This window comes from Heptranchias perlo, chromosome 4 (genome assembly GCF_035084215.1).
Source record: "Heptranchias perlo isolate sHepPer1 chromosome 4, sHepPer1.hap1, whole genome shotgun sequence".
Lineage (NCBI taxonomy): Eukaryota > Metazoa > Chordata > Chondrichthyes > Hexanchiformes > Hexanchidae > Heptranchias > Heptranchias perlo.
The window spans coordinates 110,729,766-110,801,854 of NC_090328.1; the positions used below are offsets into that span (position 1 = coordinate 110,729,766).

At 46.2% G+C, this 72,089-nt stretch overlaps 1 protein-coding gene across 1 annotated transcript; it reads left to right on the forward strand.

Annotated features, from left to right (window-relative positions):
* Nucleotides 1-2,636: 2,636 nt before the first annotated feature.
* On the forward strand, nt 2,637-59,619 carry LOC137320663 (putative nuclease HARBI1). Its single transcript, XM_067982342.1, has 7 exons — nt 2,637-2,698; nt 34,369-34,414; nt 38,404-38,574; nt 51,002-51,017; nt 52,687-52,859; nt 53,705-53,765; nt 59,057-59,619. The coding sequence occupies exons 1-7, from the start codon at nt 2,637-2,639 to the stop codon at nt 59,617-59,619; spliced, it is 1,092 nt and encodes a 363-aa protein (XP_067838443.1).
* Nucleotides 59,620-72,089: the final 12,470 nt, after the last annotated feature.

The window sequence follows — 72,089 nt, forward strand, 5'->3', positions numbered from 1 at the left end:
TGAATGGGCTCATTTAAGAGCCATGCTTGAAGCTCGATGGAGGCTGCAATTCTCTCCATCGCAGACATTCACGCACTTACCTGTGCCGCCAATCCACTGTTAAAGTTGAACTCCTCCATCCTCTCCGCTATTGTGGAGAATGTGCATGGCACATTTTCCACTCCCTCACAAAGTTGCTCCTGTACCTCTATCATTCTCCTTCTCAAAGATGGCCATCGGGGTTCAGCATCTGTGCCAAGCTGAGCAGAGCTTGGAGAGGAGTGCAAAAACCAACGCAAACTCTCCATCGCTGCCCCTGCCATCAATGTCTGCTCGTGCTCACTTGTGTGTGTTGGTTCACCAGGGGACAACCCAACTACCTCTCTAATAGGAATGTAAGGAATCTTACAACACCAGGTTATAGTCCAACAGTTTTATTTGAAAATCACAAGCTTTCGGAGGCTTTCTCCTTCGTCAGGTGAGTGTCGAGATTCATTGAAAATTACTGCATATATAGTCATAGAACAATGCCTGGTGATTACAGATAATCTTTCCAACTGCCCGTTATCAAGGCCATCAAATGAATTGAATAGTGTTCAGACAGAGAAACCTTAGATACCCCAGACAACTGAATATACAAACGGCCAGAACCAAAGAGAGGGAGAGAGAGAGAGAAACATCCGAAAGGAAGAGAAAGAGAGAGAATGACCAGTTGTATTAAAAACAGATATTTTTTTTTTCCCCTGGTGGGGTTACGTGTAGCATGACATGAACCCAAGATCCCGGTTGAGGCCGTCCTCATGAAAAGTTATCTGATGTTTCTCTCTCTCTCTCTCCCTCTCTTTCTTTGGTTCTGGCCGTTTGTATATTCAGTTATCTGGGGTATCTAAGGTTTCTCTGTCTGAACACTATTCAATTAATTTGATGGCCTTGATAATGGGCAGTTGGAAAGATTATCTGTAATCACCAGGCATTGTTCTATGGCTATAAATGCAGTAATTTTCAATGAATCTCGACACTCACCTGACGAAGGAGAAAGCCTCCGAAAGCTTGTGATTTTCAAATAAAACTGTTGGACTATAACCTGGTGTTGTAAGATTCCTTACATTTGTGCACCCCAGTCCATCACCGGCATCTCCACATCATGGCCTCTCTAATAGGACCCACTGAGGTGTGAGTATCAGCACTGGTGGATAGCTCGCTAAGATATGACAATGTGCCCTCAGAGGCAGGGAGCTCCTCTGAGGAATCACCCTCGACCACCTCTTCGGTCCGTGATGCCCCTGAACGTGAACATACAGTAATATTAATAATCATCGTCGAAGTAATGTTGCGATGTGCATAATGAGGTGTGGAACAGATCAATCGTTCGTAACATCAATCCATGTTGTTGTGTGAGAGACGTTAAAGTTCTGTCACCAGATGTTTGCGAGATGCCAATCTCGGCATCCCCGACGGCCAGGCACTCCACTGTCGGGCTTATATCCATCGCCTCCTCCTCCACCTCTGTGAGGGCCACGATTTGTGGAGACCCACCTCCAGTCGTCACTCTCTCCTTTTCATTTTGTGCTCTCTTCACCTACAAGGGGAGAAAGTGCAGACTCGTGAGTGTGTGAGGGGGACAGGGTCACCCGATGGAAGCATTGCTTTGGGTCAGGATGACAATGAAGCAGATGCACCAGAGGGTGACTATCAGACAGATTGATCACATTGCATCAGGATAGGGGTGAGTGGGAGGGGTGAGTGCACAAATGGGGTGGTGAAGAAGTGCATAGAAAGTGAAGGTAAGTTGAGACTGAGACTTAAGTGCGTGTGAGGAGTGATGTGATAAGAACATAAGAACATAAGAAATAGGAGCAGGAGTAGGCCCCTCAAATTTAAATTCACGTCCAATTTCCTGCCCGCTCCCCGTAACCCCTAATTCCCTTTACTTCTAGGAAACTGTCTATTTCTGTTTTAAATTTATTTAATGATGTAGCTTCCACAGCTTCCTGGGGCAGCAAATTCCACAGACCTACTACCCTCTGAGTGAAGAAGTTTCTCCTCATCTCAGTTTTGAAAGAGCAGCCCCTTATTCTAAGATTATGCCCCCTAGTTCTAGTTTCACCCATCCTTGGGAACATCCTTACCGCATCCACCCGATCAAGCCCCTTCACAATCTTATATGTTTCAATAAGATCGCCTCTCATTCTTCTGAACTCCAATGAGTAGAGTCCCAATCTACTCAACCTCTCCTCATATGTCCGCCCCCTCATCCCCTAATGTGATGGAGTAGGCTTCGCAGGGCAGTGTGAGGGGAGGAGGGTAATGTTCACCACAGAATGCAGCCTAACTGTACTCACTTTTCCTGACCTGGCTAAGTCATGAAATCTCTTTCTGCATTGGAGCCACGACCGGGGCGCCGTGCTTCTGCTGCTGACCTGGTCTGCCACCTCCAGCCACGCCTTCTTCGTGACAGAGCCAGATTTCTTCCTCCTGCCTGCTGGATAAAGCACCTCCCACTTGCTTTTCACTGCACCCAGCAATGTCTCCAGGGCAGTGTCGGAGAACGTAGGTGCTGCCTTGGCTCTGGAATGTTGCATGGTGATTGTCGCCTCCTTTCACCTTCAAAATGCATTGTTGGAGTGGCCCTTTAAATAGTGGGCTTTAAACGCGTCATGCGGATGCGCAGTACACCCGCTGAGCAGTTTGAGGACGCAAAACCCAAAAGTTCAGTTAAGTAGCTTCAATTTAGTCACAGTCAGTTGGGAAACCACACTCTGGGTTTCCCACCTGATTGTTGACCCCCTGCTAGGATCCCGCCGCCATGTTAAAAACGAGGCCCAAATTAAATTTGAACAGCTCATGAAGCCAGAATTCAGGAACATCTTGGAACTTTTGTAATATAATTACAGTAAAGCTTCAACAAATCAAAAATAAACATTCTTTTTGTTGCAAGACTTCAGGTAAGTTTAGAAGGGGCATTGTCTTAAAGCAAGTGAGCAACACACCTTGCTTCTTTACAAACTTTTAAAACAAATAGTGAATTGTAGCCAAAACACATTGCATCAGAGTCTCATTTCATTTTTACAACAAACATAAGACATCTACAAACAGAAAAAGGCTTGTCACATCCTTTTCATATAAGTAATACCCATTTAAATCATCTACCTCTTCCTTTCTCTTAGCTTCTTCGAGTGGCGTGGTTGATAACTGTCCCATGTTGAGGAAATTCTCAGGTTCAATCATCAATTTGTGTTTGGTTAATTGATCTCAGCCAGGGCTGAACTAGCAGCACTGCAATTGCTCTCAACATCTCTGGGATCGGGAGAAGAAAGTAAGCCAGGGTTCCCACTCGTGATGGCCCTGCAGTGACTCCTGCTGACAAGTGCACAGGTGCACATGTCCAGTGTGGACAGGATTGGGCTCAGCTGCAATGTCCTCCATGGGCAAATAGGGTGCCCCACTCACTGCCTGGGCTCACACATGAAGAATTAACACTTGAGCAAGGTACGAGAGCAGAGATTCCAAAACTGGGAGGCGCGCCAAGGTTATCGGGGCGGAGGAGTGGCTGGCCCAGAGGGAGAGCCACCGATACAGCCTCGCGTTGCCAGATGAGGTGGATTATGGGGCGATCTCAGCACAGCTCAGGATGTTTGAATCCCTGCCAATTTCTACAAGCGGACATTCTTCCCGTTCTGACGAAAGATCATCGACCTGAAACGTTGGGCGTCATTTTAGCACCCGCTATCGGGTGCGTTCCTGGCGGGGGGGCTCCGAAAATCGGAGAATCCCGGAGTGGGACCGGAGCCCGCCCCGAACCCGCACACTTCCGGGTTCCCCGCTGACACGCCGGCGTGCGGGCGCAACCCCCGCTGGTGGGAATCCCGCAGGCAATTAAAGCCAGCGGGATGCCACTTGAAAGTATTTGTTTAGGTATTTCAGGTCATTAACTGACCTGATTAAGGGATTATGTGAGGAGGGGTGGGATTTTAGAGCAAACTGGAACTGTTTCCCACACTCAAGGAAACACTCCCAGGTCAAATGGACGTGTTGCAGCTGTCAGCCTGTGGGGGGTGGTTGGGGGGGAGACCCTCACCCATTGCAGGAGGCCACTCTGTCATTTGGGACAAAGTTTGGCCTCCACCACCCTCCTCCTGACAGTCAAAATCACCAACCTGCACACTTACCCCGGTGTCCAGACACATGTACCTACCTTGCGGACCCCCTCAGATGTACATCTTGCGGATGGGGGCCGCCGTAGCTGCAGTCATGACGTCCTCGGAGGGCGAACAGCATCACCAGCCTCGCCATCCACGCCGTCCACCTCTGACACGTGGAGCTCCACAACAGAGTGCTGTGACACATCCACCTGTACAGCAGGAGGGAGGGCTACCGCAGAGAGAGATGCATCGCAGAGGGCACTACCCTCGCCACAGGGTCCACAGACCGAGGCTCAGCCTCCTGGACCTCTCTGAGACAGCAGTGCACACGGAGGCTCAGAGTCACTTGACATGTAGTCGTGGACATCTGCAGCCTCCTTCATACCGAGCTGCTCCTGGCTGGCCCGAGCACCATCTTCTTACCTGTCGCTGTCAAAGTCACCACTGCCCTCAACAACTTCTCCTCCGCATCCTTCCAGGGTGCAACCGGGGACATCGCCGATGTCTCTCAGTTGTCTGCGCAAAAAAGCCCTGCAAATACACCTACACCCACTCTGCAGTGACACAATGGGTGGCATCAGGTATGGGTCTTCATAGTGATCCTCAGGAAAGGGCATTATTGCACAAACCAGACAGGATTCGCGAAGACGTGGCAGTAGTGGTGCCAATATAATAAGTAATGTGAGTTGGTCAGAAATTAAATATAAGTAACACCCATGACAAACCCTCAAACACCCTTGTGCATCCCCTTCATGCTCACGACACGTTTGCCTTACGCTGCCTACTGCACATATGTGATGCATGCCCTGTGGCTGCAGCACAGGTAGTGGCAGGTTGAGTGAGGCTGGCCATGAAAGAGATGCACGAGAGGGTGAGTATGAGATAGAGCCATGAGATTGTATGAGGATTGGGTTGAGTGTTAGTGGCGGGATGAGTACTGGTGAGGTGAGTAGGTGCAGGTAAGATGAGGATGAGGTTTGAGTGGGTATGAGGGGTGATGTGACAGAGTAGTGTTGGCAGTGCTAAAGGAGATGTGGGGTGGGGGCAGTGATGTGGCAGAAAGAGTGTAGGGGAAAGACTACGTGTACTCACTTTGGCTGACCTACTGCGGTCATTGCAGCGCCTCCTGCACTGTGGGCGATATGTTGGTTGCGCTGGTGACCTCCTCTGCCACCTCGAGCCAGGCCTTCCTGGTGGCAGAGGCAGGCCGCTTCCTCCCGCCTGCCGGGAGGAAGATCTCTGTCCTCCCCCTCCTCCTCACCCCATGTATTGATACCTGGAGTGAGGCATCATTACACTGGGAGCAGCCTTGCCCCTGGGCTGCTCCATGCTGTATTTTTTCTATTTGTTGCAGCATCTGTCAGTGGAGGACTGCCCCTTTAAATAGAGCTCCTCCAGCTGACAGACTTTACTGGGCATGCGCAGTCCGCCCGACGTGCAGTTCAGCAGTGGGGAACCTGGAGGAGCAGGTAAGTGGATCCAATTAGTGGATTGGATGCTACAATCACGCGGGAAGCTGACAAATTTCACCGGGCGCATTGCCCACGCGCCCGATAGCCCCCCTGCCGAGAACCCGCAGCCCTGCTAACATCGGGCCCGTTAACTCTGTTTCTCCTCCTAACGATGCTGAGTCTTTCCAGCATTTTCTGTTTATTTCAGATTTCCAGAAGCCGCAGTATTTTGCTTTTATATTATTGGACCTATCAGAACTGTTTCTAGTGCAACAGCAATTGGTTACTTTGCACCAGAAGCAGCTCTAATAGGTCCAATCAAAACAATTTTGGGAACCTTGTACTAGGGGGTGGCCAGTACCCATAGACTCCTACTCCAGCAACTTCAGGAGAGTGGAAAAAATTGAAGGGGAGAAAAATAATCGTTGCAGTGGAGTTTTATCAAGCTCAAGTTTGATATTGAAAATTCATAGGAATTTGAATTATCATAGAGCCTGTTCCTTTAAATGGGTTCAATCACAACACTCAAAACTAAGCTTCCAACCAAAAGTTGCATTTTGTATGAACATACTCGTTAAGAACATAAAAACGTAAGAAATAGGAGCAGGAGTAGGCCATACGGCCCCTCAAGCCTGTTCCGCCATTCAATATTCATCAGCCATAAGGATGCTTCAAACAAAAGGAACTAACCTGCATTGCCATGTTACGGTGAGCTACGAGCCATTGTTCTCAGGCCTCATGACATAGGTCTTTCAGTCAGCAGGGTCATAAACTCAGCAACACATCTCTACATATTCCAAGACTTTGCTTTGTTGCCTCCAATTTTGCATCTCTCTAGTTTAATAGTTATCTAAATCTTCAAACCTAAATATTTTAATCTTGAACAGCATGAGTTGGGTTGGGTTGACAGATGCTCTACCACAGCACAAAACAGGCTAATGTGCTTTCTTTGTAATAAATTTGTCAGTGTCAGTAAGTTGGTCTGACTGACTAGTAAACACTTGAGGTGTTTGATAGCATTCAACAGATTCTCTCCGTTCATGATTCCTAAAACTTTCTTTGCTTAAAGTTTTTAGTGCTTAACCTTTTGACCCCGATATTAAACTGGGAAGAGAGCGGTGGGGGGATTGGGGTGGGTGCTGGGGGTTGGTGAGCAGGGAGTTTTGCAGAAAGGAAATCCAAAAGTAAGGTTTTCCCACAGGTCCTATTGGATTTAACGGTAGGACCTGTTTTAACATTTTTCAAACGTTTTCCTGCCCGATAGCCAGGTGGATTGATCGGCTGGCTGCCTGTCGGGCAGGAAAGCAGCAGGGGAGCCAATGCCAGGAGAGAGATTGCTACAAGCAGATGCTGGAAGACTGGAAAGTGGGTAAATGTTGATAATTATGTTTGTGCAGTTAGGGGTTGGGGTTGGACATGGTGGTGGGGGGGAAGGGTGTCTTGGACATCAGGTGGTGTCTCGGACATCGGGGGTGTCCAATTCCCTTTTAAAAGTTATTGAATCTGCTTCCACCACCCTTTCAGGCAGTGCATTCCAGATCATAACAACTCGCTGCATAAAAAAAAGGTTTTCACATCTCGCCTCTGGGTCTTTTGCCGATCACCTTAAATCTGTGTCCTCTGTTACCGATCCTTCTGCCACTGAAAACAGGTTCTCCTTATTTAGAGTATCAAAACTGTTCATGATTTTGAACATCTCTATCAAATCTCCTCTGAGCCTTCTCTGCTCGAAGGAGAACAACCCCAACTTCTCCAGTTTCTCCACATAACTGAAGTCCCTCATCCCTGGTACCATTCTAGTAAATGTCTTCTGCATCGTCTTTAAAGCCTTGACATCCTTCCTAAAGTGTGGTGCCCAGAAATGAACACAATACTCCAGCCTACAGTGTTTTATAAAGATTTAGAATAACTTCCCTGCTTTTGTACTCTATGCCTCTATTAATAAAGCGCAGGATCCCCTCTGCTTTTTAAATAGCCTTCTCAACTTGTCCTGCCACCTTCAAAGATTTGTATACATAAAACCACGGTCATCATTTTAGCACCCACTATCGGGTGCGTTCCTGGCGGGGGGGGCTCCGAAAATCGGAGAATCGCGGAGCGGGACTGGAGCCCGGCTCCAACCCGCTCACTTCCGGGTTGCCCACTGACGCGCCAACGTGCGCACGCAGCCCCCGCATGTGGGACTCCCGCAGGCAATTAAAGCCAGCTGGGTTCCACTTGAAGGTATTTATTTTGCTTGTTCAGGTCATTAACTGACCTGATTAAGGGATTATGTCAGGAGGGGTGGGATTTTATAGAAAACTGGAACTGTTTCCCGTACTGGGGGAAACACTCCCAGTTGAAATGGACGTGTTGCAGCTATCAGCCTGTGGCAGCTGCAAAGGTCCATTTGACAGGTGGTGGGGGGAGACCCTCACTCATTGCAGGAGGCCACTCTGTCACTTGGCACAAAGTTTGGCCTCCACCACCCTCCTCCTGACAATCAAAGTCACCAACTTACACACTTACCCCGGGGTCCAGAGACATTTACCTACCTTGCGGACCCCCTCAGATGTACATCTTGCGGATGGGGGCCGCCGTAGCTGCAGTCATGACCTCCTCGGAGGGCGAACAGCATCACCAGCCTCACCAGCCTCGCCATCCACGCCGTCCACCTCTGACACGTGGAGCTCTACAACAGAGTGCTGTGACACATCCACCTGTACAGCAGGAGGGAGAGCTACCGCAGAGAGAGATGCGTCGCAGAGGGCACTACCCTCGCCACAGGGTCCACAGACCGAGGCTCAGCTTCCTGGACCTCTCTGAGCAGCAGTGCACACGGAGGCTCAGAGTCACTCGACATGTAGTCGTGGACATCTGCAGCCTCCTTCATGCCGAGCTGCTCCTGGCTGGCCCAAGCACCATCTTCTTACCTGTCACTGTCAAAGTCACCATTGCCCTCAACAACTTCTCCTCCGCATCCTTCCAGGGTGCCACCGGGGACATCGCCGACGTCTCTCAGCCGTCTGCACAAAAGAGCCCTGCAAATACACCTACACCCACTCTGCAGTGACACAATGGGTGGCATCAGTTGTGGGTCTTCATTGTGATCCTCAGGAAAGGGCATTATTGCACAAACCAGACGTGATTCGCAAAGACGTGGCAGTAGTGGTGCCAATATAATATGTAATGTGAGTTGGTCAGAAATTCAAAATAAGTAACAACCATGACAAGCCCTCAAACACCCTTGTGCATCCCATTCATGCTCACGACACGTTTGCCTTACGCTGCCTACTGCACATATGTGATGCATGCCCTGTGGCTGCAGCACAGGTAGTGGCAGGTTGAGTGAGGCTGATCGTGAAAGAGATGCATGAGTGTGTGAGTATGAGATAGAGCCATGAGATTGTATGAGGATTGGGTTGAGTGGTAGTGGCGGGATGAGTACTGGCGAGGTGAGTAGGTGCAGGTAAGATGAGGATGAGGTTTGAGTGGGTGTGAGGGGTGATGTGACAGAGTAGTGTTGGCAGTGCAGAAGGAGGTGTGGGGTGGGGGCGGTGATGTGGGAGATGGAGTGTAGGGGAAAGAGTAAGTGTACCCACTTTGGCTGACCTACTGAGGTCATTGGAGCGCCTCCTGCACTGTATGCAGGTGGGCGATATGTTGGTTGCGCTGGTGACCTCCTCTGCCACCTCGAGCCAGGCCTTCCTGGTGGCAGAGGCAGGCCGCTTCCTCCCGCCCGCCGGGGGGAAGATCTCTGTCCACCCCCTCCTCCTCACCCCATGTATTGATACCTGGAGTGAGGCATCATTAAACTGGGAGCAGCCTTCCCCCTGGGCTGCTCCATGCTGTAATTTTTTCAATTTGTTGCAGCATCTGTCAGTGGAGGACTACCCCTTTAAATAGAGCTCCTCCAGCTGACAGATCTTACTGCTCATGCGCAGCCCGCCCGACGCGCAGCTCAGCAGTGGGGAACCCGGAAGACCAGGTAAGTGGATCCAATTGGGCTGCGATCGCGCGGGAAGCTGACTAATTTCACCGGGCGCGTTACCCACGCGCCCAATAGCCCCCCCCCCGCCGCAAACCCGCAGCCCTGGTAACATCGAGCCCCACAAGTCTGTCCTTACACCCCCTTTAAAATTACACCATTTAGTTTATATTGCCTCTCATCATTATTCCTACCAAAATGTATCACTTCACACTTGTCTGCATTAAATTTTATCTGCCATGTGTCTGCCCATTTCACCAGTCTGTCTATGCCCTCCTGAAGTCTGTACTATCCTTCACATTGTTTGCTACATTTCCAAGTTTTGTGTCATCTGCAAACTTTGAAATTATACGCTCCATACTCAAGTCCTGGTCATTATATCAAAAAGAGCAGTGGTCCCAATAGCAACCCCTGGGGAACACCACTGTATCCTTCCCTCAAGTCTAAAAAACAACCGTTCACCAATTTACTGTTTAGCTAACACTAAAACACTAATCACTAAAACATGGTCGCATCCCATGCCACCGTACACATTCTGGTATTGTGGGAGGACAATATTCTCCCAATCCTTTGTCTGGAATATGTAATTTGATTCAATCTGCTGCAAGTAATTCAAGTTCTCTGAACTGTGTAATTTGATCCAGTCATTGTGAGGGAGCCGACAGAGTTCAGACAAGGCGCAGCGCTGATACTACCAAGTTCAGAGAACACACAGCGCTGACACTACCAACTTCAGAGAACACACAGCGCTGACACTACCAACTTCAGAGAACACACAGCGCTGACACTACCAAGTTCAGAGAACACACAGCGCTGACACTACCAACTTCAGAGAACACACAGCGCTGACACTACCAAGTTCAGAGAACACACAGCGCTGATACTACCAAGTTCAGAGAACACACAGCGCTGACACTACCAAGTTCAGAGAATACACAGCGCTGACACTACCAAGTTCAGAGAACACACAGCGCTGACACTACCAAGTTCAGAGAACACACAGCGCTGACACTACCAACTTCAGAGAACACACAGCGCTGACACTACCAACTTCAGAGAACACACAGCGCTGACACTACCAAGTTCAGAGAACACACAGCGCTGACACTACCAACTTCAGAGAACACACAGCGCTGACACTACCAAGTTCAGAGAACACACAGTGCTGACATTACCAAGTTCAGAGAACACACAGCGCTGACACTACCAAGTTCAGAGAATGCACAGTGGCTAACACTACTGAGTTCAGAGAACATAAGAACATTAAGAAATAGGAGCAGGAGTAGGCCACGTGGCCCCTCGAGCCTGCTCCTCCATTGAATAAGATCATGGCTGATCTTCGACTTCAACTCCACTTTCCCGCCCAATCCCCATTTTCCTTGATTCCCTTAGAGTCCAAAAATCTATCGATCTCAGCCTTGAATATATTCAACAACTGAGCATCCACAGCCCTCAAGGGTGGACAATTCCAAATATTCACGACCTCTGAGTGAAGAAATTCCTTCTTATCTCAGTCCTAAATGTCCGACCCCTTATCCTGACAACATGTCCCCGAGTTCAAGACTCTCCAGCCAGGAGCAACATTCACTCATCATCTGCCCTCTCAAGCCCTCTTAGAATCTTATATGTTTCAATGAGATCACCTCTCATTCTTCTAAGCTCCAAAAAGTATAGGCCCAATCTACCCAATCTTTCCTCATAGGACAACCCTTTCACCCCAGGAGAACACACAGCGCTGACACTACCGAGTTCAGAGAACTCACAGCGCTGACACTACCGAGTTCAGAGAACGCACAGCGCTGAAACTATCTGGTAGTTTCAGCGCTGTGCGTTCTCTGAACTCGGTAGTGTCAGCGCTGTGTGTTCTCTGAACTCGGTAGTGTCAGCGCTGTGCGTTCTTTAAACTCGGTAGTTTCAGCGCTGTGCGTTCTCTGAACTCGGTAGTGTCAGCGCTGTGCGTTCTCTGAACTCGGTAGTGTCAGCGCTGTGCGTTCTCTAAACTCGGTAGTTTCAGCGCTGTGCGTTCTCTGAACTCGGTAGTTTCAGCGCTGTGCGTTCTCTGAACTCGGTAGTTTCAGCGCTGTGCGTTCTCTGAACTCGGTAGTGTCAGCGCTGTGCGTTCTCTGAACTCGGTAGTGTCAGCGCTGTGCGTTCTCTAAACTCGGTAGTTTCAGCGCTGTGCGTTCTCTGAACTCGGTAGTTTCAGCGCTGTGCGTTCTCTGAACTCGGTAGTTTCAGCGCTGTGCGTTCTCTGAACTCGGTAGTGTCAGCGCTGTGCGTTCTCTAAACTCGGTAGTTTCAGCGCTGTGCGTTCTCTGAACTCGGTAGTTTCAGCGCTGTGCGTTCTCTGAACTCAGTAGTTTCAGCGCTGTGCGTTCACCGGGTCTCCCTCTCCATTCTCCCCCAGGTCAGTTTCACAGCTCTCTTTACACTCACTGGGTCTCCCTCTCCATTCTCCCCCAGGTCAGTTTCACAGCTCTCTTTATACTCACTGGGTCTCCCTCTCCATTCTCCCCCAGGTCAGTTTCACAGCTCTCTATATACTCACCAGGTCTCCCTCTCCATTCTCCCCCAGGTCAGTTTCACAGCTCTCTTTACACTCACTGGGTCTCCCTCTCCATTCTCCCCCAGGTCAGTTTCACAGCTCTCTTCATACTCACCGGGTCTCCCTCTCCATTCTCCCCCAGGTCAGTTTCACAGCTCTCTTTACACTCACTGGGTCTCCCTCTCCATTCTCCCCCAGGTCAGTTTCACAGCTCTCTATATACTCACCGGGTCTCCCTCTCCATTCTCCCCCAGGTCAGTTTCACAGCTCTCTTTACACTCACTGGGTCTCCCTCTCCATTCTCCCCCAGGTCAGTTTCACAGCTCTCTTTATACTCACCGGGTCTCCCTCTCCATTCTCCCCCAGGTCAGTTTCACAGCTCTCTATATACTCACCGGGTCTCCCTCTCCATTCTCCCCCAGGTCAGTTTCACAGTTCTCTTTACACTCACCGGGTCTCCCTCTCCATTCTCCCCCAGGTCAGTTTCACAGCTCTCTATATACTCACCGGGTCTCCCTCTCCATTCTCCCCCAGGTCAGTTTCACAGCTCTCTTTACACTCACTGGGTCTCCCTCTCCAGTCTCCCCCAAGTCAGTTTCACAGTTCTCTTTTCACTCACTGGGTCTCCCTCTCCATTCTCCCCCGGTCAGTTTCACGGCTCTCTTTATACTCACCGGGTCTCCCTCTCCATTCTCCCCCAGGGTCAGTTTCATAGTTCTCTTTACACTCACCGGTTCTCCCTCTCCATTCTCCCCCAGGTCAGTTTCACAGTTCTCTTTACACCCACTCAGTTTTCTCTTTATTTTTATCCTTTCCAATGTCTCTTCTATATCCTCCTTTACTGTGACATTGGCAGCATCGTCTTCTTTAGTGTAGACTGATGCAAAGTATTCATTTAGTACCTCAACCATGGCCTCTGCCTCCACAAGATCTCCCTTTTGGTCCCTAATCGGCTCCACCCTTCCTTTGACTACCCTTTTACTATTTATATGTTTATAAAAGACTTTTGGATTCCCTTTTATGTTATCCACTAATCTATTCTCATACATTCTCTTTGCCCCTTATTTCCTTTTACAGTTCTCCTCTGTACTTTTTGTATTCTGCTTGGTTCTCTCCTGCATTGTAAGCCTAATATTTATCATAAGCCTCCTTTTTCTGTTTCATTTTAATCTCTATATCTTCAGTCATCCAGGGATCTCTGGCTTTGGATGCCCTTCCTTTCACCCTCATGGGAATGTGTCTTGTCTGTACCCGAACTATCTCCTCTTTGAAGACCTCCCAGACAATCTTTGATTCCAATCCACCTGAGCCAAACCCTCTTTCAACTCACTGAAATTAGCCCTCCTCCAGTTAAGTATTTTCACGTTTAATTGTTACTTTTCCTTTTCCATAACTACTCTAAAAATAATGATATTGTGATCACTGTTTCCCAAATGCTCCCCCACTGAAACATGTTGCACTTGCCCCACTTCATTCCCCAGAACCAGATCAGCATTGCTTCCTTCCTTGTTGGGCTGGAAACCTACCGATCAAGAACGTTCTCTTGTGCACATTACTGGAATTCCCCCCACCACCCCCCCGCCCTATTTGCCCTTAACATTGCTGTTTTCCCAGTCAAATTAGGATAATTGAAGTCCTCAATTATCACTAATCTATATTTCTTGCATCTTTCTGAAATTTGCCTGCCCAAAAGATGGAAAGTTAGTGTCCTGGAACCACTGTTGTTCACCAAACAGGGGACAGTTGTGAGTTGGGGAGAGCAGGAGTTGAGGTTGACTTTGGCTGAAGTCAGACCTGAAGCTGAGGTTGCTCATGCATGTGCAAAAAATATTGGGACCCAATGTCCATCCGAAGAATCTAAACTCCAGAAACAGCAAAAGATGAGCCTGAGACCTTAGAGAGGGAGGATAGTGTGGGGAAGAAGTTGTACAAATGAGTAAGCTATATGATTTTATTCCTCAAATTGTTGAATTATTTAGGTTTTTATGTTAGAAATGTTACTTTTAGGACTTGTACATGGCTCATTGGGGAATCAATGGCCACTTAAGGGATTTGGACTCCTTTTTTTCAAGAATGTGATTTAATTCCATTATTTTGCTGTAGATTTTTTGAAGGATAGTAAATGAAGTATACTTTGATATATTGTTTTTGAACCAATCGAAATGTTTCGCACCCTACAAATGTATTGAACATGTTAAATATGCACCACATGAAAAGATTCTTGTGATAGAAATTACAATGGATTTCTGCTGACTCAGGGATAAATGACCAGAAAAGTCCCCAATTTGATCCCAGATCCATTCTCAGATAGCTGATCTCAGCCAGGGTGGGCAGTATGTGTGTTACAACTGACCTTGCACCCTGTGCTAGCGAAGGTATCCCACTCCTGATAGCTAACCAATAATCGCTACTGGCATGTGCATTTGTAGATATTGGATGAAGACAGGATTGGGCTCAGCAGTGTTGTTCTCCGTAGCTGACTAGCCTTTTGATGTTCACTGACAAGGTTCACATATGAAGTATGGCCAATTAAGTGGGTTACGTGGGGATGCAGCAACTGCGGAACTGTATACCAGCATGAAATGCATTGTGAGAAAAATATTATACCCTCAGCAAAATAAAGAGAAATCTTCCCCTAGAGTCTCAGATTTCAAATGCAAGCTTTAGTTGACTGACTAGTTGGAGTGCGGGAGATTGTGTGTCTAGGAATCATTTGGTTCACATTTAACGATAGCCAATTAGCTATACCTCGTGCCAACTGTGATTGCAAAACATGGTGAGAATGTTAATTTAAAACTGCAGGCAGCAAAATATCCCAGAAATCTACTGCCTACTGTCTGAGTCAGTGGCAGTAATGATTGTGTAATGTCTTTTTTAAGAAAGGTCAGTGAAATTATCATACCCACAATTCTGCTGCAAACTGAATATGCAATCTTCATATTTACAGATGAAAGCTCCACTTACATGCATGAGTAAAGATGGATTTTGATAGCTTTAACATCTTAAAGAAAACCTTCATTCGCTCATCTGTCACTCATTCTGTGACTATTCTGGTTAAAAAAAAATAAGATTCCATTGCACTGATGGTTGGATAATACATATGGAAGATAAGGTTTTGGCTCAACTAACCCATTTTGCTTAATTACAAATGGTAAAAATTCAATATGAATGTGGCACTGTAACTGCTCCAGAGGTGACAGTATTTAGCAAACATTGTTATTCTTGTTTGCGTACTGGTTTGATAATGAGTTCTTTCTAATTTGAAGATAGCAATCTATCAGAGCTTGTACTGTAGTACAGTGCATCCAAGCTCCATTAAGGAGATCCATAGGATAATAGGGCGTGCATCACCTCCATAGACCACCCAGCCTTACCAAGCTATCGACCATGCAGGGGAACGGAGAGACGGTTACTATTCTGGTTTTCATCCTGGCTTCAGAGTAGTGCTGGCAGAGGCCTATGAATAGATCAGCTGCCTGTCTTCATGCCAAGTTATGGTGCACAGCCCGGGGAGACCGAGAGACAGATTGTTTTTAAACAAATGAAAACTAATAAAGAGCTAATTGTAGTATCATTTTCCTTACTGCAACAACATATATACTGATCGCTTTACCTAATCACAGACCTGCCTCTTCGTCAAAAACTTCCTTCACATCTAGAAATGGTGTAGTTTAAGCAGTAATTCGAATTCGGTGAATAGCTGATCAATTTAATATTTCTCTCCACTACAAAACCAATTACATTTCCAACTTACATGTCACGTAATTATTTTTGACAGATTTAGTAAATTCATTTTTTACTGGTGCTTTTCCTCTGCCTGCATTATTTTATTAGGTTTATAATCTGGATTAAACCAAACTCCATTTTGCAATTTACTGTATTTGATTTTCTTTTCAGTCTTCTCCCACAGCACAGCACTTTAAAATAAAATAAAGAGTATTAAATATTTTAGAAGGCTTTCTGAGCTCCATCATGGCTTAGTGAATACATGGAGTGCATGTGTGATACTGAGCTGCACTGTCCCAGATTCATCTCTGGTCTATGTTGATCATAGCCAGGGAGACAACCAGGATGCTACAGTTGAATCCTACTATCAAGTTTGAGTATGTGGACAATAGCTGATGATTGACCTGAGCTTCGTTACAATGCTTCCCCATCATTGTGGCCTTTGTCAATTAATCTCAAATTAAGAGCAACTTTGTGATTGATTAAGACAGCTGAGCTCATTCTACACACCATCCAGTCCCCAAAGTAACCCATCCTTTCCACAAAATTGCATTGTGTTGGGTGAAATGAAATGACATAGATGGCAGCTACAGACAAGTCTTGGACTGTTCCAACTCCCCACAGAGGGCAGTGCAAGTCCAGGAAGGCATAAATATATAAAGTTATGAAATATATATTTTAACAGCTCAGAAGTTGTAAACAAGAAATGGTATGCAGCCAATCAGTTGCTGTTAAAATGCATAGTTTGTATTGGGAGCACTAAGGTCACAGGTACAGGCTTATTTTTATCATGATCACCTGAGCACAAACCTAAAATCACTTAAAAGACTTTTAGAAACAGGACTACATTACTAAATACTATAGGATCTACTAATAATTACACTGTATTATTGCAGCAACTATTAACCTTTTGAGGGCATTGCATTTCACCATGAAAGCACATGAATGTTTAGCTTGTTCATATAATACCACAAATTAAAATGTGTTGCAAAATCTATTATGCCACATTTGTTAAAATGTGGAGATTTTTTCCAGTACTGTTAACTGGTAGAAAATAACAAACATGTTTTAAAAGCTCCACATTAGTTGAAGATTTAGAAATTCTTGTTTGCGTACTGGTTTGATAATGAGTTCTTTCTAATTTGAAGATAGCAATCTATCAGGGCTTGTACTGTAGCACAGTGCATCAAAGCTCCATTAAGGAGATCCATAGGATAATAGGGCGTGCATCACCTCCACAGACCACCCAGCCTTACCAAGCTATCGACCATGCAGGAGAACGGAGAGACGGTTACTATTCTGGTTTTCATCCTGGCTTCAGAGTAGTGCTGGCAGAGGCCTATGAATAGATCAGTTGCCCGTCTTCATGCCACGTTAATAGATCTAAAATGTAAACCTTTCCCCACTCCCATGATGGCTTAGCTGGTTAATCTACAATAGTGAGATTTTTTTCCTCTGTGTACAAACACCTCAGTGAGCCATGGAATAATTGATCCCTATTCTGTTCTGAGTTAGCTAACCTCAGCCTGAATGGCAGTAGGGTCACTGCAATTGGCCTCAGTGTCCTTGGATTAGGGAGAGGAATGTTAGCCTGGGTTCCTGCTCCTGATTACTACATAGTCACTTCTGCTGGAAATGTACATGGACAATGGACATCGGTTGAGAACAAGATCATGGTTGAATAACCTCAACTGGCTAGGCTTACAGGAGAAGAATGCCCACTTGGATGAGTCATCACAGGGTGACTGGTGCCTGTGAACCATACTCCAGCAAGAAGTCAACAATTTCAGGGGAGGACAGAAGGCAATGTAAGTCAAAAAAGGAGGATGAATTCCACCAACAGCCTTTGGGAGAAAACTTATATTGCCCATTGCTTCATCCTAGTTACCAATATTCAAAGCATGGAAATGCATAATTTAATTTGCCATGATAAGGTCACACAACTGACATGGTGACATATTCCAATAGAATTTACATCATGTCAGGTGATTAACAAATGCAATTTGCCAAATCATAGAATCATAGAATGGGTACAGCACAGAAGGAGGCCATTCAGCCCATCGAGCCCGTGCCGGCTCTTTGTAAGAACAATCCAGCTAGCCCCATTCCCCGTTCGTTCCCCGTAGCCCTGCAAATTTTTTACCTCCAAGTATTTATGCAATTCCTTTTTGAAAGCTACAATTGAATCTGCTTCCACCACCCTTTCAGGCAGCACATTCCAGATCATAACGACTTGCAGCCTAAAAATTTTTTTCCACATGTCTCCTTTGATTGCTTCGCAACCCCTCAAATAATGAAGCAGTCCGAGCCCGCATGCAGAAAGACGTGGACAACACCCAGGCTCCGGCTCATAAGTGGCAAGTAACATTCGCGCCAGATAAGTGCCAGGCAATAACCATCTCCAACAAGAGAGAGTCTAACCACCTCCCCTTGACATTCAACGGCATTTCCATCGCCGAATCCCCCACCATCAACATCCTGGGGGTCACCATTGACCAGAAACTTTACTGGACCAGCCACATAAATACTGTGGCTACGAGAGCAGGTCGGAGGCTGGGTATTCTGCGGCGAGTGACTCACCTCCTGACTCCCCAAAGCCTTTCCACCATCTACAAGGCACAAGTCAGGAGTGTGATGGAATACTCTCCACTTGCCTGGATGAGTGCAGCTCCAACAACACTCAAGAAGCTCGACACCATCCAAGATAAAGCAGCCCGCTTGATTGGCACCCCATCCACCACCTGAAACATTCACTCCCTTCACCATCGGCGCACAGTGGCTGCAGTGTGTACCATCCACAGGATGCACTGCAGCAACTCGCCAAGGCTTCTTTGACAGCACCTCCCAAACCCACGACCTCTACCACCTAGAAGGACACGAGCAGCAGGCACATAGGAACAACACCACCTGCACGTTCCCCTCCAAGTCACACACCATCCCGACTTGGAAATCTATCGCCGTTCCTTCATCGTCGCTGGGTCAAAATCCTGGAACTCCCTTCCTAACAGCACTGTGGGAGAACCTTCACCACACGGACTGCAGCGGTTCAAGAAGGTGGCTCACCACCACCTTCTCAAGGGCAATTAGGGATGGGCAATAAATGCCGGCCTCGCCAGCGATGCCCACATCCCATGAACGAATAAATTTTTTTAAAAATCACCTTAAATTTGTGTCCTCTGGTTCTTGACCCTTCCACCAATGGGTACAATTTCTCTTTACTTACTTAATCCAAACCTTTCATGATTTTGAACACTTCTATCAAATCTCTTCTTAACCTTCTCTGCTCTAAGGAGAACAACCCCAGCTTCTCCAGTCTATCCACATAACTGAAGTCTCTCATCCCTGGAACAATTCTAGTAAATCTTTTCTGCACAAGAATTGTGCCCAGAATTGGAACAATACTCCAGTTGTGGTCGAACCAGTGTTTTATAAAGGATTAATAGAACTTCATTGCTTTTGTACGCTATGCCTCTATTTATGAAGCCCAGGATCCCGTATGCTTTTTTAACTGCTTTCTCAACCTGCCCTGCCACCTTCAAAGATTTGTGCACATATACCCCCCAGTCTCTCTGTTCCTGCATCCCCTTTAGAATTGTACCATTTAGTTTATGTTGCCTCTTCTCATTCTTCCTGCCAAAATGTATCACTTTGCACTTCTCTGTGTTAAATTTCATCTGCCATGTGTCCGCCCATTCCACCGGCCTGTCTATGTCCTCTTGAAGTCTATTACTATCCTCCCACTGTTTACTACACTTCCAAGTTTTGTGTCATCTGCAAATTTTGAAATTGTGCCCCTTTTATTCCAGAGGCTTCAATTTTGCTGACAAGCCTATTATGTGGCATTTTATCAAACGCCTTTTGAAAGTCCATATACACCACATTAACTGCATTGCCCTCATCAACCCTCTCCGTTAACTCATCAAAAAACTCAATCAAGTCAGTTAAATACGATTTACCTTTAACAAATCCGTGCTGGCTTTCCTTAATTAATCCACACTTATCCAAGTGACTATTAATTTTGTCCCAGATTATTGTTACTAAAAGCTTTCCCACCACCGAGGTTAAACTGACTGGCCTGTAGTTGCTGGGTTTATCCTTACATCCTTTTTTGAACAAGGGTGTAACATTTGTAATTCTCCAGTCCTCTGGCACCATCCCCATATCTAAGGAGGATTAGAAGATTATGGCCAGCTCCTCTGCAATTTCCACCCTTACTTCCCTCAACAACCTAGGTTGCATCCCATCCAGACCGGGTGACTTATCTACTTTAAGTACAGCTAGCCTTTCTCGTACCTCCTTTTTTTCAATTTTTAGCCCATCCAGTATCTCAACTACCTCCTCTTTTACTGTGACTTTGATAGCATCATCTTCCTTGGTAAAGACAGATGCAAAGGGCGCTAAATTGGGCCGTGTAGCTCCCGTTCTTTCGGCGCTACACAGCCTCTCCGACATCCAAGATAAATCATGTAAAGTAGAGAGAGAATGGCTTCAATCAGTGTGCAACGCTGATTTAAAGTGATAGACACCATTTTGGGACTTAACGCCGACCATCTGAACGTGTGTTAGAGTGCCTGGAGGACCCCCCACCGGCGCTATTTGAAGGGACTATGCAGGATTTACAGGTTAGTGGCAGTATTATTGCTTCTGGCTGCCGAGACATTTGTAACTGTTTTCGGAGGTCTCCTATACTTGAATACTAGAACGCAGGGGCATAGCCTAACATTTAGATCCAGGACATGCAGGAGTGAAGTTAGGAAATGGTTCTACACGCAAAGGGTGGGAGACGTTTGGAACGTTCTTCTGCCGACGGCAGTTGATGCTAGCTCACTTGTGAATGTTAAATCTGAGTTTGATAGATTTCTGTGAACCAAGAGATATGGGGCTAAGGCAGGTATATGGATTTAGGTCACAGGTCCACCATGATCTCACTGAATGGTGCAACATGCTCGAAGGGCTAAATGCCACTGCCAATTGCTGCCCCCTCATATGCGCCACCTTCTCCTGCAAGAAAGCGGGACGTGTGTCTGGGTGATGTGCCTGTCAGTGTGTGTGGCCTGTGAGTTGTGGGTGGACGGCTTGCAACAGTGGGAATGTGTAAGGGTGAGAGGAAGCATCTGGTTTGAAGAGTTGAGTACTGATGGAAAGAGCTTGTTGGTATGTGGGTGAAGGGGGGTGTTGTGCGTGGTGCAGTTGGTAGGAGACGCCACTTGACAGTTGACCTCACTCACCTTGACCAAGCATTTCAAAGCATTGAGCTTCTTCCTGCACTGCATCCATGTTCATGATGCTGTGCACCTGGCATTGATTTCATTCCCCACTGCCTCCCACTGCCTTTTGGATATATGTCTGGCGGGCCTCTTGACCCCTCCACACCCCCCCCCCTCACCCTGTGGATATAGGATGTCTCTCCTTCTGTCCACCTCTTGCACCAAGATCTCTAGTACATCAGTAGAGAACCTCGGTACATGCACTCTCGCAGGCCTGGTACCAACTCAGATTGCTGAGATCTGGCATGCAGATTGGAGGATGTGGGATTTAGTAATGCGCAACCTTTATTCAATGTTTTAACATAACTCATCAGTGTGTAAACATAGGGATGGGATCTGCATCTGTGTTTTACGTGTGCGATGTCTGATCGCCGTTCAGACTCCGTGCAGACAGTAGACTGTTATTTTCAGCAAATAACAGTTACCAGCTACCTTTAAGAGATTTCTAAGAAACCTCCTTCCTTTAAGGGATTGAGCTCCCCTGGTGGTGGAAAATGCGAATTGCATTGATTCCACATGCAAGGCCTGCAGGTGATCAACGCTGATTGCAGGTGAGTCCTCTGGTGGGCTGAAACTTGTGTCCTGCCTGAGCAGGGGTCATTGGGCGCGGGGTAATAGCACGTCACGCTACCTGTGCCCAAAAACAGCCCCTATAGAATTTTTCCCCCAAAGTACTCATTTGATACCTCAGCCATGCCCTCTGCCTCCAGGCGTAGATCTCATTTTTGGTCCCTAATTGGCCCCACCCCCCCCTCTTACTTTTTAGTTGCCTATAGAAGATTTTTGAATTCCCTTTTATTTTAGCTGCCAGTCTATTCTCATACTCTCTCTTTGCTCCTCTTATTTCCTTTTTCACTTCTCCTCTGTACTTTCTATATCAGCCTGGTTCTCATTTGTATTATCAATCTGACATAAGGCATACACCCCCTTTTTCTGCTTCATCAAATCTCTATCTCTTTCCTCATCTATGGAGCTCTGCCTTTGGTTACCCTACCTTTCCCCCTCATGGGAATGTACCTAGACTCTACATGAACCATCTCCTCTTTAAAGGCCACCCATTGTTTGATTACAGTTTTCCCTGCCAATCCTTGATTCCAATCTACCTGGGCCAGATCCATTCTCAACCCATTGAAATTGGCCTTCCTCCAATTAAGTATTTTTACTCTATATTGCTCCTAGTCCTTTTCCATAACTAGTCTAAACCTTATGATACTAAGATCACTGTTCCCTAAATGTTCCCCCACTGATACTTGCTCCATTTGACCCACTTCATTCCCCAGGACTAGATCCAGCAATGCCCCCTTCCTCGTTGGGCCAGAAACATACCAGTCAAGGAAATTCTCCTGAACACACTTCAGAAATTCCTCGCCCTCTTTGCCCTTTACATTATTACTATCCCAGTCTACATTAGGATAGTTAAAGTCCCCCTTCAACTATCCTAATATAGTTCTTGCACCTCTCTGTAATTTCCTGCAAATTTACCCCTCTATATCCTTCCCACTAGTTGGTGGCCCAAAGAACACATCCAGTAGTGTAATGGCATCTCCATTGTTTCTTAATTCTAACCAAATAGATTCTGTCTTTGACCCCTCAAGGACATCCTCTCTCTCCAGCACTGGAATATTCTCCTTAATCAATACTGCTACCCACCCCCCTTTCTTTCCTTCCCTATCTTTCCTGAACACCTTGTATCTAGGAATATTTAGTACCCAATCCTGCCCTTTTTTGAGCCAGGTCTCCGTTATCGCCACTACGTCCTATTCCCATGTGGCTATTTGCACCTGCAGCTCACCAACCTTATTTACCATGCTTTGTGCGTTTACACACATGTACTCTAAACCTATCTTAGACCTTCTCGTATTCTCTCTTAGTCTGATCCCACCTAATACTGTACTATTTCTTACTCGTGTGCTATCTGTCTCTCCCAATTCTTTGTGCACCTTGTTTCTCCTTTCTAACGCTACATTTTGGTGCCCACCCCCTGCCAAATTAGTTTAAACCCTCCCCCACAGCACTAGCGAACCTCCCCACGAGGGCATTGGTCTCAGTTCTGTTGACATGCAACCCGTCCATCTTGAACAGGTCCCTCCTGCCCCTAAACTGCACCAAGAATCTTTTGAACCATGTCTCTAGCCACATGTTAACCTGCCTTATCTTCCTATTTCTGTGTAGTAATCCAGAGATTACTACCTTTGAGGTCCTGCTTTTTAACTTCCTCCTGAAACTCTGACCGTAAGACCTCATCCCTTTTCTTTCCTATATCATTGGTACCCACATGGACCACAACTTCTAGCTGTTCCACTTCCCCCTGCAGAATGTTCTGCACCCAAAATAATTTTCAAGATGACAGTACTCCTTTAAGACAAAAAGCAGCAAAATCAACACCATGCTGGATTGCTGAATTCACATCTCTGGGATCATGGAGGGTTAAGTCTCTGCAGCAATTAACTCCTCTCCCCATATCTCTGCTGCTTTTTCTCAGCCAAAATGACTGTTTATTGAAGAGCACATTTGTAATTAACTTCGCTATAAAAAAATCAAAAAGATTGCCTTTGCTTTTCTTAATTGGTGAGCATTCAACCACACTGAACACTGTCTGATCCTGTGACAGCTATTAACCTCAATCAGTCGGTCATGGAGCTCAGAGCTCCAAGCAGGGTTTTTGTTGTAGGGCCACTTTGACTCTTTGGGTGAGTAACCCCAGAGCTCCCATTCCTCCTTCTCAATTTGTACTGCCCAAGGTCGCTAACCATCCTGCTGGCTGTTTCATGTTAGGCACTTTCAGTTTTACTAACACACATTTTTCTTTCTATGAATGCCAAATTAAATGATCCAAATTTTTTATTAAACACCACAGAATAGTCCTTATAAATCTTTCCTTTTAAAGAAATGTATCTTTTTCTGCATTAGTACAAGGAAAATTCATGGTGTACAGTTTCTTTGAAATAGATTCTTTCATCTTGTTTTAAGAAACAACATTACATTTGCTGACAGTTGCCAACACTGACCACTTATATATTTAACAGTGTCAATCACAGAGAGTGCTGGGACCATACCACTGGGTAATCAGAGTCAAATGCACCACAACCGATTTGACACCTGTTATTGGGAAGGAATGTTAGGAAAACAAATTTAGAAGATTATATATTTAAAAATTTGAGCAGCAGTACAGCATCATTCAGTACCACAGAACAACCATTATAGGGGAGAGGGGCAGCATCATTCAGTACCATAGAACAGACAGCTAAAGGGGAGAGGGGCAGCATCATTCAGTACCATAGAACAGACAGCTAAAGGGGAGAGGGGCAGCATCATTCAGTACCATAGAACAGACAGCTAAAGGGGAGAGGGGCAGCATCATTCAGTGCCACAGAACAGACAGCTAAAGGGGAGAGGGGCAGCATCATTCAGTACCATAGAACAGACAGCTAAAGGGGAGAGGGGCAGCATCATTCAGTACCATAGAACAGACAGCTAAAGGGGAGAGGGGCAGCATCATTCAGTACCATAGAACAGACAGCTAAAGGGGAGAGGGGCAGCATCATTCAACAACAACAACAACAACAACAACTTGCATTTATATAGCGCCTTTAACGTAGTAAAATGTTCCAAGGCACTTCACAGGAGCGATTATCAAATAAAATTTGACTCTGACGCACATAAGGGGATATTAGAACAGGTGGCCAAAGGCTTGGTCGAAGAGGTAGGTTTTAAGGAGAGTCTTAAAGGAGGAGAGAGAGGTAGAGAGGTGGAGAGGTTCAGGGAGGGAATTCCAGAGCTTAGGGCCTAGGCAGCTGAAGACACAACCACTAATGGTGGAGTGAATAAAATCGGGGATGCGTAAGAGGCTAGAATTGGAGGAGCGCAGAGATTTCGGAGGTTTGTAGGGCTGGAAGAGATTACAGAGATAGGGAGGGTAGAGGTCATGGATGGATTTGAAAACAAGGATAATAATTTTAAAATCAAGATGTTGCCAGATTGAAGCCAAAGTAGGTCAGCATGTACAGGCATAAAGGGCGAATGGGACTTGGTGCGAGTTAGAATAGGGGCAGCAGAGTTTTGGATGAGCTCAAGTTTATGGAGGGTGGAAGATGGGAGGCCAGTCAGGAGAGCATTACCATAGTCATGTCTAGAGGTAACAAAGGCATGGATGAGGGTTTCAGCAGCAGGTGAGCTGAGGCAGTGGCAGAGATGGGCGATGATACGGAGGTGGAAGTAGGCGGTCTTGGTGATGGTGCAAATATGGGGTCGGAAACTCAGCTCAGGTTCAAATATTATGCCAAGGTTGCAAATAGTCTGGTTCAGCCTCAGTTAGTGGCCAGGGAGAAGGATGGAGCCTGTAGCCAGGGAACGGAGTTTGTGACGGGGCCCGAAGACAATGGCTATGGTCTTCCCAATATTTAGTTGGAGGAAATTTCTGCTCATCCAGCCATGGTTATTTGGCTGTTCAATTCTAAGTTTTAAATTTCCTTTAAGCTCCCGCAGTGGCTCGGTTGATATTTTCACTATTGTAGAACTGGACAAACAGAGTAGGATGTACCAAGGTTTGATCCCAAGTTAGCCGATTACAGCCAGGTTGATGATAAGGGTGTTACAAATTGCCTCAGTGCCACTGGCCTAGGGAGGGGGAAAACCTGACAGTGTTTCTGCTCCTGTACTAATATCCAGTGACCCCTGCCAGACCACAAGTTTGTGTGGACGCCAGGAACCTGCTCAGCTGTGCTGTTTCCCATGTTCATATCGGCTGCCGATACCATCTCAGTTCACATACAAAGAATGGCCAAGTGGATGCAGTACCAGATGGAGTTTGGCACCTGTGGAACCTGAACCCGGACATCAGTAAAGGACATGAGGGAAGAAAGTCAAGGGAAAAAAATAATTTTTTAAAATTGCACTGTTTTATTCTGACTTTCCCAGTGACTGAAGAAGCTTAGTACAGTAAATTATGTAAACTGCTCACCACCTGGCTGAGAGGGAAGAGGAGAGTCTCAGCTGCTCAGGGTAGTGATGACAAGAGTTAAGGCAGGGTGCCAGCTTGCACTTCAGACTTTTAACAACCTACTCCAGAAGGTATCTATGTCAGCATTCATACTGTTAAAAGAAAACCAAATAAGGCATTCATTTGCCTGTGCTTGCTTGCTGCAATTAAAAGAGCAGCACCTTCAGAAAGAAAATGTTGAGAAATCCTTTTTTTCTTTCATCTACAAGCGCACTATGTGAAGATGCAAATCACCCGACAAAACATCACGTCCATTTTGTGCTACGGCTTGCTATAAACAATGTAAGCTACTCTGTCCCAAATCAAACAAGGGTTAAACAAACACTTTTGGAGATAGTATCCGTTGGTGGAAATGCAGACAAGTGATGATTGACTACAGCATTTCAAAGCTACAAGTTACTTGTACTTGTAACTTCTTGTACAAGCTACTTCTCAACTGTTTTACAGAGAGGGCAGGGAATCAGAGAGAAAAAGGGAAAAACAGCAAAGAAATTTGGGGGTGGAGCCAAAAGGTTAGTCTTAAGCATAACTTTTGAAAGCAGGGAGGGAGGTGGTCAGGTGTTGGGATTTAGGGAAGGAGTTCCAAATAACAGAGTGAAAGACTAGCCACTGATGGTGGAGTGGAAAATGAAGGGTAGTCTGGTATCGGAGGAGCAGAGTGCACAGCGAGACATATAGTTGGAGGAGATTACTGAGGTCGGGTGGGGCAAGGCCATGGAGGGATTTGAAAACAAGAATGGACCACAAATTAATTGGAGCTTGGAAAGGACAGGGACGAAGAAAAGTGGGACTGTGAGGGTGAGGATGTGGGCAGTGATGTTCTCAACGAACATAATTTGTGGACCGTGGAGGCTGGCTAGACAAGACTGCATAGAGGCCAGCTAAGCGAGTCTCCGTGGAGGTGAGCTAGAGACAGTGTTAGAGAAGGCATGCCTCGGGGTGATAAAGTAAGCATTAGGATTTTATCAGCGGTGAGGAAAAATAGGGGTGAAGACAAGCAATGTTCCAAAGATGGAAGAAAAAACAGATGCAGGAAGGAGGCTCAATTGAAACTCAAGCAGCAGATTTCATACCTCACGACTTAGCTCGAGGTCGTAGTCAAGGAGATTGATGTAACAAAGGGCAGAGGCATGTAGTTGCTGGTAAGATCCAATGGAATGGTTTTGGTTTTTCCAAAATTAAGTTGGAGGAAAATTTGGCTCACCTTATCTTAAAGTGGCAGATAAATAGTTGAAGAGAGCAACAGCGGTCTTAGGATCCATGGAAAGGGCAGATATATAATGCTGGGTATCATCAGTGCACAAATTAGCCCTATGCTTGCTGATGATATCGCCAAGCGGTAGTATATAAAATGAAGAGGAGAACCGAGGAACACCGAACATGGGTATATGAGCATGGGAGAAGAAAACAAAGGAAAAGATATAATTTTGTTGCAGAACCAGGACAAATCTTCATGAAGTTGGACTTTCATAAGAGACATTGGAAGAGGATGAAGTGATTGATATTGTTGAAAGCAGCAGCCAGGTTGAGGAAGAAGAGAGACGAGTCACACAAGGTGTCATTTGTGACTTTGATTATTGCGGTCTCAGATCAGTGGGCATTGCAGATGCTGAATTGGAAGCTTCTCAAACAAGGGCGAGATGGGAGCATTGTTACAAACACAAACGTCTGCTCAATAAACATCATGAATTCAGTGAGAAAAACCACATCCCTTGTCCAAGTGTATCCAATGAAGGAACCTTTCAGTACCAACAAGTAACCAGGAGAGACAGCAGCCTTCCCGACCCCACAACACACACAATTAGAAACCACACTCTGGATAGAAAGCACCCATTACACACGCACACTCAGGCATATGCACACACAGCACAATTAACTGGAAACTCAAAACCTTGGATAGAGAACAGTTCTCCCTCCCCCATATATATCAATCATATATTAAAAAGTGAGTGGTCTCAGCATTCCAGAAGCATTGTAACAATAGATGGCACTATGAACATAACATGAATAAATTATTGTAATTTGATAGCCTGAAACTACATCCTCAGTAACCCCCAGGTAGCCCTTTTAGACAAAGTTCCCAGTTGCAGTATCCCAGGAACTGACCAAAGACTCCAAAGCCCAAACCAAACCTGATTAATTGGAATACATGAGATAGCAATCAATGTTAAGAATTTGTTAAAAAAATATTTACTGGCTTAGTGTAGTCTTTTGGCAGAAGTACTGAAGATGGCCGCGGAGCTGAAGAATGACGGAATTGGCGAAGAAGAGCAGCAAAAATAGGAGCAATTATATTAATAAAAAGGCATGAGTAGCTAAGAAAATTTCAAATCAACAGAAGAGTCTAGCCACCTAAATGGAAGTGTTGACTCAGAAATTTTCATATGGTTGCAGCCTACAGTTCCAATTATAACCTAACCTGCCGGGGGGGAACAGAGCGGATTCGAGGCTTACGCCCATTTTACACTCCGTCCAATTTTACTCTCTATTGAAGTCAATTGGGTAAGAGGTAAAATGAGCATCTGATTCCTGCATTAAAATGGGTTACATTAAAATCGGGGCTCAGGTCTTCCAAACCCCGCCCTGATCAGAGGTCACGGTAATTCCACCCCCCCACCCTTCTGCTTGGTGTTGAGAACGCAGCAGCTCGTCCCACAGTGAACAGAGATTGCACCACCTTTCCCCCACAGAGTAGACATTGCAGCAACCCGGCCCAAATAAGTAGAGATCACAATAAACCCCCCACCAAACAGAGTATGGAAACAGATTCAGGTGCCATCTTGCTGAACCAAGATATGGAACTGAACGTCATAATAAACATTTCCTATATAAAAAAAAATTGGGAACCAAGCGCCTTGATAATCACCACTCACCCACTGTTCCCTCCCCCAGAGATGCACACACCAATTAGGAACCATACACTTTGGATAGAAAACCTCAAACCATCTCCCCCCACCGACCAACAGGGAACCAGATACCTTGGATGGGGACTACATTGATTCTAACCCTCCCCTGACACATACTACTGCACTGAGATTATCTAGCTGACTGCATGGATAAATGGAACTAATAGCAGAAGGCCATAGAAGCTGCCACCTTGATGTCATAGCATTCCTGGACTACCAGAAGAAATAAATCAATGTGGTGATCCAGGTTTCTCCTGGATCACCAAGGAAATGAATGAACCATCACAGAAACTCTGCAGGCCAGAGTAAGTAAATAAATATCAAGAGCAAGAGGCACACCCGGTCAATAACCCACAATCAGCTGCTAACACCAGGATACCCTGAATCATGGATGTACATAATGGAGCAGAATGAGCAAAAAACATAGATATCTATCCCAGCTCATAGGTATGATTTTCTTAGAGGCAAACAATGCCAAAATAGTACAAAATTTGTATTTTTGAAAACAAATTCAAATCCAATCAATTCTAATTTAAAACTTTTGGGAAGTAATTGTGTTCAATGTGTCTCATTTATTTTCCTCACCCTAGTTTAGATGAGTCAGGAATCATCTGTAAAAGGAACACTGTGCTGCTTATCTGAAGCACGTGAAGCTTATCTGGAACTATCTGAAGCAAATATCTTTACCAAGAAAAGACTTATTTTAGTGTGTCAATACAGTACTCTCCATCAATTTCTCAGTTGGTTGTGCAGTTGGTGTGAGCATCCTTACATTTTCAAACAATTTATCATATTTACGAATCGGTGATTTCCAAAATCAATGTCTTAACATTTTCTGACATTATGTCAGAGAAGTCTATTCACTGTTTTAAGTGAGTCAGTATGTGCTATTGAGTGAATCTAAGTAATCAAAAGGCATGTCGTTCAATTCAATTTTAACATCAAATCCCACACACTGACAATGACCTGCATTCTTTGAGTGCATAATTATGCGAAAAGGAGTCTTTGATCATTAACAGTGTCCTTTTCACTGTGACATTGAGAAGGGTTTTCTTGCAGTAAACAAATACCATTCTGTATTAACTAAATGTGGCACTAATAGTGAATGTGTTAAAACACATGCTAGTGAAACAGGTTACCATGAAATTATTCAGGAGCTATAAATTCCACACATATAAAATAGGTTTCAATTTCACAGCCATTATTTTCAGGACGTAGTCAAAGGCAATCCCACTGATCATGAAAGCACCTGGATTGATTCTTTCCAGATAGAGTACGCTTACTTTGAATGAGTCCTTTACTTTAAAAGCAAGAGAAAATTCCAGGGATTTAATAGCCATTGCGTGAATTAATACAAACTCCCTTCATTCCTTCAACAAGACTGGCAATCTTTGCGTCCATTACCTTTACACAGCAGACTCCTAGGTAGTAATTTTTTATTTATTATTACCTGATTAAAATATATCACCCCCAAGCTTATTATGTAAATAATATGCTGATAGAATTAAGAGCTTTTTCAGCTTTGAATTAATCACTACACTGCATGCAGCCCCATGCTTCCAATAAACATTACTGCATAAACAAATTCTGCAGTCACAAGCAGCTCTAGAGAACAAAAATATACTAAAACCTGCCTTCATGACACCACTTACCTCTTTCTGTAGCAAAGCCCCAAAATGTCTCCCTGCAGGCCTGCACGGATGCTTGCCTAGGTTTTTGATGAGGAGGCTGAAGAAAGCAGAGCTTATCCTGTGATAAAAGACAGCTTTGCCTGAGACTATTCAGCTGTGTGTACTATTCCATACACTCTCTAGACAGATCCACATTGATTAGCTCTCCTTGAATGGATGCATTTAAATTAAACACAGCATTTCTTCGCCAAGAGTCAACCTCTCCTCAAAGCAGGAGTGGATTCTCCCAACAACTGAAGCAGACTCACAGGGACCTGATTATCATGGTGCAAAGGGGGAAGACTAACACATTCTCCTAATCCTTATCTACTGAAGAACACACTGGGGAATTCACTGACTTCAGGGCATCAAGGCCTGCATTTAACAGCTGTCATATACATGATATCTTTTTAATCTCTTCGAAATGATTTCTTGTGGTTGTACCAGGCAACTCTTCCTAGAATGCCTCTGCATGACAGAAAAAAGTGAGATTTACATCAAGCTATCTAATTCAGACTTCCTTCATCTTTTAAAATAAACACAAACATATTCTCTCAAGTAATTACACAAATAGGTATAAGTTTTTATTTGCCTGGAACTATACAAATCTTCATTGCAACAGGTGTTGGATGTCAGCACAAAGGATAATAACAGATGTCAGCTCTTCAGGAGACCTCTAGCCGCTGAATGTCACAAAGGTAGAGGGCTCTACCAGATGCACACTGGTTACTATGCATATACATTGATGGACTTAGGCACATGGTACAATAGCAATGGGACAGAAGTAAATTATAGTGCTGTACATGGTCCTGTTAGTGCAGTTTTTGGCCAGAACATCAAAAGTAGCAAAGCCACAGAAGGACATACAAGCCCAAAAGCAATGACATGCATCTGAAATTCATTGGTCTCCATCTGCTATTTACATGCAGGATTTTGGTCCCCACTATGAAAAAGGATTAACATCAATCTAATGGTTCTAATGTGCAGAAGTCTGTAGTACAAAACTGCCCATCACTAATCAGGCTTCTTCATTACAGGTCTCATTGGCTCTGAAATCTAGGGGAGGTGGGGAGGGAGTGGGGGGGGGGGGGGGCGGGGAACGCTTCTGCAGCCGGAAAAATGCAGGAATCTATTTGGTTTGAGTTAAGAAACAACAGAGGAACAATTACACTACTGGGTGTATTCAATAGGCCACCAATTAGTGGGAAGGATATAGAGCAGCAAATTTGCAGGGAAATTACAGAGAGGTGCAAGAGCCATAATGGGGGACTTCAATTATCCTAATATAGACTGAGATAGCAATAGTGTAAATGGCAGAGAGGGGGAAGAATTTCTGAAGTGTGTTCAGGAGAATTTTCTTGATCAGTATGTTTCCGGCCCAACGAGGAATCTGGTTCTGGGGAATGAAGTGGGTCAAGTGAAGGAAGTGTCAGTGGGGGAATATTTAGGGAACAGTGATCATAGTATCATAAGGTTTAGATTAGTTATGGAAAAGGACTAGGAGCAATCTAAAGTAAAAATACTTAATTGGAGGAGGGCCAATTTCAGTGGGTTGAGAATGGATCTGGCCCGGGTAAATTGGAATCAAAGATTGGCAGGTAAAACTATAATTGAACAATGGGTGGCCTTTAAAGAGGAGATGGTTCGGCTACAGTCGAAGTACATTCCCATGAGGTGGAAAGGTAGGGCAACCAAAGCCAGAGCTCCCTGGATGGCGAAAGAGATAGAGTAAAAGGGACATATCAGGTTGATAATACATGTGAGAACCAGGCTGAATATACAAAGATTAGAGGGGAAGTGAAAAAGGAAATGAGAGGCAAAGAGAGAGCATGAGAATAGACTGACAACTAACATAAAAGGGAATCTAAAAGTCTTCTATGGGTATATAAATAATAAACGTGCAGTAAGAGGAGGGGTGGGGCCGATTAGGGACCAAAAAGGAGACCTACAAATGGAGGTAGAGGGCATGGCTGAGGTACTAAATGAGTACTTTGCATCTGTCTTTACCAAGGAAGAAGATGTTGCCAGATTCTCAGTAAAGGAAGATGTTGTTGAGATACTGGATGGACTAAAAATTGATAAAGAGGAGGTACTAGAAAGGCGAGCTGTACTTAAAGTAGGTAAGTCACCAGGTCCGGAATGGGTGCATCCTAGGTTGCTGAGGGAAGTAAGGGTGGAAATTGCGGAGGTGCTGGCCATAATCTTTCAATCCTCCTTAGGTATGGGGGTGGTGCCAGAGGACTGGAGAATTGAAAATATTACACCCTTGTTCAAAAAAGGGTTTAAGGATAAAACCAGCAACTACAGGCCAGTCAGTTTAACCTCAGTGGTGGAGAAACTTTTAGAAATGATAATCCAGGACAAAATTGACAGCCACTTGGACAAGTGTGAATTAATTAAGGAAAGCCAGCACGGATTTGTTAAAGGCAAATCATGTTTAACTAAAATGATTGAGTTTTTTGATGAGGTAACAGAGAGGGTTGATGAGGGCAATGCAGTTGATGTTGTGTCTATGGACTTCCAAAAGGCGTTTGATAAAGTGCCACATAATAGGATTGTCAGCAAAATTGAAGCCCATGGAATAAAAGGGGCAATGGCAGCATGGATACAAAATTTGCTAAGTGACAGAAAACAGAGTCGTGATGAACAATTGTTTTTCGGACTGGAGGAAGCTGTTCTCCAGGGGTCAGTACTAGGACCACTGCTTTTTTTGATATATATTAATGACTTGTTCTTGGGTGTAGAGGGCACAATTTCAAAATTTGCAGATGACACAAAACTTGGATGTGTAGTGAACAGTGAGAAGGATAGTGATAGACTTCAAGGACATAGATAGGCTGGTGGAATGGGCAGACACATGGCAGATGAAATTTAACGCAGAGAAGTGCAAAGTGATACATTTTGGCAGGAAGAACGAGGATAGGCAATATAAACTAAATGGTACAATTCTAAAGGTGTTGCAGGAACAGAGAGACCTGGGGATATATGTACACAAATCACTGAAGGAGGCAGGACAGGTTGAAAAAGCGGTTTAAAAAGCATACAGGATCCTGGGCTTTATAAATAGAGGCACAGATTACAAAAGCAAAGAAGTTATGATGAACCTTTATAAAACACTGGTTTGGCCACAACTGGAGTATTGTGTCCAGTTCTGGGCACCGCACTTTAGGAAGAATGTGAAGGCTTTAGAGAGGGTGCAGAAGAGATTTAGTAGAATGGTTCCAGGGATGAGGGACTTCTGTTCCGTGGATAGACCGGAGAAGCTGGGGTTGTTCTCCTTAGAGCAGAGAAGATTGAGATGGGATTTGATAGAAGTGTTCAAAATCATGAGGGGTCCAGTCAGAGTAGATGGAGAGAAACTGCTTCCATTGGCGGAAGGGTCGAGAACCAGAAGACACAGATTTAAGGTATTTGGCAAAAAAACCAAAGGCGCCATGAGGAAAAACTTTTTTACACAGCGAGTGGTTATGATCGGGAATGGGTGCCTGAAAGGTAGCGGAGGCAGATTCAATTGTGGCTTTTAAAAGGAAATTGGATAAGCACTTGAAGAAAAAAAATTTGCAGGCTGCGGAGAAAGAGCGGGAGAGTGGGACTAGATGGTTTGCTCTTGCAGAGAGCTAGCATAGGCTGGACGGGCTGAATGGCCTCCTTCTGTGCTGTAACCATTTTATGATTCGATGATTCGAATTTTTTTTACTCTGTTTCCTGCCCAGCAGCTGGCAGATTGAGAGGCTGGCCGGCTACTGGGCAGGGAAGCCTACGGTACAAGACTGCAGCTGGGGACCGCTGGGGACGCTCCATGTCAATCGGAGAAGATCGGCGTTGGAGCATGGCAATGAGGGAGAGAGAGATCACTGAGGAGATCTAAAGATAAGATCGCAGGGGGTCTAAAGAATGCAGTGGGTGTCTGAAGATCGCAGGTAGGGAGTGATTGTTGCAGAAGGTTTGCTTGCGGGGACATGGGGAAGAACTCCTGCTCCTCCTGGCCCACAAGCAGTGCTGGAAAAGCACTTACCTGCTGCATCATAGAATCATAGAGCTCTAAATTGGGCCTGTTGTTTCGGCACTACACGGCCTTTCTGACATCCAAGATGGCGTCTTGGATGCGCACGCATGTTTCCAGCATGACGTGCTGGAATCATGTAAAGTAGAGAGAAAATGGTTTCAATCAGTGTGCAACGCTGATTTAAAGTGATAGACACCATTTTGGGACTTAACACTCAACTCAACACACAGTCTTAACCCCGACCACCTGAATGTGTCTTAGAGTGCCTGGAGGACCCCCACCAGCGCTATTTAAAGGGATCATGCAGGATTTACAGGTTAGTGGCTGGATTATTGCTTCTGGCTGCCGAGACATTTGTAACTGTTTTTGGAGGTGTCCTAGACTTCAATACTAGGACGCGGGGACATAGCCTAACATTTAGAGCCAGAACACGCAGAAGTGAAGTTAGGGAATGCTTCTACACGCAAAGGGTGGGAGACATTTGGAACGTTTGCTCTTCTACAGACGGCAGTTGATGCTAGCTCAATTGTGAATGTTAAATCTGCGATTGATAGATTTCTGTGAACCAAGAGGATTAAGGGATATGGGGCTGAGGCGGGTGTATTGAGTTAGGTCACAGGTCCACCATGATCTCATTGAATGGTGGAACAGGCTCGAGGGGCTAAATGCCACTGCCACTTGCTGCCTCTTGATATGCGCCACCTTCTCCTGCAAGAAAGCGGGACGTGTGTCTGGGTGATGTGCCTGTCATGGTTGAATAGCTGCCTGTGAGTTGTGGGTGGGTGGCTTGAAACAGTGGTAATGTGTAAGGGTGAGAGGATGCATCTGATTGGAAGAGTTGAGTACTGATGGAAAGAGTTTATTGGTATGTGGGTGATGGGGGGTGTTGTGCGTGGTGCAGTTGGTAGGAGACACCACTTGACAGTTGACCTCACTCACCTTGCCCACTCATATCAAAGCATTGAGCTTCTTCCTGCACTACATCCATGCTCATGATGCTGTACGCCTGGCATTGACTTCGTCCCCACTGGCTCCCACTGCCTTTTGGATATATGTCTGGAGGGCCTCTTGTCCCCTCTGCGCCCCCCTCCCCTCCGTGGATATAGGATGTCCCTCCTTCTGTCCACCTCTTGAAACAAGGTCTCTAGTGCATCAGCAGAGAACCTCGGTACACACACTCTCGCAGGCCTGGTACCAACTCAGATCGGCAGATTGGTGAGGTCTGGTGTGCAGATTGGAGGATGTGGGATTTAATAGTGCGCAACCTTTATTCAATGTTTCAACATAACTCATCAGTGTGTAATTATAGTGATGGGACCTGCATCTGTGTTTTACGTGTGCGATGTCTGATCTCCATGCAGACAGTAGACTGTTAGTTTCAGCAAATAATAGGTACCAGCTACCTTTAAGAGATTTCTAAGTAACATCCTCCCTTTAAGAGATTGAGTTCCCCTGGTGGTGGAAAGTGCGAATTGTATTGATTCCACGTGTAAGGCCTGGAATGGAACACTGATTGCAGGTGTGTCCTCGGGTGCACAGGGGTCATTGGGCATAGGGTAATAGCACATCACGCTACCTGATGGCAAGAAGGAAGCCATTCGGTCCATCGTGTCTGTGCCGGCTGAAAAAGAGCTACCCAGCCTAATCCCACTTCCCAGCTCTTAGACCATAGCCTTGTAGGTTGCGGCACTTCAAGTGCACATCCAAGTATTTTATAAATGCTAGGAGGGTTTCTGCCTCTACCACCTTTCCAGGCAGTGAGTTCCAGACCCCCACCGTACTGGGTGAAAAAAAATTTCCTCAGCTCCCCTCTAATCCTTCTACCAATTACTTTAAATCGATGCCCCCTGGTTATTGACCTCTCTGCTAAGGGAAATAGGTCCTTCCTACCCACTCTATCTAGGCCCCTCAGAATTTTGTATACATCAATTAAATCTCCCCTCAGCCTCCTCTGTTCCAAAGAAAACAACCCCAGCCGATCCAATCTTTCCTCATAGCTAAAATTCTCCAGTCCTGGCAACATCCTTGTAAATCTCCTCTGCACCCTCTCTAGTGCAATTACATCTTTCGTGTAATGTGGTGATCAGAACTGTACGCAGTACTCAAGCTGTGGCCTAACTAGTGTTTTATACAGTTCTAGCATAGCCTCCCTGCTCCTATATTCTATGCCTCAGCTAATAAAGGAAAGTATCCCATATGCCTTCTTAACCACTTGTCTTGTTACCTTCAGGGATCTGTGGACATGCACTGCAATGTTTCTCTGTTCCTCTCCAACTTTCAGTACCCTCCCATTTATTGTGTTCTCCTTTGCCTTGTTTGACCTCCCCAAATACATTACCTCACACTTCTCCAGATTGAATTCCGTTTGCCACCTTTTTGCCCATCTGGCCAGTCCATTGATATCTTCCTGCAGTCTACAGCTTTCCTCCTCACTATCAACTACACGGCCAATTTTTGTATCATCTGCAAATTTTTTAATCATGCCCCCTACATTTAAGTCTAAATCATTGATATATATCACAAAAAGCAAGGGACCTGGTACTGAGCCCTGTGGAACCCCACTGGAAACAGCCTTCCAGTCACAAAAACACCCATCGACCATTACCCTTTGCTTCCTGCCATTAAACCAATTTTGGATCCAACTAGCCACTTTGCCTTGGATCCCATTGGCTTTTACATTTCTGACCAGTCTGCCACGTGGGACCTTGTCAAAAGCCTTGCTAAAATCCATGTAGATTACAACAAACGCGCTATCCACATCGACCCTCCTTGTTACCTCCTCAAAAAATTCAATCAAGTTGGACAGACATGACCATTGCTTAACAAATCCATGGGGCTCAATTTTAAAAGCAAAGTCCGAGTGTGTTGGGTGCGGGGGGGACAAAGAAAATCATGTTTTTTTCGAGCGGGCAGAAATCCCTGCTCCAACACGCTGAAGAAAGCACAGGACCCAGATTCATCTGGGTTCGCGGGCTGTTCCCGAATCCGAAAGTCCCGCCGGACTTTATTTAAAGCAGCAATTGAACTAGTTGAAGTATTTTGAAAATGAATAAATGTGATTTACGATGATGGCAAGCGATTTCAACGCTGCCTCAGTGTGTTTCTCGTGCTGTGTGAAACAAGCCATGGTGAAGGAGTCGTGTTTCAGCCGGCAGCCATTTGGACATTTAAATGCCTGTTTGACAGATGGGGATAAAAGGTGAGTTGTTGCAGCAGGGCACTCAGTTCACTCAGACAAACTTCTGGCTGGGAGATCTTTGTGATTAGACTGAGAATCCTTGGTTTACACACAGAATTGTTCTGTTTACACATATTTACCAACTTTTTGGACCCCCTCAAACTGACACCATCAGGATGGGGGGGTGTGATGGCTGCACCCACCTCTACATTTAAGGACGAGGAATATCACCATCCTCACCAGGCATGGCGTGCACTTCCACCACTTGGATCTCCACAACACAATGCTGTGCCATAGGCACCTGCACAAGAGCACAGAGGGGAACAAAAGGACCGACGTCGCAGGAGACACTACCCTCGCCAAAGGGTCTACAGACCGAGGCTCAGCTTCCTGGACCTCTCTGAGGAGCAGTGCACACGGAGGCTGAGAGTGAATCGGCAGGTGGTCGCAGACATCTGTGGCCTCCTTAATGCTTAGCTGCTCCCGGCTGGGCCTGGCGGCATCTCATGACCCATCGCTGTTTAAGTCACCACTGCCCTCAATTTCTTCGCCTCCGGATCATTCCAGGGTGCCACCGGTGACATCGACGGGGGGTCTCAGACGTCTGCACACAAGTGCATAAGGCAGGTCACCGATGGCTTCTTTCGCAGTGCCTCGCAATACGTTATCTTCCTCATGGACAACCTCAGCCAGACGGAGAGGGCAGTGGGATTCCACTCTGTGGCTGGCTTCCCACGTGTACAGGGTGCAATCGATTGCACACATATAGCAAAGTAAGCACCTCCACACGAGCCAGGACTGTTCATCAACAGAAACACTCCATCAATGCTCAGCTCGTTTGTGACCACCGCAAAAGATTCCTTCACGTGTGCGCCAGATTCCCTGGCAGCTGCCACGATTCGTTCATTCTGAGGAATCCAACATTCCGGGCCTCTTCCACATACCGAATACCCCCCTCGGGGACAAGGGATACCCCCTGCACACGTGGCTCATGACACCTCTGAGGAATCCCATCAGCGAGCAACAGCGTCGATACAATGACAGCCACATCGCCACCAGGTCTATAATTGAACTTGCGATAGGACTGCTGAAGATGCGATTTCGGTGCCTCGATCATTCTGGGGGATCGCATCAATACGCAGCGAGAGTGGGTCGCACTATAGTGGTGTGTTGTGTCCTGCACAACATGGTGCAACAGAGAGGGGTACCGGTTGAGGAGGCACCATCCCCTCATCCACCATCCACATCTGCCATCCACATTGAGAAGGAGCAGGAGCAGGAGGAGGAGGACCCCATGGGCAGAGCAGCGGCTCACCTGGCTGCTCGTGAGGCCAGGGAGTCACTCATATGTGAACGGTTCTCATAAGATCAGAAAGTGAGAAGAGCCCAGTCCTCACAAACCACCTGGAAGACCAGCACCAATAGCAGCCGCACCGCTCCCCTCCCCCCCACACAAAACAGTCCTACAAATGCACATACACTCACTGTAAAGTGACTCACTGGGTTTTTTAAAATTCATTCATGGGGTGTGGGCATCGCTGGCAAGGGCAGCATAGTGGTTATGTTACTGGATTAGTTAATCCAAAGGCCTGGACTAATAATCTGGAGTCATACAGTTCAAATCCTGTCATGGCAGCTGGGGAATTTAAATTCAATTAGTTAAATAAAATCTGGAATTTAAAAAAAGTATCAGTAATGGTGGCCATGAAGCTCCGGACTGTCTTAAAAACCAATCTGGTTCACTAATGCCCTTACCCAGTCTGGCCTATATGTGACTCCAGACCCACAGCAATGTGGTTGATTCTTAATCGTCCTCTGAAATGGCTGAGCAAGCCACTCAGTTGCACAATCATCGCTACAGAAAGTCAGAATAAGAATAAAACCGGACGGACCACTAGGCACCGGACACGACAAAGACAAACCAAGCCCAGTCGACCCTGCAAAATCCTCCTCTCGAAGGTCTGGGGACTTGTGCCAAAATTGGGACAGCTGTCCCACAGACTAGTCAAGCAACAGCCTGACATTGCCATACTCACAGATTCATACCTTTCAGCCAACATCCCTGAGTCTGTCCTGTCCCACCAGAGGTGGTGGTACAGTGATATACAGTCAGGAGGGAGCAGCTCTGGGAGTCCTCAACATTGACTCCAGACCCCATGAAATCTCATGGCATCAGGTCAAATATGGGTAAGGAAACATCCTGCTGATTACCGCCTACCGCCCTCCCTCAGCTGATGAATCAGTCCTCCTCCATGTTGAGCACCACTTGGAGGAAGCACTGAGGGTAGCAAGGGCACAAAATGTACTCTGGGTGGGGGACTTCAATGTCCATCACCAAGAGTGGCTCGGTAGCACCACTACTGACCGAGCTGGCTGAGTCCTGAAGGATATAGCTGCCAGAATGGGCCTACGGCAGGTGGTGAGCGAACCAACACGAGGGAAAAACCTACTTGACCTTGTCCTCACCAATCTACCTGTTGCAGATGCATCTGTCCGTGACAGTATTGGTAGGAGTGACCACCGCAAAGTTCTTGTGGAGACGAAGTCCTGTCTTCACACTGAGGTGGCACTACCACCGTGCCAAATGGGATAGATTCAGAACAGATCTAGCAGCTCAAAACTGGGCATCCATGAGGCGCTGTGGGCCATCAGCAGCAGCAGCTGAGTGCACTGGATACAGCAAAGGCTATGGCCCCGACAGCATCCCAGCTGTAGTGCTGAAGACTTGTGCTCCAAAACTAGCCGCGCCTCTAGCCGAACTGATCCAGTACAGCTACAACACTGGCATCTACCCGACAATGTGGAAAATTGCCCAGGTATGTCCTGTCCACAAAAAGCAGGACAAATCCAATCCGGCCAATTACCGCCCCATCAGTCTACTCTCAATCATCAGCAAAGTGATGGAAGGTGTCGTCGACACTGCTATCAAGTGGCACTTACTCACCAATAACCTGCTCACCGATGCTCAGTTTGGGTTCCGCCAGAACCACTCGGCTCCAGACCTCATTACAGCCTTGGTCCAAACATGGACAAAAGTGCTGAATTCCAGAGATGAGGTGAGAGTGACTGCCCTTGACATCAAGGCAGCATTTGACCGAGTGTGGCACCAAAAAGCCCTAGTAAAATTGAAGTCAATGGGTATCAGGAGGAAAACTCTCCAGTGACTGGAGTCATACCTAGCACAAAGGAAGATGGTAGTGGTTGTTGGAGGCCAATCATCTCAGCCCCAGGGCATTGCTGCAGGAGTTCCTCAGGTCAGTGTCCGAGGCCCAACCATCTTCAGCTGCTTCATCAATGACCTTCCCTCTATCATAAGGTCAGAAATGGAGATGTTCACTGATGATTGCACAGTGTTCAATTCCAATCGCAACCCCTCAGATAATGAAGCAGTCCGTGCCTGCATGCAGCAAGACCTGGACAACATCCAGGCTTGGGCTGATAAGTGGCAAGTAACATTCGCGCCAGATAAGTGCCAGGCAATTACCATCTCCAACAAGAGAGAATCTAACCACCTCCCCTTGACATTCAACAGCATTACCATCGCCGAATCCCCCACCATCAACATCCTGAGGGTTACCATTGACCAGAAACTTAACTGGACCAGCCACATAAATACTGTGGCTATAAGAGCAGGTCAGAGGCTGGGTATTCGGTGGTGAGTGACTCACCTCCTGACTCCCCAAAGCCTTTCCACTATCTACAAGGCACAAGTCAGGAGTGTGATGGAATGCTCTCCACTTGCCTGGATGAGTGCAGCTCCAACAACACTCAAGAAGCTCGACACCATCCAGGACAAAGCAGTCCGCTTGATTGGCACCCCATCCACCACACTAAACATTCACTCCCTTCACCACCGGCGCACTGTGGCTACAGTGTCTACCATCTACAGGATGCACTGCAGCATCTCGCCAAGGTTTCTTCAAAAGCACCTCCCAAACCCGCGACCTCTACCACCTAGAAGGACAAGAGCAGCAGCCACATGGGAAAAACACCACTTGCACATTTCCCTCCAAGACACACACCATCCCGAATTGGAAATATATCGCTGTTCCTTCATCGTCGTTGGGTCAAAATCCTTGAACTCCCTTCCTAACAGCACTGTGGGAGAACCTTCACCACACGGACTGCAGCAGTTCAAGAAGGCGGCTCATCACCACCTTTTCAAGGGCAATTAGGGATGGGCAATAAATGCTGGCCTTGTCAGCGATGCCCACATCCCATGAACGAATAAAAAAATAGAACGCTTCTCGTAAGATCGGAAAGTGAGAATAGTCCAGACCTCAGACCACCTGGAAAGACCAGCACCAACATCAGCCCCTCCTCCCCTCCCCCGGACAAAACAGTCCTGCAACTACGCATACACACATTGTAAAGTGACCCACTGGGTGGCATCAAGTGTTACCGTTTATGGTGAAGCTCATGAAAGGGCCCTATCACAAAAGGTAGTCAAGAATGGGCAAGACGTGGCAGTATTGGTGAGAATGATAAAAATAATGTGACTTTAACAAAAAACAAACTTAAATTAAAAATATGACAATCTGTCAAACACCCTTGTGCATACCCTTCGTGATCACAAATCCTTAGCCTTTCTCTTCCTACCGCTTCTACGTAGTGCATCCCCTGTGGCTGCAGCAGAGGAAGTGGCAGGTTGCTCTTGTCCATGGCCGGACTGCTGAGATGCTTTCGGCCCAAGCCCTCTGGGTTTTGGAGCCCGTGAGGCCCCCTCCAAAGACTGCTCCACCTGCACCTGTGCAGGGGCAGACACGGCCACCTGGAGAGGAGGCAGCATTGCGAGTACTGGATGAGAGGGGGGCAACGGGTGAGACGTGGGAGCGCTTTGAGTGGTGTCCCCACTTCCATGTCCCCTCTCACCATCATCCCTCTCCTGGACCAGGCCCATATCACTCCTACTACCCTGCTGGAGAACAGTTTGGAGGACATGTATGATGCCTTGGAAGCCCAGTTGTAAAGTTTCTGTCTGCCTGTTTAAGAATGTTGTTCACCCTGAGTCCAAATGGCCATTGTCAGGGCCTGAATGGACTCAATTGTGAGCCGTACTTGAAGCTCAACAGAGGCTAGCCTTCTCTCCATCACAGACATTCCCACACTTGCCTGCGATACTATGTCAGACATTTCAGCAGTTACGTGCGGCACTATCTCAGACAGTTGCTCACGTCCCAGTGACACTATCTCAGAGATTCCCTCACGTACCTGTGCCTCCATCCCACTAATGCTGGAGTTGGACTCCTCCATCCTCTGGACTATAGTGGAGAGTGTGCGTGGCACCTATTCCAGCACCTCACAAATGTGCTGCTGTCCCTCGATCTTTCTCCTTTTAAAGGATGGCCCCCAGGGTTCAGCATCTGTGTGCAGCTGAGCAGAGCCTGGAGAAGAATGCTCCCACCGACGCGGACTCTCCACAGCTGCCCCTGCCACCAGTGTCTGCTCGTGCTCACTTGTGTGTGGTGACTCACCAGGTGCCAACCCAACTAACTGATTACCAGGATCCACCGAGGTGTGAGTATCTGCGCTGGTGGATGGCTCGTTATGATGTGACGGTGCACCCTCAGAGGCCGGGAGCTCCTCTGAGGAATCGCCCTCTGCCGTCACTGCGGTCGTTGAAGGGCCTGTAAGAGAACAGAAGGCAATATTAAGCATCAACACAGATGTATCATGTTGCGATGAGCATATTGAGGTCTTCTACATTGCAAACATTGTTAACGTCAATTAATGTTGTGTGTGATGAATGTTAAAGTTATGTCACCAGACGCTTGTGGGGTGCTAGTCTCGGCATCCCCGACGGACAGACACTCGAGGGTAAGGCTGATCTCCAGCACCTCCTGCTCCGCGTTTGTGAGGACCACCATTTGTTGTGGCCCCCCTCCTGTCCTCGCCCTCTCGTGTGCATTTTGTGCTCTCTTCTCCTAGAAGCAGCTGAAGTGAGGCATCGCTGAATCTTGGAGCAGCCTTGCCCCTGTGCTGCTCCATTGGGTCTTCTTGCTCTTTGCTCCAGCAAAATCCATTGGAGCAATGTCCCTTTAAATCTAGACGGTTCAGCTCACAGCCTGTTAAAAGTTAAAATCAGTCAAGTCTGTGCCATACTGAACGATAACAACATAAGCACAAAGATCACAAAAAAAATGATTGTACAATGTCCAAGAAAAAAATAGGGAGTGGAGGAACCGTGTGTAAGTAATTTGGAGAAATGTCAGAACATGAGGAAGAACAAGTCTTATTGTTCTTCTGATTTTGTGTATCTTGAAATTGGTTATTCGCAAAATCAGTAACAAAATCTGTTAATGTGAGTTAGGAATGTAGACATATAATCATGATTGGACCTCAAGGTGTCAGATACACAGGGGGTTAATTTCGATAACCTCTGAATCCGGGCACAGGGGTCGTGGTGCGTGATTAACCCGCTCCCGGTCGATGCGACGCAGGCAGCACATGAGATTTATGCTGTCTGGTCATTTACCTGATTCCGGCGAGGAGCCAGGCATGGCTGCACTGTTAAATGTCTTCTCACCAGCAGGGGGCCCCAATAGCACGAGTGGCTCACACCTCTTAAAGGCAACCTGCACCTTTTAAAGGCAGTCTGCACCTCTTAGGTGCAAAATATAAGATACGGGTCCGCAGGGAGTCTGAACGGATATCAGACATTGCACACGTAAAACACAGATGCAGGTTCCATCCCTATATTTACAAACTGTTGAATTATGGTAAAATATTGAATAAAGGTTGCGCATTACTAAATCCCACATCCTCCAATCTACATACCAGACCTCACACGTTGCTGATCTGAGTTTGTACCAGGCCTGTGAGAGAGCGTGCACCAAGGTTCTCTGTTGATGCACTAGAGGCCTTGGTGCAAGAAGTGGACAGGAGGAGGGTCTCCTATATCCACAGGGGGACAAGAGGTCCTCCAGACATATGCTCTCGAGGCAGTGGGAGGCAGTAGAGGACGAAGTCAATGCCAGGCACATAGCACCACGAACATGGATACAGTGCAGGAAGAAGTTCAGTGCTTTGGCATGAGCGGTTAAGGTGAGTGAGGTCAACTGTCAAGTGGCGTCTCCTACCAACTGCACCACTAGCCACATCCACTGCTCCACACACTACACGTCCCATCACCCACCTACCAAAAAACTCTTTCAATCAGTACTCAACTCTTCCAAACAGATGCTTCCTCTCACCCTCACATATTACCACTGTTGCAAGCTGCACGCTCACAACTCACAGGTCACACACACTGGCAGCTATTCAACCTTGACAGGCACATCACCCAAACATCCTGCAGGACACTCACTGACACATGTCCTGCTTTCTTGCCGGAGAAGGTGGTGCATAACAGGACGCAGCAAGTGGCAGGAGTATTTAGCCCCGCGAGCCTGTTCCACCATTCAATGAGATCATGGTTGATCTGTGACCTAACTCCACATGCCTTAGCCCCATATCCCTTAATACCTTTGATTAACAAAAATCTATCAATTTCAGATTTAAAATTAACAATTGAGCTAACATCAACTGCCGTTTGCATGTAGAAGTGTTTCCTAACTTCACTCCTGCAAGTCCTGGCTCTAATTTTTAGGCTACGTCCCCTAGTCCTCGTATTGAAGTATAGGAGATCTCCAAAAACAGGTACAAGTGCATCAGCAGCCAGAAGCAATAATCTAGCAACTAACCTGTAAATCCTGCATGGTCCCTTTAAATAGCGATGGTGGGGGGTTCTCCAGACTGTCTACGATCTGTTCAGCTCTGCGTGATTAAGACAATGCGTTAGCTGGAGCGTTGCATTCCAAAATCACATCTGTCCCTTTAAATCAGCGTTGCACACTGATCTAACGCATATTCTCCTTTCTTTACATGGTACTAGCGTTCGTTAGCTGCACCTGCGCAAAAGCCTTTACCGAGATGGCGCCTGGCTCAAGTCATGTTGAAAGCGTGCACACGCTTTCCGGACGCCATTTTGGGACCTTAGGAGTCCGCGTAGCACCTAGAAACGTGCGCTACACGGCCGATTTATAGCCCATACTTTTCAAAGTGCTGCTAGTTAAAGTGGTTGGTTAATTATTAAAATATCAGTGAGGATCAGATAGCAATCCTCCTCATCTGTATGGCTGGATATCGATGATCTCAACAGATGGATGGGCAGGCATGTACTCCATGCTTCCTGCTCCTCTGGTAGGATGCCATCCTCCACATCTACTGAACCACAATACAGACATGAAAAGAAATATATTTTTGGAAAGCTTAACTTTATTTCTGCCACTGACGGAATTTTTACCAAGAACAGGAGGGTTGGGGGTGGGTGGGCAGTAAAAATAGTTGATTTTTGGCGTGGGACCACATCCCTGCTCCAATGCGTCCATTTCCAGGTTTAACTCAGGCACATTTGGATGCGTGCGCGCAACAGGAACCCGGGAGTTTTGTCGCCGCTTAAAGCTGGCAGGCTTATACTTAAAAGGGCAATGGTACCTCATTGCGATAGTTGAGGTACTTAATTTTTTGTGTATTAGAAATGTCCAGTGAATTTAACCTTACCTATTCGGGTTTCCCATCGCTCCGATTCACATCAGGTGAAAGCAGGTGGGAAGATCCATGAGGTGAGTGTTTTTATTGAAATGCTTGTGGGCCCAGAGGAGCAGGAGTGCTTCATCCAGGCCCAACAAGCTCACCTGGCGCGATCGGCCAATCCCCCCCCACCCGATGCTGGACTCCCACCCGCCGCCCCCCCTCGATGCTGGACTCTCCCCCCCACTGATGCTGGACTACCCCCCCCCCCCCCCGATGCTGGACTCTCCCCACCGATGTGGAACCCCCTGTTACTGGATCCCCCCCTCCATTGCTGGACCTCCCCCCCGATGCTGGACCCCCTCCCCCCGATGCTGGACCTCCCCTCCCCCTGATGCTGGACTCCCTCACCCCAGATGCTCGACTCCACCCGCCCTGATGATGGAACACCCCGATACTTGACCCCCCCAGATACTGGACCCCCCCCCAATGCTGGACCTCCCCCCCACCGATGCTGGACTACCCCACCCCCACCGATGCTGGACTACCGCCCCCCCCCCCCCCCGATGCTGGACTCACCCCGATGTGGAACCCCCTGATACTGGATCCCCCCCAATGCTGGACCTCCCCCCCAATGCTGGACCCTCTCCCCCCGATGCTGGACCCCCTCCCCCCGATGCTGGACCTCCCCCCAATGTTGGACAACCCCCCCCCACAAGTGTCCCGCCGATGCTGGACCTCCCCCCTGCCACTGGGCCACCCCCCCACCGATGCTGGACCTCTCCTCCCGATGCTGGACCTCCCCTCCCCCCGATGCTGGACTCCCCCACCCCAGATGCTCGACTCCCCCCTCCCCCCGATGATGGAACGCCCCGATACTTCCCCCCGCCCCGATACTAGACCCCCCCCCAGATACTGGACCCCCCCAGATACTGGACCTCCCCCCCTGATGCTGGACCACCCCCCCCACGATAATGCACCCACCCCCCCGATGCTGGTCCTCCCTCCCCCCTCGATGCTGGATTCCCCCCTACTCCGTGCCGGACCTCCCTCCTGATGCTAGACTGCCTCCCCACCACTGTTGGTGGACCCCCTGATCTTCTCCAAGGCTCTCCCGATGCTGTCCATGTCCACGCACCTCATCACACCCTCCGATTTCATCCACAGCCCACGATCTCTCTCTCCCTCCCTCCCTTCCCCCTCTCCCCCCTCTCCAATTCACGGCCCCTTTCCCTCCCGACAAACAACCTGCCTGTCAATCCGGCTGCCTGGCGTGTGGAAAACCCAGGACTTCAAATACTCACACAAATATCTACAGAAGTGCTGGCCAAGATAAAATCATGCCCCAGATGCAAAAGGATATGAGGGCGGAGAGACTGAGACCAAGAGGTAGAGACAGAGAGATAGAGAGCGTGAAGGCGTTCATATTGTACTTCTCTGTCTACTATTTTAATGCAGGTGTTAACCAGTTTTATTTTTTAAATGGATGAATGCCTCCCATAATGTCTCCCACTGGTCATCTGAAGTCATCCATCAATATCACGAACAGTAATTTCCAGGGTAGAGCTACATTCTCTAAAAATCTCAATCTGCTTCCTGAACCAGTGAGGGAAACCCTACAAAATCAAAAAGAAACTGAGTCAAAATTATTTGTTTAAAAAAAGGCAGTCAGCACCACATTGACCCTTTGGAGTTTTATGAGTTGTAATGTTTATTTTACCTGTTGCCAATGTCATCAATGTGTCAGTGTGCATATGCACAAGAACACAGCTAAGAAAAGCATGAAATCGCTTGATTTCCTGCATATGCTTGATATGTTTAACACTACATAAAAGGCAATGTAAATATACAGAAGAAAAAGTCTGATCCTGTTATAGGAGCACTGCAAAGTTAATTCCAGCATCAGCAAGACATGCATTTTAGAAGTACATTTTTACTGTAATCTTAATGCCAACAGGAACAAAATATTCCCCAACACTTCAACTTATCCCCATACGCAATATCATTACCAAAAATCGCCCAGCAAACTGCCCACATTAATATCCCAAAGATTACTCTTCACACTAATCTTCACAGCTCTTAGGAGTCTGAAAAAATATTATTGTAAGCAGCGTCATCTTCCAGTAATTAATCAAATGGAAAATAAGATTAGGACAGGAAAATGTTCTCATACATCACTGAACTGTTGCTATGAAAGTCACAGACCATAATATTTTCAATGTTAAAAGCTAGAAAATAACTGGGGTCTGGGTGATGGTTTCACATAGTTATAATCTACCCCCCCCCCACCGTCCGCTTTCCCCTTTAGGCATAAGACCCATAAATGAAATGGGATTGAAAGGCATCAATCTAATGGTTCTAATGTGCACAAATCTATAGCACAAAACCGCCCATCATTTAATATGGCCGAGGTACTAAATGAGTAGCTTGCATCTGCCTTTACCAAGGAAGAAGATGCTGCCAGAGTCTCAGTAAAAGATATAGTTGAGATGCTGGATAGCCTAAAAATTGATAAAGAAGAGGTACTAGAAAGTTTAGTTATACTTAAAGTAGATAAGTCACCTGGTCCAGATGGGATGCATCCTAGATTGCTGAGGGAAGTAAAGGAGGAAATTGCGGAACTACTAGCCATAATCTTCCAAACATCTGTAGATACGGGGGTGGTGCCAGAGGACTGGAGAATTGCAAATGTTCAAAGAAGGGTGTAAGGATAAACCCAGCAACTATAGGCCAGTCAGTTTAACCTCGGTGGTGGGGAAACTTTTAGAAATGATAATCCGGGACAGAATTAACAGTCACTTGGACGAGGCTGGATTGATTAGGGAAAGCCAGCACGGATTTGTTAAAGGCAAATCGTGTTTAACTAACCTGATAGAGTTTTTTGATGAGGTAACAGAGAGAGTAGGTAAGGGCAATGCAGTCGATGTGGACATTCAAAATTCGTCTGATAAAGTGCTGCACGGTAGGCTTATCATCAAGATTGCAGCCCATGGAATAAAGGGGGCGGTAGCAACATGGATACAGAATTGGCTAAGGGACAGGAAACAGAGAGTAGTGGTGAACGGTTGTTTTTTAGACTGGAGGGAGGTGTACAGTGGAGTTCCCCAGGGTCAGTGCTGGGACCACTGCTTTTCTTGATATACATTAATGACTTGGACTTGGGTATACAGGGCACAATTTCAAAATTTGCAGGTGACACAAAACTTGGAAGGGTAGTAAACAGTGAGGAGGATAGTGATAGACTTCAAGAGGCTATAGACAGGCTGGTGCCATGGGCAGACAAGTGGCAGATGCAATTTAAAGCAGAAAAATGCGAAGTGATGCATTTCGGTAGGAAGAACGAGGAGAGGCAATATAAACTAGAGGGCACAACTCTAAAAGGGGTACAGGAACAGAGAGATCTGGGGGTACAAATCATTGAAGGTGACAGGGCAGGTTGAGAAAGCGGTTAAAAAAGCATACAGAATTCTGGGTTTTCTAAACAGAGGCATAGAATACAAAAGTAAGGAAGTCATGATGAACCTTTATAAAACACTGGTTCGGCCACAACTGGAGTATTGTGTCCAGTTCTGGGCACCGAACTTTAGGAAAGATGTGAAGGCGAGAGAAAGGGTGCAGAAGAGATTTACTAGAATGATTCCAGGGATGAGGGACTTTAGTTACGTGGATAGACTGGAGAAGCTGGGGTTGTTCTCCTTGGAACAGAGACAGTTACGAGGAGATTTGATAGAGGTAGTCAAAATCATGAAGGGTCTGGACAGAGTAGATAGAGAGAAACTGTTCCCATTGGCAGAAGGGTCAGGAACCACAGGACATAGATTTAAGTTGATTGGCAAAAGAACCAAAGGTGACATGAGGAAAAACACTTTTACACAGCGAGTGGTTATGATCTGGAACACACTGCCTGAGGGGGTGGTGGAGGCAGATTCAATCATGGCCTTCAAAAGGGAACTGTTTAAGTACTTGAAAGGAACAAAATTGCAGTGCTATGGGGATAGGGCGGGTGAGTGGGACAAGCTTGATTGCTCTTGCATAGAGCCGGCATGGACTCGATGGGCCGAATGGCCTCCTTCTGTGCTGTAACCTTTCGATGATTCTACGATTCTAAGTCATTCTTTTATTTTCAAAACCTGCCTACTTTCTGTAAGAGGATCTGATGTCTCCTGAGCTTCATTCATCTGACTTCTTCCATTGTTTCTTGTGACCCATCAGCAGCAGTCTCAGTACATTTCCCTACCTTTAGGGATGAAAGATCTTTGGCTCTCCTGTTGCAATAATGAGGTTGTCTGTGCACATCTCTTCGGGAGAAAATTCTTGCTGTTCGTCATTTATAGCAAAATTATACATGCATTCTACATACACCTATTTACAATTTCATTATCAATAGCAATAGAGGAAAACTATCCCTTAGAGCTTTCCTTGCACATTTTCAATCACTTTTAGTTTTATTAACTTGCTTGTAGATAGATAACCGGGCTTCTTCATTACAGGTCTTAGGATTGTTGATGTGAGAAACTGAAATGTCACACTGATATAGTAGCAGGTGCCCTTGCAAGAAAGGAAAGTCTGACCAATTGGTTCTGATCTTAATCAACTTTCTCACCGAAAGGATTCCCCTTTTCAGAGATGTGTTTTTTTATATATTTGTTCTCAGGTTGTGGGCGACACAGGCAAGGCTACATTGATTGTCCATCACTATTTATCCTGAGAAGGCGGTTGTGGGCCTTCTCCTTGAATCACCGCAGCCCTTGTGGTGATAATGCTCCCACAATGGTGAAGCAACTATGCTACGTGCCCAAATCAGGATGGCGTGTGACTTGGAGGTGATGATGTTCCCCCAACGTTGCTGCTCTTGTACTTCTTGGCACAGGAGAGCGAGGTACCGTTGAAGAGAATTTAGTGAGTTGCTGAAGTGCATCTTATACATCATACATGCTGCACCCACAGTGCACCAGCAATGGAGGAGGTGGATAACGAGTCCAATGTCAGGAACACCGATCAAGAAAACTGCTCTGTTCAGGATGGCGCCACGCTTCCTGAGTGTTGTTGCGGCTGCACCCAATCCAGCTGAGTGGTGAGTACTGAATCACACTCCTAACTTTTACCTTGTAGATGGTGGAGAGGCTTTGAAGGATCATAAGGTGAGCCTTTTTTGTCGCGAGGTATCCAGCCCTGCACTGCTCGAAGGATTGATGCCCTGGCAGATTCACCTTTCTCAGGACAGTGAGCAAAGCATTTCCACCTCACTAAATTGGGTGTCCTTGTACATGAAACACAGAAAGTTAACATGCAGGTACAGCAAGCAATTAGGAAAGCAAATGGAATAGTGGCCTTTATTGCAAGGGGGTTGGAGTACAAGAGTAAGGAAGTCTTGCTGCAATTATACAGGGCTTTGGTGAGACCATACCTGGAGTATGTACAGTTTTGGTCTCCTTATGTAAGGAAGGATATACTTGCCTTAGAGGGGGTGCAACGAAGGTTCACCAGATTGATTCCTGGGATGAGAGTGTTGTCCTATGAGGAGAGGTTGAGTAGAACGGGCCTATACTCTCTGGAGTTTAGAAGAATGAGAGGTGATCTCATTGAAACATATAAGATTCTGAGAGGGCTTCACAGGGTAGATGCTGAGAGGCACTTTCCTCTGGCTGAAGAGTCTAGAAATGTAGGGGGGGCATAGTCTCAGGATAAGGGGTCAGCCATTTAGGATTGAGATGAGGAGAAATTTCTTCACTCAGAAGGTTGTGAATCCTTGGAATTCTCTACCCCAGAGGACTGTGGATGCTCAGTCGTTGAGTACATTCAAGGCTGAGATTGATAGATTTTTGGACTCTAAGGGAATCAAGGGATATGGGGATCGGTCGGGAAAGTGAAGATCAGCCACGATCTTATTGAATGGCGGAGCAGGCTCGAGGGGCTATATAGCCTACTCCTGCTCCTATTTCTTATGTTCTTACATCTCCAAAGAGATACAATTTTGGGACCAAATGTGAATTAGGGACATAAAGCAGAGTGAAATCCTTCAACAATCCACCTATTGTCATAAAACCACAATATTTGAACACACATCCAGCTTGTAACGAGGTGAGTGATTAGATGGTTGTGTTGTGGTAAGGTTAACATTAGTAGCATGAGAACTATTTGGTTGATCAGATCATTCTGACACAGGGACACTTAGAAAAGTACCTTCAATTAGAACTTTAAACAGACACATGAAAGCCATTTTATCCAAGCAACTATGCTTTACAAAGTGCTATTACTTTTGAGCTTGTCATTGTCCCTGTTTCAAGAAAATGACCTCCATGCTCTGATCTCCCACTTTTACATTGTATGTCTCTGTAGTGCTGCCAGGTTTGCCGTGTAATGCAGAGACTCAGAGTGTAAACCAGTGGGATTTATCCAATGGCACATTTGTAGATCCATATATTCGTGGAATGCAGGATGACATTGGCTTCTCAACCTCGTCTCAACTGATAGGACAGCCATCTCCGGCCATAGTCCTACTGTGTAAAAGAGTATGAGAGATGTCTTAAGGCTTTCACACAATCAAGTACTTCAAATATCAATAACACATGTAGTTTATAAATATCACCTGAACTGTGAGAATACTGTATAGCAGTAAACACACGTCAAATTGATTTCACATTTTTTTTAAAAACAGAAATTTCCATTTGAGTTTTGTTGCTGCAGTTTGTCACTTAGTGTTTCCATTATAATGGACCATTCTTCTGTTCTGCTCATGATTGCTACTATTATGGTTCCACTGTATGGACTTGCATCACCTGACAGCAATGGGATTTAATCGAAGATGCCAGATCACCATTGAACAAGAAGAAAATGTAACACTCTCCTTTACACAGTTATGAAAGTTGCTTATGTATTTTCATATCTACAAAAAGGACATGACAGTGAGGTAGGAATTACTTTCCATTGAATAATGGGAACAGTCTACAATTCATTTGATAGGATGAGTTGTTAAAAATTACTACAAATAAGAAGCTGTGAATTATTGACTAAAAGATGAATCCAGTCACATAGAGATTTTGTTTCCCCTGAAGCTAACTGTGGTCTGATTTTAATTTGGGAATCTTTTTATAATTTCTGAAACATAGTCCTCAATATTAAACCCTCCCCCCACGGGGGGGGCGGGGGGTAGTTGGGGGTCATGTTAAAAATTTGAAAGCAAGGAGTGCGTCCACAACTCGCTGCGTACAGACCTGCCGCCATTTTCACGGTGGGAGGGGTTTCGTGGCATGTGAGTGTCCTGCCGTGGAGAGGTGGAACGCATCATTAACATATTTAAATCAGACCCCCAAGGCGCAATTAGGAGCCTGATTTAAATTAAACTGTTGACGTGCAGGATTCCCAGGACTCAGGAAACCCATCAGTAAAAGGGTGGTGCGACCTGCCAGTTCAAGAAGGTAAGTGCCTTTTACAGCACTCCTTTGGTCCAGGAGGAGCAAGAGTGCTCCCCTCCATCCCTCAATCACAGTATCTTAGTAGGTACAGCACTGGAGGAGGCCATTCGGTCCATCGTGCTTGTGCCAGCTCTTTGAAAGAGCTATACAATTAGTCTCATTCCCCTGCTCTTTCCCCATAGCCATGTAATTTTTTCCCTCGAAGTATTTATCCAATTCCCTTTTGAAAGTTACGATTGAATCTTTTTTTTTTATTTGTTCACGGGATGTGGGCATCGCTGGCGAGGCCAGCATTTATTGCCCATCCCTAATTGCCCTTGAGAAGGTGGTGGTGAGCCGCCTTCTTGAACCGCTGCAGTCCGTGTGGTGACGGTTCTCCCACAGTGCTGTTAGGGAGTTCCAGGATTTTGACCCAGCGACAATGAAGGAACGGCGATATATTTCCAAGTCGGGATGGTGTGTGACTTGGAGGGGAACGTGCAGGTGGTGTTGTTCCCATGTGCCTGCTGCTCTTGTCCTTCTAGGTGGTAGAGGTCGCGGGTTTGGGAGGTGCTGTCGGAGAAGCCTTGGCGAGTTGCTGCAGTGCATCCTGTGGATAGTGCACACTGCAGCCACGGTGCGCCGGTGGTGAAGGGAGTGAATGTTCAGGGTGGTGGATGGGGTGCCAATCAAGCGGGCTGCTTTATCTTGGATGGTGTCGAGCTTCTTGAGTGTTGTTGGAGCTGCACTCATCCAGGCAAGTGGGGAGTATTCCATCACACTCCTGACTTGTGCCTTGTAGATGGTGGAAAGGCTTTGGGGAGTCAGGAGGTGAGTCAATCGCCGCAGAATACCCAGCCTCTGACCTGCTCTAGTAGCCACAGTATTTATATGGCTGGTCCAGTTAAGTTTCTGGTCAATGGTGACCCCCAGGATGTTGATGGTGGGGGATTCGGCGATGGTAATGCCGTTGAATGTCAAGGGGAGGTGGTTAGACTCTCTCTTGTTGGAGATGGTCATTGCCTGGCTCTTATCTGGCGCGAATGTTACTTGCCACTTGTGAGCCCAAGCCTGGATGTTGTCCAGGTCTTGCTGCATGCGGGCTCGGACTGCTTCATTATTTGAGGGGTTGCGAATGGAACTGAACACTGTGCAGTCATCAGCGAACATCCCCATTTCTGACCTTATGATGGAGGGAAGGTCATTGATGAAGCAGCTGAAGATGGTTGGGCCTAGGACACTGCCCTGAGGAACTCCTGCAGCAATGTCCTGGGGCTGAGATGATTGGCCTCCAACAACCACTACCATCTTCCTTTGTGCTAGGTATGACTCCAGCCACTGGAGAGTTTTTCCCCTGATTCCCATTGACTTCAATTTTACTAGGGCTCCTTGGTGCCACACTCGGTCAAATGCTGCCTTGATGTCAAGGGCAGTCACTCTCACCTCACCTCTGGAATTCAGCTCTTTTGTCCATGTTTGGACCAACGCTGTAATGAGGTCTGGAGCCGAGTGGTCCTGGCGGAACCCAAACTGAGCATCGGTGAGCAGGTTATTGGTGAGTAAGTGTCGCTTGATAGCACTGTCGACGACACCTTCCATCACTTTGCTGATGATTGAGAGTAGACTGATGGGGCGGTAGTTGGCCGGATTGGATTTGTCCTGCTTTTTGTGGACAGGACATACCTGGGCAATTTTCCACATTGTCGGGTAGATGCCAGTGTTGTAGCTGCTTCCGCAACCGTTCAGGCAGTGAATTCCAGATCATTACAACTCGCTGCATAAAAAAATGTTTCCTCATGTCGCCTCTAACTCTTCTGCCAATCACCTTAAATCGGTGTCCTCTGGTTACTGACCCTTCTGCTACTGGAAACAGTTTCTCCTCACTTACTCTATCAAGTCTCCCCTTAACATTCTCTGTTCTGAGGAGAACAACACCAGCTTCAAGGAAGCCTGAGGCCTCCCCTCTGCCGATCACCGACCCCCCCCGCCACCACAAGCACTGATCTCCGTCCTGTCCCCTCCCATGATGGCCTCTCTCTCCCCCCATCCCAAGCCCCAATCTCTGGCCTTCGCCCCTCCCGATTGCCAGAGACCATCCCCAACGGACCCCGGCTGCGGCCTTCTGCCGCTGGTTTTCCCACCCAGCAGCTGGCCCGCCTGTCAATTGGGCCATGCGGGAAACAAAAGAAAACATTTCTAATGAGGTCCTGCCGTTCACTGGCTGTTTTTGCCCTCCCCCACAGCCTCCCCATAAATATCGGGGCCATTGCTGTTCTGTTTATTTGAAACATTAGCCGCTGTGATGATTCATCTGTAGCTGTAGGGCCATTGAAAGCAAGAGCTGTTCAACCAACCAGTTTCAAAGCCTCCCTGCTCAAATCATCACAGTGGTCTGTAATCCATGCTCCAAAGAAATGACTTTGCACTTACAGCATCAGGTAAACAGGTTCACAGTAAATATGTTTTAAATGCAGCACATTATTGCTGGCATTTATGACTGGAGGAGTGCAATAGTGCTCAGAACTCTTGTCATAAACCTCAAAACAGCACAATACTCTATATAATATACAAATTGGAACTGTCGATCACAACTGAGTTCAAGATTTATGAGTGCTGTATAAAGTATAACTTTGTGTCAATGCTTTTTGTATGTTTTCTCGATGTGATTTTATACATTCTAAATCACTTATGTTACTTTATGGGACTACACAAGTTTTATTATGGGGAACCTCCCACCTGGCCAGATTTGAAACTGTATAATTTAATGTTAAACAAAAGTCAAACAAATGGCATCATTTGACAACTATTTGATGTCATTCGCTTTTTGACTCTGAAATTTGGGTGCAAATTCAATCTAAACTGGTGTGATGAAATCTCCTTGGATGTTTGGCCTTCTCAGTCCTCACTTTCCAGTTCCCAGTAGGTATGGGCCCATAGCCCAAAACTGGTACCAAAGTGGCGATCTTAGTCAGAAAGGCCACATGGTAGTTGATGTGAGAAATGCAATGTGAAATGGATCCTATGGGGCAGGGAACAAGACGTAAAGCACCTCTTGCCTGAACCATGGTTCCTTCTTTGCACAATGCTGACTTTTGCTTCTTCAAACTTGGCTGTCCCTGGGGAGTTTTAAGAGCTGAGGGTGAAAGTGTTCAAATTTTGAGTGACTATGCACACAGAGGCAGCAGTGGACGCAAAGGTGGTGATAAAAGCAGCAGTAGCAAAGTAAGCAGTGGTGAACGAGGAACAATAAGGACAAGTTTACACAGCCAATATTTAAAAACATTATAGTAATGGTCATGTCTGTCCATCATCATTCACCTGCAATGGTCAATGACTTCATTAAGCCTTGAAGGGACCTTTGTATGTTAAACTAAATTGTGATCAACATTAAGTCAAAAATATATTTACCATCATTCATCTACTTTAATCAGGTACTCATGTTTCCAACTCACGATTGGCCTTTCCCTGTCGACTTCGTGCATTGTTCTTGTATTTTCACAAGATAATTATCAAAAAGGGAGGCAATTCACTTTATCTTAATTCATCCATCCAGAAATGCCCCACAGTCAATTCTGATGTCCCATCCAATTGTTTCTTATATGACGCCAGGGTTTATGCCTCCAATCCTCTATCCAGGAGTCTGTTCCATTTGTTGATCATTCTGTATCAAGAAAGATTTCCTGGTATCTGTCCTAAATTTGCCTTTCATTGGTTTGATCCCATGTCTCCTTATCCTAATCACACAATTTACTTTCAAGTAATATTCCGGATTTACCTTTTCCCTACCTTTAACTGTCTTGTATATTTCTATAAAGATCACAGCACAGATGCCTCTTTTCCAAGCTGAAGACCCCAACTTTCTCCATTCTTTGCTCATAACTCATACCTTTAATACTAGGGATGGGTCTTGCAGTTCTTCTCTCCACTGCCTCCAGCTCTTTAATGTCTGCCCTTTGTCTCAGTAACCAGAAGTAGACATAGTACTCAAGGTGCAGTCCGATCACAACCTCCTGTGACTTATCTTCAATTGTTTGACTATAGTTCAACATCCTGATGTTGACTGTTGCTGTGCATTGGTAGGATACATTTAATGTCAAGTCTACCAAAACTCTGAGCTCTCTTTCAACTTCATCCTTAGGTATCTTAATACCAATCATGGGGCATGTGTGTTCTCAGTAAGTTTTCTCAGGTTCCCACAAAAGTGCAGTACATGTATGGAAACAATGAAATGGTTGTGGTGTCATGGTGGAGATTAATGGCAGGCTCTGAGAACTGAGTCACACGATTTGACCAGACTTGGTATTGTACAACATGACTTTACAAGAGGCCACATGAAGATTCATTTCACTGACTAGTGTCATACCTTTTTAGTCAGTTACAGACACAATGGACAGTTGAAGTATTGGACAACCATATTCAAAGTCTTTTCCACTCATGATTTATAGTTCTGCATTATCACATCAACTGAAGGAAAACAAATGAAAACTTTTAGTTAACAGATTAATAAAAAAAATGTGCAATAAACCAGCCAATTACTATTATCCTGGTTGTCTGAACCAATCGAAATGTTTCAAACAGTAGATTTCTCATAACCCTCTGGTAGTTTACAAAGAAAAATTGGAAATTACATCCATAAAAGACAAGCTGTTTGTTTTTGTTTCATTTTCATGATACCTGCAATTGAATCCAAGGGCATGATTTTAACCCCGAAGAACGAGTGGGTTGGGGGCAGGGGGAACAGTAAAAATTTTAAAACTTGGGAGTGGAAACGAGTCCCAGCCCCAATACGCTGAAAAATGAGGTGTGACACAGAGACCTGCAGAAGAGCAGAGAGGGGAACAACGGAGGGGCCGATGTCGCAGGAGGTACTACCCTCGTGAAAGGGTCTACAGGCAGAGGCTGAGGTTCCTGGACCTCTCTGGGGAGCAGTGCCTACGAAGGCTCAGATTGAGTGGCCAGATGGTCACAGACATCTGCAGGCTCCTTCACGCAGAGCTGCTCCTTACTGGGCCTGGTGGCCACGCATTACCTGTCACAGTTAAAGTCACCACTGCCTCCGGATCCTTCCAGGACGCCAACGGTGATATCACCAGGATCTTTCAGTCCTCTGCCCATAAGTGTATATGACAGGTCACAGATGGCTTGTTTGCCAGGGCATCTGACTACATCAATTTCCCCATCGATGACATCAACCAGACTGAGAGGGCAGTGGGTTTCCACTCTCTGGCTGGCTTCCCATGGGTGCAGGGCGTAATTGATTGCACACACGTAGCAATCCGAGCATCTCCACATGAGCCAGGAATATTCATCAACAGAAAAGGATATCACTCTATCAATGTGCAGCTGGTTTGTGACCACCGGAAGAGGTTTATGCAGACACGTGCCAAATTCCTTCATTCTGTGCGAATCCAACATCCCGACAGCCCTCTTCCACGCACAAGACACACTTAAGGGATGGCTTCTTGGAGACAAGGGACGCCCCCTGCAGATGTGGCTCATGACACCTGTGAAGAATCCCACCAGCGACACACAGAAGCAGTACAACAACAGTCACAGCACCACCAGGTCTGTCGTAGAGCAAGCCATAGGTTTGCTGAAGATGAGCTTCTGGTGTCTGGATCGATCTGGGGGAGCCCTTCAGTACTCACCGGTGAGGGAATGTAGAATAATACTCGTGTGTTGCGTCCTGCAAAACATCGTCCAACAGAGAGGATTACTGGTGGATGAGGTCCCACGCGCTCCACAAGCAGCCGCACCTTTCATCAACATCGAAGAGGAGGATGAGGAGGACAACGATGTGCACACCATTGGCAAAACAGCATCTCATCTGGCTGCTCGCCATGCCAGAGAGTCACTCATATTTGATAGATTCTCATAGGGAGATCTGCAAAGTGACTACAGCCAAGTACTCAGACCAGCTGTAAGGACCACCTAAACCTCAACCCCCCCAACCCAGGTTGCACAAAAAACAGTTATACAACGACACATACATCCACTGCAAACGTACCCAAAGGGTGGCATCAAGTCTCACCGTTCATGAGCAACCAGATGTAAGGGCGCTTTCACAAAAAGGGACTCAAGAATGGGCAAGACGTGGCAATGCTGGTGAGAATCATAGCATTTAATGTGATTTTAACATAAACCAAATGAAGAACATGACAGTCTGTCAGACACCCTTGTGCATACCCTTGGTGATTACAAAACCTTCGACTTCCTCTTCCCACAGCTGCTACGTGGTGCATCCCCCGAGGCTGCAGAGAGGTGGTGGCAGTTTGCTCAGATTCATGCCCTGGAACACTTAGATGCTTTCAGCTTACGACCTCTGGGTTTTGGAGGCCATGAGGGCCCCTCCAAAGACTGTTCCATCTGCACCTGTGCAGGGGCAGACTAGGCCATCTGGAGAGGAGGCAGCATTGCCGGTACCGGTTGACGGGGGGGGGGGGGGGGCAAAGTGTGAGCTTTGGGAGCGCTGTGAGTGGCGTCCCCACTTCCATGTCCCCTTTCGCCACCATCCCTCTCCTGGGCCAGGGCCACATCACTCCTACCAATCTGCTGGACAAGAGATCGGATGACATGTGTGATGCCTTGTAAGGCCAGTGTTAATGTATCTGTCTGCCTGTTTAAGGCGGCAGAATGTAGTTCGCCCTGAGTCCACATGGTTGTTGCCAGGGCCTTAATGGACTCATTTATGAGCCATGCTTGAAGCTCGATGGAGGCTGCAATTCTCTCCATCGCAGACATTCACGCACTTACCTGTGCCGCCAATCCACTAGTGATGGAGCTGAACTCCTCCATCCTCTCTGCTATTGTGGAGAATGTGCCTGACACGTTTTCCACTCCCTCGCAAAGTTGCTCCTGTACCTCTGTCATTCTCCTTCTCAAAGATGTCCCCCGCGGTTCAGCATCTGTGCCAAGCTGAGCAGAGCTTGGAGAGGAGTGCAAAAACCAACGCAAACTCTCCATCGCTGCCCCTACCATCAATGTCTGCTCGTGCTCACTTGTGTGTGTTGATTCACCAGGGGACAACCCAACTACCTCTCTAATAGGACCCATCGAGGTGTGAGTATCAGCACTGGTGGATAGCTCGCTAAGATATGACAATGTGCCCTCAGAGGCAGGGAGCTCCTCTGAGGAATCACCCTCGACCACCTCTTCGGTCCGTGATGCCCCTGAACATGCAGTGATATTAATAATCATCGTCAAAGTAATGTTGCGATGTGCATAATGAGGTGTGGAACAGATCAATCGTTCGTAACATCAATCCATGTTGTGAGTGTGAGATGTTAAAGTTCTGTCACCAGATGTTTGCGAGATGCCAGTCTCGGCATCCCCGACGGCCAGGCACTCCACTGTCGGGCTTATATCCATCGCCTCCTCCTCCACCTCTGTGAGGGCCACGATTTGTGGAGACCCCCCTCCAGTCGTCACTCTCTCCTTTGCATTTTGTGCTCTCTTCACCTTCAAGGGGAGAAAGTGCAGACACGTGAGTGTGTGAGGGGGACGGGGTCACCCGATGGAAGCATTGCTTTGGGTCAGGATGACAATGAAGCAGATGCATCAGAGGGTGACTATCAGACAGATTGATCACCTTGCATCAGGATTGGGGTGAGTGGGAGGGGTGAGTGCACAAATGGGGTGGTGAAGAAGTGCATAGGAAGTGAAGGTAAGTTGAGACTGAGACTTAACTGTGTGTGAGGAGTGATGTGATGGAGTCGGCTTCGCTGGGCAGTGTGAGGGGGGGGGGAGGGTAATGTTCACCACAGAATGCAGGTGAACTGTACTCACTTTTACTGACCTGGTTAAGTCATTAAATCTCTTTCTGTCCCATGTTGAGGAAATTCCCAGGTTCAATCATCAATTTGTGTTTGGTTAATTGATCTCAGCCAGGGCTGAACGAGCAGCACTGCAATTGCTCTCAACATCTCTGGGATCGGGAGAAGAAAGTAAGCCAGGATTCCCACTCATGATGGCCCTGCAGTGACTCCTGCTGACAAGTGCACAGGTGGACATGTCCAGGGTGGACAGGATTGGGCTCAGCTGCAATGTCCTCCATGGGCAAATAGGGTGCCCCACTCACTGCCTGGGCTCACACATGAAGAATTAACACTTGAGCAAGGTACTAGAGCAGAGATTCCAAAACTGGGAGGCGCGCCAAGGTTATCGGGGCGGAGGAGTGGCTGGCCCAGAGGGAGAGCCACCGATGTCGCCTCGCATTGCCAGAGGAGGTGAATTATGGGGCGATCTCAGCACAGCTCAGGATGTTTGAATCCCTGCCAATTTCTAGAAGTGGACATTCTTCCAGTTCTGATGAAAGATCATCGATCTGAAACATTAACTCTGTTTCTCCTCCTAACGAGACTGTCTGACCTGCTGAGTCTTTCCAGCATTTTCTGTTTATTTCAGATTTCCAGAAGCCGCAGTATTTTGCTTTTATATTATTGGACCTATCAGAACTGTTTCTAGTGCAACAGCAATTGGTTACTTTGCACCAGAAGCAGCTCTAATAGGTCCAATCAAAACAATTTTGGGAACCTTGTACTAGGGGGTGGCCAGTACCCATAGACTCCTACTCCAGCAACTTCAGGAGAGTGGAAAAAATTGAAGGGGAGAAAAATAATCGTTGCAGTGGAGTTTTATCAAGCTCAAGTTTGATATTGAAAATTCATAGGAATTTGAATTATCATAGAGCCTGTTCCTTTAAATGGGTTCAATCACAACACTCAAAACTAAGCTTCCAACCAAAAGTTGCATTTTGTATGAACATACTCGTTAAGAACATAAAAACGTAAGAAATAGGAGCAGGAGTAGGCCATACGGCCCCTCAAGCCTGTTCCGCCATTCAATATTCATCAGCCATAAGGATGCTTCAAACAAAAGGAACTAACCTGCATTGCCATGTTACGGTGAGCTACGAGCCATTGTTCTCAGGCCTAATGACATAGGTCTTTCAGTCAGCAGGGTCATAAACTCAGCAACACATCTCTACATATTCCAAGACTTTGCTTTGTTGCCTCCAATTTTGCATCTCTCTAGTTTAATAGTTATCTAAATCTTCAAACCTAAATATTTTAATCTTGAACAGCATGAGTTGGGTTGGGTTGACAGATGCTCTACCACAGCACAAAACAGGCTAATGTGCTTTCTTTGTAATAAATTTGTCAGTGTCAGTAAGTTGGTCTGACTGACTAGTAAACACTTGGGGTGTTTGATAGCACTCAACAGATTCTCTCCGTTCATGATTCCTTGAACTTTCTTTGCTTAAAGTTTTTAGTGCTTAACCTTTTGGCCCCGATATTAAACTGGGAAGAGAGCGGTGGGGGGATTGGGGTGGGTGCTGGGGGTTGGTGAGCAGGGAGTTTTGCAGACAGGAAATCCAAAAGTAAGGTTTTCCCACAGGTCCTATTGGATTTAACGGTAGGACCTGTTTTAACATTTTTCAAACGTTTTCCTGCCCGATAGCCAGGTGGATTGATCGGCTGGCTGCCTGTCGGGCAGGAAAGCAGCAGGGGAGCCAATGCCAGGAGAGAGATTGCTACAAGCAGATGCTGAAAGGCTGGAAGCTCTACCTCACAACCACCTTCCTCGACCTCTCCACTGTCTCTCATTTGTCACACTGCTTGTCCAACAGTTGGATGAGCAAAAATTTCCTCCAACTAAATATTGGGAAGACCGAAGCCATTGTCTTTGGTCCCCGCCGCAAACTCCGTTCTCTAGCCAACGACTCCATCTCCCTCCCTGGCCACTGTCTACGACTGAACCAGACCGTTCACAACCTTGGCGTCCTTTTTGACCCAGAGATGAGTTTCAGACCACATATCCACTTCCACCTCCATAACATCACCCGTCTCCACCCCTGCCTCAGCTTATCTGCTGCTGAAACCCTCATCCATGCCTTTGTTACCTCTCGACTGGACTATTTCAATGCTCTCCTCGTCGGCCTCCCATCTTCCACCCTCCATAAACTTGAGCTTATCCAAAACTCTGCTGCCCGTATCCTAACTCGAACCAAGTCCCGTTCTCCCATCACACCTGTGCTCAGTGACCTACATTGGCTCCCCATCCAGGAATGCCTCGATTTTAAAATATCATCCTGGTTTTCAAATCCCTCCATGGCCTTGCCCCTCCTTATCTCTGCAATCTCCTCCAGCCCTACAATCCCCGATATCTCTGCACTCCTCCGATTCTTGCCTCTGGTGATCGTGCCTTCAGCTGTGTAGGCCCTAAGCTCTGGAATTCCCTCTCTAAACCTCTCCACCTCTCTCTCCTCCTTTAAGACGTTGCTTAAAACCTGTCTCTTTGACCAAGCTTTTGGTCACCTGTCCTAATACCTCCTTATGTTTCTCGGTGTCAAATTTGTTTGATAACCCTCCTGTGAAGTGCCTTGGGACATTTAAAAGGTGCAATATTAATGCAAGTTGTTGTTGTTGGTGTAAACATTCGCAATTGTATTTGTGCAGTTCGGGGTTGAGGTCGGACAGCGGTGGGGGGGGGGTCTCGTATATCAGGGGGGGTCTCAGACATTGGGGGTTGTCTTGCACTGGAGGCCATAAATTTAAAGGTCAGTGAAAATCAATTTAAAAAGACCTAATTAACATATCATAGAATGTTAATTGCTGCAAGAACCCGTGCCCACCTGCAGTAATTAGGGTCCCAACTGGGGTGAGTAGGTTACTGAAATGCATCCAAATGCACCTCCATTAATCCGTTAATCCCAGAAGTTGGAGCTGGATGGCGGTCGAGCTCGAAATATCAATTATTTTAACCACCCATCTGACCCAACCCACCCATTCTTGGGAGTTAAAATTCCCTATGTTTTTATTATTTTTTCAAAGAATGTCATTGTTATACTGCGATTATAAGTAAGCATGTATATTTCTCTCTGCCATCAATACGAGCTGAATGAACCTGAAGTCTGCAATGGATCCATGCTTGATAGGGAGCAGCTCAAGTGGGCATTCAGGAGGGACAGTTATTCATATTCTACAGGTTCAAGTAGTCTACAGGATCGCTGTAAAAGGCTGTAAGCAGGGATATGACAGAGTGAAAGAAAATGCCATTGTCCACGAATGCACCTGGACAGAAACAATGACCTCGTTATTAACCCCTCGCGATGGGAAGGAGAGGGTCGGGTGGGGGGGTTAAAAAGTAAAATCCACATAACCCGACCCCAACATACCGCTCACACACCCACTGCCATATTTACTGCGGTGGATCGCGGGGCATCTGAGCATCCTGTCGTGGGGAGGTGGGATGCTTGTTAACATAGTATCACAGTAGGCACAGCACAGGAGGAGGCCATTTGGCCCATCGTGACAGTGCTGGCTCTTTAAAGAGCTATCCAATTAGGCCCATTCTCCTGCCCTTTTCCCATAGCCCTTTGATTTTTTTCTCTTCAAGTATTTATTCAATTCCTTTTTGAAAGTTACTATTGAATCTGCTTTCCAGGTCATTACAACTCACTACATAAAAAAATGTTTCTTCATGTCACCTCTGGCTCTTTTGCTGATCACCTTAAATCTGTGTCCTCTGGTTACCAACCCTTCTGCCACTGGAAACAGTTTCTCCTTATTTAGTCTGTCAAAACCGTTCATGATTTTGAATGGCTTTTTAAAATCTCCCCTTAATCTTCTCTGCTCTAAGGAGAACAACCCCAGCTTCTCCAATCTCTCCACATTCCTGAAGTCCCTCATCCCTGGTACCATTCTAGTAAATCGCTTCTGCGCCCTCTCTAAGGCCTTGACATCCTTCCTAAAGTGTGGTGCCCAGAATTGAACACAATACTCTAGCTGAGGCCTAACTAGTGTTATGTAAAGGTTTAGCATACGTTACTTGCTTTTGTACTCTATGCCTCTATTAATAAAGCCCAGGAACCCATATGTTTTTTCAAACTGCCTTTTCAAATTGTCCTGCCACCTTCGAAGATTTGTGTACATACACCCCCAGGTTTCTCTGTTCATGCATCCCCTTTAAAATTATACCATTTAGTTGATATTGCCTTTCCTCATTCTTTATACTAAAATATATCACTTCACACTTCTCTGCATTAAATTTCATCTGCCAAGTGTCTGCCCATTTCACCAGTCTGTCTATGTCCTGTTGAAGTCTGGTTACTTTGCTTCACATTGTTTACTGCATTTCCAAGTGTTGTGTCATCTGCAAACTTTGAAATTATACCCTCTAGATCCAAGTCCTTGTCATTAATATATATCAAAAAGAGCAATGGTCTTAATTCTGACCCCTGGGGAACACCACTGTATACTTCCCTCCAGTCTGAAAAACAGCTATTCACCACTATTCTCTGCTTTCTGTTCCTTAGTCAATTATGTATCCATGCTGCCACTGTTCTTTTAATGGGCTTTAATTTTGCTAACAAGTCTATTATGCGGTACTTTATCAAATGCCTTTTGAAAGTCCATATACACAACATCAACGACAACAACTTACATTTATATAGCATCTTTAACATAGTAAAATGTCCCAAGGTGCTTCACAGGAGCGATTATCTAACAAAATTTGACACCTAACCACATAAGGAGATATTAGAACAGGTGGCCAAAAGCTTGGTCAAAGAGGTAGGTTTTAAGGAATGTCTTAAAGGAGGAGAGAGGTCGAGAGGCAGAGAAATTTAGGGAGAGAATTCCAGAGCTTAGGGCCTAGACAGCTGAAGGCACGGCCGCCGATGGTGGAGTGATTAAAATCGGGGATGCGCAAGAAGCAAGAATTGGAGGAACGCAGAGATCTCGGAGGGTTGTAGGGCTGGAGGAGGTTACAGAAATAGGGGGGGGGGAGAGGTCATGGAGCGATTTGAAAACAAGGATGAGAATTTTAAAATCAAGGAGTTCAGCGAGCACAGGGGTGATGGGTAAACGGGACTTGGTGCGAGTTAAGATACAGCACAGAGTTTTGGATGAGGGTGGAAAATGGGAGGCCGACGAGGAGAACATTGGAATAGTCAAGTCTAGAGGTAACAAAGGCATGGATGAGGGTTTCAGCAGCAGATGAACTAAGGCAGAGGCGGAGACGGGCGATGTTACGGTGGTGGAAGTAGATTGTCTTGGTGATGGAGTGGGTAGGTGGTTAGAACCGCACTACCCTCATCAGCCCTCTCCATTATTTCATCAAAGAACTCAATCCGTTTTCCAAGTGCCAATTGATTTTGTCCTCAATAATTGTCTCTAAGAGTTTGTCCACCACCGACGTTAGGCTGACTGGCCTGTAATTGTCGGGTTTATCCCTCTCCCCTTTTTTGAATAACGGTGTAACATTTGCAATCGTCCAGTCCTTTGGCACCAGTCCCATATCTAAGGAAGATTGGAAGATTGTGGCCAGAGACTCTGCAATTTCCACCCTTACTTCTCTCAGCAGCCTAGGATGCATCCCATCTGGACCGGGTGATTTTTCTATTTTGAGTACTACTAACCTTTTTAGTGCCTCCTCTTTATTTATTTTATCCTATCTAATATTGCTACTACCTCCTCAGGCTCCTACAGTGCAATTGGGAGCCCGATTTGAAATTTACTTGTGCTTCACGAGTTTCCTGGGGATTGGGAAACTCGGCAGTGAAAAGAAGGGGGAGCTGCCGCCTCCCCAAGGTAAGTGGCTCTTTCTGCACTCCTTGTGGGCCAGGAGGAGTCGGAGTGCTCTCCCCAGGCACCTCAAGGAAGGCTTCGGCCTCCCCCAGCCCCAATCTCCAGCCTGTCCCACTCCTGGCTCTCCCGATCGCAAGCCTCCTCCGCCCTTTGTGATTGCCGACCGGAGATTCCTTACCAGTGCTGACCTCCCCCCATGCCTCCCAATTGGCGTCCGGAGGTTCCTCCCCCCTTCCTGATTTCCGATCTTCCTCCCTCCACTCCCGATTGCCAATCTCTTCCCCACTCTTGATTGCTGACCAAAGCTTCCTTCCCACATCGATTGCCGACCTCCCCTGCTGCCTTTTCCAATTGCCGACCGGAGCTTCCTCCTCCAGCCCTTCTGATTGCTGACCTCCTGCCTTGTTCTGGTTGCTGACCTCCCCCGCTCATCCCGACTGCCGACCACCGCCCGCCCTCCCTAATGCCTATCTTCCCCCATCCCGATTGCCGAGGACCGTCCCCAAGAGTCCCGGGCTGTGGCCCCCGCCGGTCAGGATGTCCATTTGGCCGGCTGCCGGGCAGGAGGTGGAGCGACACGATGCAAGGGAGGCCTTGCCATTAAGATCGGCAGGACCACCGTGTCCCCGGCCTTCCGGAGATCGTCACCTCACCTGCACCTTCCCCACCTCGCAGAAAATATCGGGGCCAGTTTTTGATCACAAAGCACATTAACAAAACAACAGTGCAGAGATAAACTGTATTCGTCGGGAATCAAAATGTTCATCTCACGAGTTCAAGGTTTCCCAAAGATATTTTGCTTTGATCTGTAGCTTATATCCCTCAGGCTAGCTGGTTCCAAGCATGTTGCTTGGGCCTAGTTTGGGAGTTAGAAATATTGTAGTGGAGTTCACTGTTTAGTCAGTCATATCAGTAGCTATTATCCTAGTTAATTTGGTTTGGAAGCTCTATCTTAGTAAATTTAACTTTGCTCTCACACCCTTGTGAATCTCTGGTGTAGCACTTCAAAGTCCTTAGATAATGCAACCTGGATGCTGTAGCTCAGATGTTCAGTGATTTGTGTTGTATGCATGTGTCAGGGATGGAGTCAGCCTCCAGGTCTTTTGTTGTTTATTTAATAACAGTTTGATCTAATTTGGAGTGTTAGTCTGTGTTTTCTTAAGTAACTTCAAGTACATACAAAAGTATGTGAAGGAACTGCAGTCCTTTCCTGTACTGCAGATAAGACCATTGGCATTATATCTGCATTCAGGTTTGGGAGAGGTCTACCCTCTATAACACTGTTCACTCACGTGGGTGGGTTTAGACTTACATTCCTTGTCTCACTCCCCTTTACAACCACCCTCATCTTCCATAATTAATATTCTCCAATGACCATAGAATTTCTGACTTACAGTACTCAGTATTCATCATCCAACATAAATACACCAACCACTTACGCCAACTGCCTGGTGCTATTGTTTGACCCATTCATGCCATACATGGCAGATGCGGTATAATGTGGATAAATGTGAAGTTTTCCACTTCGGAAGGAAAAACAGAAAGGCAGAGTATTATTTAAATGGTGATAGATTGGGGAATGTTGATGTACAAAGGGACCTGGATGTCCTTGTACACCAGTCACTGAAAGCAAACAGGCAGGTGCAGCAAGCAGTTAGGAAGGGAAATGGTATGTTGGTCTTCAATGCAAGAGGATTTGAGTAAAGGAGCAAGGATGTCTTACTGCAGTTATACAGGGCCTTTGTGAGACCACACCTGGAGTATTGTGTGCAGTTTTGGTCTCCTTACCTAAGAAAGGATATACTTGCCATAGAGGGAGTGCAGCAAAGGTTCACCAGACTGATCCCTGGGATGGCACAACTGACATATGAGGAGAGATTGGATCGACTCGGCCTGTATTCACTCGAGTTTAGAAGAATGAGAGGGGATCTCATTGAAACATATAATATTCAAACAGGGCTAGACAGACTGGATGCAGGGAGGATGTTTCCCCTGGCTGGGGGGGTCCAGAAAGAGAGGTCACAGTCTCAGAATATTGGGTAGGACATTTAGGACTGAGATGAGGAGAAATTTCTTCACTCAGAGGATGGTGAACCTGCGGAATTCTCTACCACAGAAGGCTGTGGAGGCCAAGTCATTGAATATATTTAAGAAGGAGCTAGATAGATTTCTAGACACAAAAGGCATCTAGGGGTATGGGGAGAAAGCGGGAATATGGTATTGAGATAAAGGATCAGCCATGATCATATTGAATGGAGGAGCAGGCTCGAAGGGCCAAATGGCCTACTCCTGCTCCTATTTACTATGTTTCTATGTTCTTCACGTGTGTGCTGGCCATGTATATGTTTGTTTATTCTTCTGGTTACCAAGAACTCTTGATTACAATGGATTATTGAGTTCATTTCTGATTTATGTTTTGCCCTTTTTTCCCCCACTGTTTTACACCTACTGTATAAAAATGACGGAATAGTCCCAGTTCCTACCTGATCAATGCACTTACCAAAAGAAAGGACCAGGTTTCATAAAATCGTAGAATCACAGAATTGTTACAGCAAAGAAAGAGGCCGTTCGGCCTATCGAGCTGTGCCGGCTCATTGTAAGAGCAATCCAGTTAGTCCCGTTCCCCCGCTCTTTCCCCATAGCACTGCAATTTTTTCTGTTCAAATATTTATCCAATTCCTTTTTGAAAGCCACAATTGAATCTGCTTCCACCACCCTTTCAGGCAGCGCATTCCAGATCATAACTACTCGCTGCATAAAAAAGTTTTTCCTCATGTCGCCTTTGCTTCTTTTGCCCATCACCTTAAATCTGTGTCCTCTGGTTCTCGATCCTTCTGCCAATGGAACAGTTTCTCTATTTACTTTATCTAAATCCTTCATGATTTTGAACACTTCTATCAAATCTTCTCTCAACCTTCTCTGCTTTAAGGAGAACCACCCCAGCTTCTCCAGTCTATCTACATAACTGAAGTCCCTCAATCCTGGAAACATTCTAGTAAATCTTTTCTGCCCCCTCTCTAAGGCCTTCACATCCTTCCTAAAGTGCGGTGCCCAGAATTGGACACAATACTTCAGTTATGGCTGAACGAGTGTTTTCTAAAGTTTCAACATAACTTCCCTGCTTTTGTACTCTATGCCTCTATTTATGAAGCTCTTGATCCAGTGTGCTTTTTTAACTGCTTTCTCAATCTGTCCTGCCACCTTCGAAGATTTGTGCACAAATACCCCCAGGTCTCTTTGTTCTTGCACCCCCTTTAGAATTGTAGCATTTAGTATATATTGCCTCTCCTCGTTCTTCCTGCCATATGTATTACTTTGTACTTCTCTGCATTAAATTTCATCTGCCATGTGCCCACCCATTCCGTCACCCTGCCTATGTCCTCCTCAACTCTATTACTATCCTCCTCTCTGTTTACTAGACTCCCAAGTTTTGTGTAATCTGCAAATTTTAAAATTGTGCCCTGTACACTTAAGTGCAAGTCATTAATATATATCAAAAAAAACAGCCGACCTAGTACTGACTCCTGGGGACCACCACTGTATACCTTCCTCCAGTCAGAAGAACAACCATTCACCACTACTCTCTGTTTCTTGTCACTTAGCTAATTTCGTATTCATGCTGTCACTGCCACTTTTATTCCATGGGCTTCAATTTTGCTGACAAGCCTATGATGCGGCACTTTATCAAACGCCTTTTGAAAGTCGATATACACAACATCAATTGCATTGCCCTCATCGACCGTCTCTGTTACCTCAAAAAACTCAATCAAGTTAGTTAAACACGATTTGCCTTTAACAAATCCGTGCTGGCTTTCGTTTATTAATCCACACTTGTCCAAGTGACTATTAATTTTGTCCCAGATTATCATTTCTAAAAGCTTCCCCACCACCGAGGTTAAACTGACTGGCCTGTTGTTGCTAGCTTTATCCTTGCACCCTTTTTTGAACAAGGGTGTAACATTTGTAATTCTCCAGTCTTCTGGCACCACCCCCATATCTAAGGATGTTTGGAAGATTATGGCCAGTACCTCCACAATTTCCACTCTTACTTCCCTCAGCAACCTAGGATGCATCACATCCAGACCGAGTGACTTATCTACTTTAAGCATAGCCAGCCTTTCTAGTATCTCCTCTTTATCAATTTTCACCCCATCCAGTATTTCAACTACCTCCCATTTTACTGTGACTTTGGCAGCATCTTCTTCCTTGGTAAAGAAAGATGCAAAGTAATCATTTAGTACCTCAGCCATGTCCTGTACCTTCATGCGTAGATCTACTTTTTGGTCCCTAATTGGCCCCACCCCTCCTCTTACTACCCATTTACTATTTATATGCCTGTAAAAGACTTTTGGATTCCCTTTTATGTTAGCTGCCAATCTATTCTCATACTCTCTCTTTGCCCCTCTTATTTCCTTTTTCACTTCTCTGTACTTTCTATATTCAGCCCGGTTCTCACCTGTATTATCAACCTGATATCTGTCATACGCCCTCTTTTTCTGCTTCATCTTACTCACGATCTCTTTCATCATCCAGAGAGCTCTGGCTTTGGTTGCCCTACCTTTCCCCCTTGTGGGAATATAGCTAGACTGCACCCGAACCATCTCCTCTTTAATGGCTGTCCATTATTCTATTACAGTTTTGCCTGGTAATCTTTGATTCCAATTTACCCGGGCCAGATCCATTCTCAACCCACTGAAATTGGCCCTCCTGCATTTAAGTATTTTTACTCTAGATTGCTCCTTGTCCTTTTCCATAACTA

Excerpts from the sequence above, each read along its gene's own strand:
- LOC137320663 (XM_067982342.1), top strand. The coding sequence starts at position 2,637 with ATGCGGATGCGCAGTACACCCGCTGAGCAGTTTGAGGACGCAAAACCC. Across the intron at positions 2,699-34,368 it reads AAACCCAAAAGTTCAGTTAA|CTGGCAGATTGAGAGGCTGG; the intron begins GTAGCTTCAATT and ends CCTGCCCAGCAG. Across the intron at positions 34,415-38,403 it reads ACTGGGCAGGGAAGCCTACG|GGTGCCACCGGTGACATCGA; the intron begins GTACAAGACTGC and ends GGATCATTCCAG.